At 38.1% G+C, this 70982-nt stretch overlaps 6 protein-coding genes across 6 annotated transcripts; 5 read left to right on the top strand and 1 right to left on the bottom strand.

The window, feature by feature from the left end:
- The first annotated feature begins 3917 nt into the window (after window positions 1-3917).
- On the top strand, window positions 3918-5105 carry LOC149624252 (uncharacterized). Its single transcript, XM_089852205.1, has 4 exons — window positions 3918-4139; window positions 4355-4450; window positions 4515-4638; window positions 4699-5105. Exons 1-4 carry the CDS (start codon window positions 3988-3990, stop codon window positions 4819-4821), a joined length of 495 nt encoding a protein of 164 aa, XP_089708331.1. The 5' UTR covers window positions 3918-3987; the 3' UTR covers window positions 4822-5105.
- A 14966-nt stretch (window positions 5106-20071) lies between these two features.
- On the bottom strand, window positions 20072-20984 carry LOC149624251 (uncharacterized). Its single transcript, XM_089852268.1, has 4 exons — window positions 20964-20984; window positions 20740-20893; window positions 20465-20667; window positions 20072-20392 (listed from the first exon to the last, which is right to left on the bottom strand). Exons 1-4 carry the CDS (start codon window positions 20982-20984, stop codon window positions 20072-20074), a joined length of 699 nt encoding a protein of 232 aa, XP_089708394.1.
- An 18322-nt stretch (window positions 20985-39306) lies between these two features.
- Window positions 39307-42695, top strand: LOC149624250 (ATP-binding cassette sub-family C member 1-like). Its single transcript, XM_089852267.1, has 13 exons — window positions 39307-39408; window positions 39462-39605; window positions 39668-39726; window positions 39852-39920; window positions 39986-40135; window positions 40198-40372; window positions 40512-40766; window positions 40899-41048; window positions 41092-41191; window positions 41467-41831; window positions 41920-42054; window positions 42121-42296; window positions 42515-42695. Exons 1-13 carry the CDS (start codon window positions 39307-39309, stop codon window positions 42693-42695), a joined length of 2061 nt encoding a protein of 686 aa, XP_089708393.1.
- A 42-nt stretch (window positions 42696-42737) lies between these two features.
- LOC149624249 (ATP-binding cassette sub-family C member 2-like) lies at window positions 42738-43790 on the top strand. Its single transcript, XM_089852266.1, has 5 exons — window positions 42738-42851; window positions 42895-42915; window positions 43214-43424; window positions 43538-43602; window positions 43662-43790. Exons 1-5 carry the CDS (start codon window positions 42738-42740, stop codon window positions 43788-43790), a joined length of 540 nt encoding a protein of 179 aa, XP_089708392.1.
- Window positions 43791-59935: 16145 nt separating this feature from the next.
- On the top strand, window positions 59936-61598 carry LOC149624248 (uncharacterized). The gene is made up of 3 exons (XM_089852265.1): window positions 59936-60001; window positions 60141-60454; window positions 61400-61598. Exons 1-3 carry the CDS (start codon window positions 59936-59938, stop codon window positions 61596-61598), a joined length of 579 nt encoding a protein of 192 aa, XP_089708391.1.
- Window positions 61599-63886: 2288 nt separating this feature from the next.
- Window positions 63887-64650, top strand: LOC149624247 (uncharacterized). The gene is made up of 2 exons (XM_089852277.1): window positions 63887-64009; window positions 64155-64650. Exons 1-2 carry the CDS (start codon window positions 63944-63946, stop codon window positions 64482-64484), a joined length of 396 nt encoding a protein of 131 aa, XP_089708403.1. The 5' UTR covers window positions 63887-63943; the 3' UTR covers window positions 64485-64650.
- The last annotated feature ends 6332 nt before the right edge of the window (window positions 64651-70982 follow it).

Below are 70982 nucleotides of genomic sequence, written 5' to 3'. Positions count from 1 at the left end.
CCTTAATACAAGAACATAATATCTGAGTGATTAATAACCCCTCGATGCCCTACCCTAATGAGTGACTAGCCCCTCGATCTTCTAATTAATATGCGTACAGAAACGTTTGGTAAATAACCCCTATACATGCCCTACCCTAAACAGTATTAAAATGTTTACCCGTAATCCTTCTTTCAATGAAATATAAAATATCTAGGGCCAAAAGTTAGTACTTACTTTCTGTTGCTTTTAAAATTCTTATGATTTGTGGAGAAATACCGGCAACTTCTAATAATAAATACCGCCTTAAAACCATTCTAAAAATAACGTCAGTACATACTTGCTTTTGCTTTTAAAATTCCCCTGATTTCTTTGAATATTGAAACAGGGGAGCGTGAAATTCTTATTGTCGAGGGGTGAGAGTCATTTTGAAGGGAACTTACTATTATAGTTCCCTTCCTTTTAAAATGCACGTTGAGTGCGGTACGATGTGTCTTCTATTAGGAGCCGAGCCCTTGGGCCATCTATTTTTAAAGATTTTGGTCCCTATTTCTATCATAAAAAGTCCCTTTTTCGCCTATTTATTTTTGAGAATTTGATGTAAGTCCTATCTACTAGGCCTAGTATGCTAAACATTACTGGTCAAAATCGTCGGTGCTGAATACACGCGTTAAGACTAAAACACCATTTAATGTGCAGAAAATATACTTTTTAATAGATAATATATAGAATAAAATACAATACGTACATCAAAAATACAAAATACGTACAACAAAAATACAAATTATGCACAACAAAAACACAAAATATATACAACAAAAACAGAAAATATATACAGTTATAAGATAAATTATGCTGGAAATCTTCCGGGTTGAAAGCCGCGATACACTCCATCCGGACTGGGGAACTCACTACGAATTCGCCCGACACAACAGGCCGGCAAAACCATTCTGTTGCCTAGGCCAAGAAACCCGAAGAGGGTTAGACATAGATTAGCATAAGCCTGAAATCTGAGATTTTCGTTATCTATGTCTAACCCTCTTTCCAGGATTAGTTCGCCTCTAAGGCGCATCGTCAATACCAGGACCAAAGGTTCTAAGCAAAACAAATTAAATCGTGGCCGTAGGGTGGTACAAACTGCGTTTCCACAGCAGACATTCTCGGGCTCGGTGGGCATCCTTTCACAACGCCCGCAAACGCAGTTTCGCAGCGGGTCACCCGGAGGAGAGGGTGGAGGGGAATAACGCTCGCCCAAGTTGGGCGGACTTTGCACCTCAACGTCAACTCGGTGAGAATTTCCGCGTTGAACTTTAATAATTTGAAATTTTTACAATGCTTCGAAATTAAAATTTACACGAAATATGGGCCCATTACCATCTCTAAGGATAGCTTCTGTTTCCGGGATCATGCGGGCTAGTCGCCACAGCAGTTGATCCTTTGTATCGTCTAGCTTGTCAATAACATCCTACAATATTTACGTATATTGCGATTAAAAAATTCTAAACAAGTAAATCAGTAGAAGAAAATACACACATCGATATTCTTAGACGTTTCCGTTTCGGTCGAGAGAACTCTCGGCTCATCTGAGATGCCCATCTCCAAAAATGCCCTCCTCATGGCGGGGTCCCCCTGAAATTTTGGGGCTCTTTTTTGAAAAGGCCGTCTTGGGGCACGGCTACCGCGGGTCCGCCTCCTCTTACTAGTAGTGGGCTATAAAATATATATTTAAAACCATTTCCTGGGGAAGGGGGGAGAATTATATTACCTGAACAATATCCTCTTCTTCCGTGCTTGCTTCATTTGGTTCCTCGTTTTGCGACTCGGACTCCTCACTAGCCCTTTCCTCTTCTTGGAAAAGCGGTAGTTCTTGGGCCGGAGGAAGCCGCGGCACGGTTATTTCCGGGGCTGGCGCACTTGACGTGCTAGGTCTAGCCTGGTTTTGGCACACTAGGACCTTTTTTCCCACAACCCCACAGCTGCACCTATCGCTACATTCTACCCCATTAGCCTTACAAGGGCAAAAAAGCCGTCCAGTCACACGGGTGCACACTGAACGGCAAGAGCAACAATTCCCGAAAGGGTCCGAGGTCCCAAGACTCATTGCAATTGGGAAATTCATTTTTGCGAAGAAGGCTTTATAATATGTCTTAGCTATAAGGACCAAAATCTGAAAATGACAACCTTCAAGAGTTGCTGAAAATTCAGATTTCGCAAGCACCGTAAATTAGTCCTCTACTTTGCAAATTGTATTTTTTTAGCGTAATAGCACTTTAAAAGGCGAGATCAGTAGTGAAGCTTATAAAGTATATGTGAAATCTACAATTTGGTGTAATACAGCTTTCAAGGTAAAATGGGGACAAGAAAAACCTATTTTTTCTTTTTTTTCTTTTTTTTTGTACTTTTTAGCTTATATTTTCAATTAGCTTGAAAAAAAAAGTCATAAAATTCCCATAAATTTCGACTGAAAACACGTGCAAGTTTTTTGGCGCTTAGCACGAACCCATTTGAAATGTTCACTTCCACAAACAAATTCCAATCTATCGTAAAGTTTATCTGCCACCCTTCCAAATAAGTGCCAAAGCCAAAGTCAGCCTATATACATAAAGATAGAATTCTGACTCAGTACAGTGAAATAAAACCCTTGTGTTAGCTCTTATCCTTTTTAAGCGCAAATTGGGTTGTAAAACGAGGGAATAGGGATTCAACTAAGGTTTAAAAAAAAAGGTTGGCCTGTTCCTCAAAAGTGGGAGCCGACCCGACACACACACTCTAATGGGTGCAATTAAGGACCCCTGAACCCCCATGGACAAAGAGTAGGCCGACTCGGATTTTCGATTGAGAAAAATCGAGAGGCTAATCACTCCTATTTCTTGTGCACCGATTACCGATTGTCCTTAGTCAAAATACTGACTCTAAATTTCCTAGGTTTCATTACTGATTTTAAAATTGGTGCAGGATTCATATAGGAAAATCAATTTTAAATTTTATTCAACCTATTGAGGCACATTCTGCTAATATTGAATTTAGTTTCGTGAAATCAATTCTATAATTTCACCTTGATATTAGATAGGCATTATCTCCTTTCCATTTTACAGTAATATGTTTTTAGAAGTAAACTGTTTCCTACATACGGAACGTTCCGCTACTATACTCTAGACATTTTAAGACTTAGATGTTAAATTAAACATTTTTCGATATGCAGCTACCAATTACATTTCATGAAGCCAGCGGTGGATCTTTTCTGGGAAAAAACTCAAAAAGAAACTTTTGAAGAATTGTCAGGTCAAGACCTGATATTGGCTGGCGATGGTAGAATGGATAGCCCTGGGCATTGCGCAATGTTCTGCTCGTACACTTTGGCAGATACAAATAGCAGGAAAATTGTATCTGTTGTTAACAGAGATGTGAGGCATGCCCAGGGTAAAAGCCCAAACATGGAGCTATTAGCCTTCAAAGCTGCCGCCAACGAAGTTGTAAAGTTAGGGTCTCAACACCGTGTTAATGTAGTGGAAGTTGTTACTGACGCCCATTCAGCAATTTCTGGAGAACTAAGTTAGTTTTGGGTGATATTGTGTACAGATACCTTTTAAGAAATTTAGAAACTTAAGAATTTTTATATTTTACTAAGGAAAAGAGGAATCTTGTTTGCCAGGTCCTGGGATACATGGCACGGGGGGGAAATTATTTTGAAAAGAATCAATGATGTGAATCTATAAATCATTTAATCCGTCTTTTTGTGTTTCTTATTAAATAAATTCATTTCAATCCGTTAAAGATTGGGCTAAAATGCAAATAACACCGAGACCTAAGTCACTGGGCTCCATTACTTAGGAATCATTTCTGGTGGTGCTCTAAAAACTGTGAGGGCAACGTGTATAAATTGAAGGTATTTTGATGTTATGGAAAGTTACGAGGTATGTAAGTTGTAACTTGAAACGTATTTAGTGTTTGTGGTTGACTTGTCTGCACCATGTCGTCAATGAACATGAGTGGCACGTGGAAATTGGCATGTACAATCACTGTGACCATGACCTTTTAACACCAGAGCAGCTCGAAAAACACCCGTGGTTAAAACCAAACACTCCTACGTTTATAAAACTAAGGAATGAAGTTTTGCGAAAATACCTATTGAAGAATATGGTATATTTCACAAATTTTAGGTAAAAACTTGTACTTGAACAAAACGCGTAATTTTATGTTTCAACTGTACCATTCTTTGAAAGATAACATAAACATTTTTAGGCATACCTGGTTTCTCGAAAGTTACCATAGCCTGATTCTTATGTACGCCCCAAAAAGAATCGCTTTGGGTAGGACTGGCTGAAATAGATTTAGGGTTAAGAATGTTCATTGTTTATTGGTATATTTTTCAAAGATATTGGGGTTACCAAATTAGAGTTAAGCTTGCGGCTATAGACCACAATAAACACTGCGGACGACCAAAGGCACTAACCAAAGATGGAAAACCAAGGTAATATATCATTTCTAATAAATCAAATTATGTACAAATTGTCCGTATATGAAAAACTTCACAGGGATACGCGTGCCTATAGTAAACGCACTAAGGCTTGGTACATAGTCCCAATATATGAAAAGAAAAAGTATACCTATATAAAAGACTTAATGATTTGCATATTTGAGCAACGGGAGAATTTCAAGGTAATATACATTGTACCGATTAGATACTGAAAAATCCTCATTGTTACGTAATTATCTTAGGGTAATTTAAAACAACGTGTTCCTCTGGAAGAGGATCATCCACTTCGGATATCAAAAACCAGGGGAATGACTGAAGGCCCTTCAAAGGAGGAACTGAGGGAAAAACAAATTACCCGTTTTTAATTAGTGTATTTATGCTGTGAATTCGGTGCAGCTAAAAAGCGCGAAAACTTTTAAAATATTGTAAGCTATAGCTGTGATGATTTCGTGGGGATAATGTTGCGTGTTATTCTTTAGAATATTTCCAAACAACTCAACCTTTTAAAACTTGAAAAATTTATTGAGAATTAACTTCAATTAAGATGAGTAAAATAAAAAAACATTCATCATTAGACTGAAAATGAAATTGCACGCCCTTGTGCCCGAAAAATATTCTCCCACTTCAGTCCAATAATGCTCGCCCGAGAACCCAATAATAAAAAAGTGAAAGTTCTTGATCGCCCAAGAGCCAAATAAAAAAGTGAAATTTCTTACTCGCTCGAGAGCCCAATAATAAAGTGAAATTTCTTGCTCGTTCGAGAGCCCAATAATAAAGTGAAAGCTCTTCCTCGCCCAAGAGCCCAATAAACAAGTGAAAGTGAAGTCCGAAAAGGAAAGTGATAATAATAAACAAATACTTATAGAAAGTCCGTAACTGTTAGTGTCCCGTGAAATCAAGGGTGTTTTTCAAAAACCAAATTTGCCGTGCTCGTGTACAACTTCACTTTCGTTTTCGCTTTCATTTCTTCAAAACAACCCAAACACAAAAAACAAGTATTTGTTATTTCCGCAACAAGACGATCCAAGGTCTGGGCTCGTAATAGTAGCCACATCTTACCGTTCTTAACAGGCGTACAGAAAATCAGAGTGAATAGCCCCTCGATGTCCTAACAAAAAAATATTACCCTTAATCCTTACTTCAATCAATTTACATACGTTATAATTGAAATATCCGGGGCGTCAAGCTAGTACTTTCTTTTAAAATATCCCCTCGATGAGTTTACAACATAGATTTATGCCGATGCATACATATCGCATCTTATAAATTTATAACATGGACTTATACGCAGAAGCGTTTGAAAGAGAAACAATTCTGTAAAACATCCAAACTTGAGTTCTTTCTTTGTGTAAACTCTGAACTTTCTATTGCATAGAAAGTTGTTCCGATTCTTAGAATAGTCATGGCTTGAAATGTGAGAAATTTTAAAGAGAGAATGAAATTTCTCATTTTGGCATGGCAATATGACCAATTTGTGTGTTCATATAAGACACACAGATATTACTATTTGTTCATTAATATTTTCACGGTGCATCCGCATTGTACTGTTATAGATAAATCATAAGCTTTCCCCCTTCAAAATCACCAATGATTGAAAAATATCACCTTAAAGGCTGACTTCCATCTAAAAGAGTTCTAGCGAACTGAAAACCGAGCATGAAGACTAACAATGGAGCGACCGTGCCGATTTTCGAATCCCCGCTGGGGTAAAAGATGGAAGGGTTCTAGCCCCGGTTCTAGCTAACTGAAAGCCATGCAATGTGGTTCTAGCGAACTGAAGACACAATAGAGAATTTGCTTCAGAGGAAAGCAAAAATTCGAGAGGAAAGGCTTTTTATTGTGTATCTTCAGTTCGCTATAACCACATTGCATGGCTTTCAGTTTGTTAGAACCCTTCCAGCGTTTTCCCCAGCGGGGCTTCAAAAATCGGCACGGTCGCCCCATTGTTAGTCTCGATGCTCGGTTTTCAGTTCGCTAGAACTCTTTTCGATGGAAGTGGGCCTTTAACACAATTTATCCCTTTTCAGTCTACGTGCGTTCATAAATATGTGCATAGTACATTTGCAATGCACTGTTATAGACAAATAATAATCCCGATCCTTTGAAAATCAAAAATCCATCTTTTCACTCTCCCTTTAAAAAGACGAACGTTACTTCAGACCAAGTCAAACTATACCCCCATCGTTAGATGTACATCAAACGATGTGGCTAAAAACGCTGAAAAATAGTTTCTACAATAGCCGTTACCCGGGAATTTACTCTCGCATAATTAGGACTCAAATCAAAATGTTATAAGAAACAACGGGTAAATTTTTGCGTATGTATGTACTGTAGATAGTATATTAGATCTACTTATGACTAATATTTTTATTATTATTTATTGCAAATTTTTTTAACGCATTTCGTGAGTGCACGCCGATGAAGCAGAAAATCGGCGCTTTTCATCCGACAAATACTGACATTTCGAATAAAAAACTTCTTTTCATGAAAATAAAATATAGCCTATATTATTCAGGGATAGTGTAGAATTTTTAGAAAGGGTATGTATACCCTTATTTAGAAACTAATTAATTTCTATATAGAAGTGTAGATCAGCCTACCCTCCAACCTGTCCGACATGGCCTTGATAAAAAGAGGGAAACTATCGGCATTGTTCTTTTGCCGTTCTAGACAAAAATCGGGAGAAACTGAGGGTATTACCATTCATCGCTCTTAGATTCGCCGCAATGAGGGGTTACGTCTAAACAAATTAGCATTATCAAGGGTAGGACTTATACTTGTAATCTTTTAAGTACAGTCATATGTGCAGCCGTTAGCCCCGATTCCGCCTCGGGGCAGAGCGAACAATGTCCATACAGCCAAAGCGGAAGCGAATTCACCACGCAAGGAGGGATTATGTAAGAATGCCAACTTTACCAAATTAATTCATTCCGATATTGTAAACAAGTCTTGCCGATTACACACAATAATTTTGAATAAAACTTATTACTGAAATATTTCATTTCAGACTGTGCACGGATTAAATTGAATGATAAAAACTCAATTTTACGACTGTAAATTTGCAATTTGAACTAATAAATTATAAATTTTTTTGCTCCATGTTCAATCTCATTTGTAGGAATTGTGTAATTTGATGTGAAAAAAGGATTTGTTAAGTGCATGTCCTTATTTGCTTCTTTGATAAATTTTTTTAACATTTTGGCAAGTAAAACATAATTTTATAATGAAACATTTTTATAGCTACTCTGTAGCTATCGAATAGAGTAATGGCAGTACCCCCTTTTAGCATGGGATGCCATTATTCTATTTATAAAGCGACCAAAAAATATTTTAGTTGTATAGGGGCATTACGAAAAGAGAGAGACGGGTTGTCTGGGCTCCTGGAGCCCCGTTACATCGGATCGTCTGTAGGCAAACACTCATCTCTTCCTCATTTTATAAACAGAAACATGTATAGCATATCGCGTCACCAAAGATCTGCTAGAGCTTTCTCCCTGGCTAGAGCCTGGGCTTCGGCTAGAGAGAAAAAGGGCGCTGTAGGAGGGGGAAGACAGTTGTATTTTTCCCTCTTCGAATCCCCCTAAAAAAACTGACTCGCAAGAGGGGAACAACTGTTTTTGCCTAGCCGTGGGAAACGGGTGGGAGAAAGGGCAGAACTGAAAAACCGTTAGAGGAAAAATTGAATTGCAGGCTTTCGCACCTAGGTGGCAGCACATTTTCTCTCCTTTTTCCGGGCGCAGTAAAGTTAATCTCAAGGGGCTCGAACGCAGCAGAGTATTGCTTTAAGTCCGGGGGAGGAGCATACTTTTTCTGCAGAATACGGCCCCAGGCTTCTAACCACTTTTTTTGGAAGGTCTAGCTGAACGTTGTTAAAAAAATCGCGAGAAACCGTTAGATGCCGCAGATATTGTTTATTCGCTAAAAAAAGTTGAGTTTGCTGTTTAAAGCCACATATATTAAGTAAAAAATAGGAATCCAATATATTTTTTATTGATTTTCTTGAATTAGAATTTAGAAGAAAACACATAATGGTTTTAAAAGTGGCGGTATAACAACTTTGTCGGGTTTCAAGCTACTACTCACGGGAAAAGTGATAAGCGTATCTTTGACAGAACAAACAAATATAACTTAGATTTCTGCTGGATAATGGATTATAGTGTAATTGTTTGAAGTTCATTTTTGCTTAAGATTTCATTTACTGAACTGCAATTGAACTTAAGGATATTTGGTGTCAGTATTTTCGTAAAAGGGAAATCATCATTTCACAAACAATTTTGAACAAAACCATATCATCAAGACCAACAGAAGCGAGAGCGCATGGCCGCTCCTCTGCTTGTAGATATAGTAAGCAATAAGTATACAAAGCTAAGTAAAACCTATCACCAAAGGTAAAGGTTTCCTAGATTTTACAAAACTCCTACTACCCTGTCATAATCCCCTATCATAGTGAAAGAAAAAAGGTTGTAAAATAATCTAAAAAACTAGAGGCTTCCTGATCAGCGGAGCAAATGATGGTCTAGTTAGCTCCTTGACTTTCATTTATTTCAGGGTTACAAATAGGTTGAGTTGTAAGCGAAAATAATGAAGAAAAGGTGCTAATATGTAGCCATTTTTGATGTATGCGCTTTTGATGTATTATTAATGATGATTTAAGTAAATTTCAAAGTGAATTTGTAAACACTTGAGGCTGTACAAACAACTTGATGTTGACGTACTACTATCCCATCTGAAAGCTCTCTATTGCAACGTTTAGTGCAGTCAGCAGTTTAATATTATTACCGCACATTTTACCCTAAACGTTTCAATTTCATGCCAATTAATGTACTTTAACGATAATTTAAATTAAATGAAGTCTGTAATAGAAAACATTGGGCTTTACCAAAGGCTTGGGTAGTTTTAATCTTAATTAAATAGTTTATTTAAAATTTTTTTGAGGTTTTATCCCAAAAATGCAAATGTTTTGTTTAATTTGACATTAATTTTATTTAATTAACTGAGGCATGTGTATCTTCAGTGTTCATAGGATTGTGTTTCGGCAGTGTTCATTTAGGTTATAAAATGAGGTTCAATATATAATTAACGTCTTACTTGCAATTTTTGGTGGAGTTTCTGATTCATATTTACCGTACACTTTTGAATTTCGCTCCTAATCATGTACTTTAAATATAATTAAAATGAACTTAAGTGTGCAATAGAAAGCATGGGGCTTTACCAACGATTTAGATGGTTAATCAAATAGTTTATTTAAAAGATATTTCACTTTTTATCCAAAAAAATGTATATTTATTGTTTAATTTGACACTAAATTTGCGGTAACGTGAAGATTAACAATAAAATATGTTAATGAATGATGTGATTCCATAGTTTGGCTTAAATACCAGTAATTAAATCGAATACCTAAACAATTCATAGCAATCCTGGGAAATAAACGAACGGCAATGAGGACTGTGGAATACCAGTAATAAAATCGAATACCTAAACAATTCATAGCAATCCTGGCAAATAAACGAACGGCAATGAGGACTGTGGAAATAGGGAACGTAACCCTCTGTTTCCCACGTGGTTAAGTTGAAGAAATCTCCACATGGAATTTATGTGACTAGTTAAATTACGTAAAGACTATGTTCTCCTGGATTAACCAGCACCACTACTGTTACTTTGGTTTCTGAATTAAACAATCCACTCTTGGTAACAAATAATTTTCAAAACGTTATATCATATAAGGACAATTTCCACAGGAAAAAAACTGTTTTGAGGAATGTGGTCTTCTACATTGGTTGAGTTTCAGGAATTATACCGCACACCTTCACAATTAGTAGTATTTTAGTGACATTAACAAATAATAAAACCCTGTTTACCTCAAAGGAATTTTGAACTAACTGCTCTAGAAACAGTTATTGTAACGGCTGCGGAGCTTCTGAAATTCTAATAATACTTTTAAAATAAAATAAAGATAAGTCCTTCAAGTAGCAGCTCTTTTTCTACAACATACTGTTACTATCCTAAAGAGTAAAGATCAGGAAGCATCACTATTATTAAAATTATCTAAGTCTGTAAACCAAAAACGTTGCAACATAACCTTCAGCTTATAACCATAAGAGCGTAAGCCAAACTAGACGACACTGGAGGCTCGGGAGCTGGGTTCTCCCGAGAATCAAGAATATATACACAATACATAAGAAACCTAAGCCTTGGTCTTAAAGAACTTACAAAAAGCAATATCATGGGCCGTATTCTGCAGAAAAGTATGCTCCTCCCCCAGACTTTAGCTCGCGGATTGGTCGGTCAGGATCGAACTTAGAGCTCTTGGTTGGATATCATGCTGATGACGCCATTTTGACCTAGGGCTGTTGATTCGTAAAAATAAATAGGGCAGGCTGCGCAGGCGCTCCTCAACATAGTCAAAATAAACACGAAATTCAAAATTATGAATTTGATGACCGTCGAAACGTTTAGGTTCTTGAATCGGTTACATTAACGACTTTAAGGTTACTTTGATGGTGCTGAACGCACTATGAAGCAGACGACAGCCAGCACGATTGTTCATTTCTAATTCTACAATGGCCGGTCGATCTCGGTTTTTGACAGCGAGACGTACGGTCGGTTCTCTTGCGCTCCGCTTAATCGGTGTAGACTTCCACACCTCTCTAGTTCTTTCTTTCTCCTCTCCTCCCTTTCCCCCTTATGCCCCGTAAGCGGAAGAAAAAACACGAAGCCTCGGCCTCTCCCAAAACAGACGACGATTCTCCCTCTGACACGGAACGTGGACACGGCATCGACGCCTTGGAAACTTCGATCCCCTCCGCTCAGGTCGAACCTCTGATCTTCCAACCCGCCGTTACCCGCGAAGGGCCAATTCCCTTGGATGCACAAGGCCGACAAGTACGTACCTTCCATGATGTCGACTTTATTACCTTATGTCAAAGATTCGACCAAACCATCGGCGAAGTGAAGGACCTCCGGGTCTTGAAAGGGGGCGCTCTACTGGTGGTGCCCGTTTCGAAAACACAACATGATGTCCTCCTCAACTGGGATCAGGTCGCAGGTATAGGCTTTTCGATTTCCTACCCTGGACAACACCAAGAACCTGGTAATAAGGGAGTTATATATCGGGTCCCGGATAAACTCGACGAAGCCCTTATTTGCGTTGCCTTAAAACGACATGACATTCCCTGCACTCAAGTGTCCCGCTTAGGGGCCAACTCCACCACCTTCTTGATCAACTTTGGACCCGCACCGGTTCCTTCCGAAATACGAATGTTCTACCGCAACTACAAAGTCTCACCGTATGAACGCCAGCCGCTCCAATGTAAAAACTGCCGCCGATTTGGACATCCCCTCAAGTACTGCAAAAACCCGTTCCGCTGTGTCACGTGTGGTACCAGCCACGCGGACGCTAAGGATTGTCAGGGCCCATCGCAATGCGCTAACTGCGGCGCCCTTGACCACATTGCCAAAGCCGCCAAGTGCCCTCACCGCCAGACCGAAATCCGAATCCTCCGTCTCCAAGACCGACACAATCTCTCCCGTTACGACGCTGTCCAAGCCCACCGAAAATCACAGCCGCCACCCGCCCCGCAACCGACATTCACCAACTTCCCCCCTCTCCCGTCAGGCATCGCCGCTCTGCACAATCGACCCGCCACTCCACACGCGCCGTGGGCCTCCACCGGACCCCAGCCGCCTCAACAATCACCCGACGACCTTATCAGCCTGTTATACGAAACCGCCTTGGTTCTTGCCAAACCTTCCCCGCCCGCATTTGAGGAACTGATCTCCTTATTCACCTTGCTTATCAACCGTGTCCTCAAAACGACCCTTCAATGCCAGGACGTCCTCCAGAAAATCCCCTCCCCCAAGAGGCAGCTCTTGCGGGAATGCTTTGGAACTTAATCCGACGCAGTACCAATTGCCTCTAAACCGTCGTACAACGAACAACGACAAAACAAAAAAAAATACTAGTCAAACTATTTTTATTACTCCATTCTGTATTGTGTTTAATTACGAGATCTTTTCTGTAAACTAAGACGAGCCCGCGGAATCTTTCCCACCTGGCTCATTTCTCTCTAATAAAAAAAAACAATGGCCGGTCGTGTTTATGTGGCTGCTGCTGCCCATTTTGATGAACAAGATAATGGTGATATATATCGAAGAAATAGAGGCGATCCCTATATTTTGCCAGATGCGGAGTATTTAAGTCAATACAGACTCAGTAAAGACAAAGTTCGGAAATTATGTGACAAACTAAGACCCCATTTCGGAAATAAACCCAATCAGGAATATGTTTTGACGGTGGAGCACCAAGTACATGTGGCTCTTCTTTTTTATGGTTCCGGTAGTTTTCAACATGCGCCCGCCAGTAACTACACTGTTAAAAAAAAAGGTATTTTGAAGGTACTAGAAAATACCCCCGGGACCTTTTTAGTACCCATGAACGTATTTTATTAGTTGTCTCACAGTGCGGGTATTAAATGATTTCGAAAAAGGTATTTCGGGAAAATAAGGTATGTAATGAAACCTTTTAGAGTTTCAGCGCTTCTGGCGGTATTTTATCGTACCCTGGATGTAGAAAAGGACTTAACAGATCCCTTTAGAGGGATTTTTTAGCTCCGGTCTGCTGATTATTTCTAACACTACTAGAGTAAAGTATAATACATGATATAATACTTCTAGTCCAAATTCTCTAACACTGCTCACTTCACCATTAGCACTAGTAATGACAGCGCAGAAGGAATCGCTGTTGGAATATTATATATAAGCATAAAGAAAAGTTTCGGTTAGGTTTAGTTTTAGGTCTTCCACCTAATAGGGTAGTGGTTTTCTACCCGAGATTTAAATTTCAATCGCAAGCATCCTTGCTAGTGGTTTTTCTTAAATATTTAAATAGATATAATTAATACTAATTATTTTCTTCTACAGTTATGTACATTAGCATACGTTACATCATTTAAATTTCGTACAATTATAATATAAGGTATACATAATTAATATAAAGGTTTGAATCCGAGCGTACGTCTTCAGTCGCCATTCAGAAAATATCCATGTATATGTGACCCTCAATTACTATTTTGATGTAACAGTGCCACACCTTCCTTAACAAGGGGTAAGCAAAACTTGGGCAAATCTATAGCGGTTGATCCCTTGCTTACTTTCATGATCCTGTAAGCCTACAGCACAGACACTAAAAGGCGAGATGGATGACAAAAATTTACACTCGTGCTGCGAGCCTACAGACACTAAAAGGCGAGAAGGAAGGGAAAATTTAACCCTCGCGTCTTTCCGTCTCAGTAACATAGAAGTGGTCTATTGCTTACCTTGTCTAAGAATGATTCAAGCCCGTGGTAATTAAGGAAAAGCTTACCAGTTTCAAATGTGCCGCCTATATTTCTGATGGCGCGAAAATATAATTTAGTTCTGTTTGTGGGTTTTATTTGACACCTAATTCGGTATCTCAAAATACCTTTAAAAGTATATTTTCGAACCTTTCTGAGTATTAACAGGTACCCCTTTCGGTAATAAGGAGTACCTTTCAAAATTTTAAAGTATTATTCTGACCTTTGTTGCCTTGTTCGGGTTTAAATGATACCTATTTCGGTATCACAAAATACCTTGATAAAGAGGTATTTTAGAGTACCTTTACACAACGGTATTTTGTAGTACCTTTATAGGTACGTCTGGGGATGCATCGAAAAATTCCTTTAAAGGTTCTAGACAGTACGGTTATTTTTTACAGTGTACGAGCACGGCATGAGCCAGCCATCAGTGAGCCGAGCCATAAAAAATGTTACTGAGGCAATCATTGTTCACATGAAGGAGCTGGTTAACTTTCCTACTGGTGAAGCTGAAGTGGCTGCGGTAAAGGTTGGTATTATGTGATACGATAGACCTCCCTAGCACGGTTCTGGCGGGCATGTGGGGTTTCAACTTCATTTTTGTAATAAAATCAGAAGTATAGCCGTTTAAAGTATTCTTCGATCATAGCTTCTCCCCCAGCATAAAGCTCTGAATATATCGGGTATATATCTCCTTTATTAGACATATGTTTGAAAACTACGTTGATATTCATGTTAAACAACCGCGAAATGGTCAGAGGCAATCAAAATGTATTTTTCGGAAATGTGATTTGGTTAAGTTTTGGTGAGATTTGCTTACGCAGTTTCAGGCATTTTAAATGGGGTTTTAGTGTTACATTCATCATGCCAAGTTAAGTTTGTAAGAAAGTTTTTATGGAACCAAAAATTTTAACTTCAATTCAGAGTTCCATTTTTCTTGAACATGGAGACAATATTGAAAATTAAGTATCTACTATGGATTTTACAGGCATCATTTAGAGCCAGGTGCTCTTTCCCAGATGTTTTAGGTGCAATTGATTGCACTCATGTGCTAATCAAAGCACCAGTTATTGAACCAAATGCCCACATGGATAGGAAAGGAAATTACTCCCTTAATGTCCAATTGGTAAATGGTGTCCTCCTTGAATGATAATGTGCATACTGACAGTCCTTTTTCTGTACCAGATTTGCGATAATGAAATGCGTATCACTGATGTTGTGGCAAAACATGCTGGTGGGACGCATGACTCATTTATATGGCGTTTCAGCGACATATTTGGGCGTTTTAAGGCTGGAACAATGCCACAAGGGTATCTTTTGGGCGATAGTGGTTACCCGTTACAGCCATTCCAAATGAGACCCATTCTCCACCCTGAAACACCAAATGAACAACGCTATAATCAGCGTCATATGTCAGGTAATTGCATTTTGAATTTTTGATTGATAAATAACATAGACCATTCTGACCAATTACGCAAGTGAAAGCTATTGACTGACATTAACTATTTAAGTGATAGTTGTCACTTGTGATATTTTCAAAAATATTTTAAACTATTGGTCACGTTGATACCAGACATAATCAAAGCTAGTGTTGCTGTATTAACTTAGTCAATTAATTGTTATTAACATTTAGGTCGGAATGTTATTGAACGCGTCAATGGCATTTTGAAGATGCGTTTCCGATGCCTAGACATGTCAGGAGGTGCCCTTTGTTATAACCCTAGAAAAGTCACTGACATAATTTATGCTTGCTGCATTTTACACAACTTCTGTTTGGATGAGCCAATGCCTAGGGAGCAAGGTAAATTATAGTTATATATGTTGAATGTTAAATTTATTCATGTGCATGGATATATGTACATCATTATGATTAGGATGAGGGGGGAAGTATGCGTAATCTGAGAGAAACCGGCACGGTTAATGTGTCACAGCTCAGGTTGGATGGGTCGTCAAAAATGGGGAAGAAAGAGTAGGATTCAATGGTAATTGCTTCATCTGTAGCCCTTAGTGTTGAGTCTGGCGATTCCTCCTCCTTTTTGGCGTCCTATCCGACCTGAGATGGCGGCGAAAGCTCGCGCTCTACTGCAGGGGACTTTTAGTATATTTTTTGATGAGTCAAAAACAACCCATGTACCAATTTTCATCTTTATGTTCAAATGTTCTAGGTCAAACCCTATAAGTCCTGGGCTAATGTGAATCCCAGTTTATCGTAAATTTTAAAGGTGGGGTTGAGAGCGGTTAGCGCTTTCGCTTCGCAGCAAGAGGATTCCGGCTTCGATATCGGACTGGGGCACCGGGTGAAAATCTGGGAAAAAATCCTGCGTAGAGTTTTGCAAGTTCTCTCCCCGTTTGTTAAAAGGAGTTTTTCTCCGTTGTCTAACCCAGTTTCTCCGTTCCATCAAAACTTGCAGAGGTTAACGGTAATAGTTAGTATAGGGCGCTGTGGGTTAGCTGTGGCACAAGAACTATCCAACATCCCTCTATGTTTTGTAAACAATCCATAGGCTTAGTGTGGTAATCCCTTCATAGATAAAGCTTAAATTATTATTATTATTAAACATTGCCGTAAAATTCACGTATTTGTCATTTGTTTTTGCCAATTGTACCGTTAAATGCAATGCTACTAAACCGTATCAATTGTGGTTCTGCGACATACGAATCCCAGCTTTACTGTAAATGTTAATGAAACCTCGCCGTATAGTTCACGTTTTTTCCATTTCTATTTGTCATTGGTACAAAACGTGATTTTTGCAACTCTTTGGCTTCCAGGTTTCCAAGCGCACATTTTGGGTATCGTCATATTTAAAATGGCTACTATCTATTTTTTTTAAAAAAGGGTCTTCTCTGTCGGGCGACTTAGTTGCGGTCTTCTTCGAGAGAGAACTGTACGAATTAGAAGTTATTTGCGAATACCATTTAAGTTCATTCACGCAATCGGACAAATAGGCCCCTATCAAATTCAAAAACGCATCACTAACACCGAGGGCTTGTCACGATGAAAAGAGTGAAAAACCCAATCGAAAGCCTTGGCAAGATCAAGGTAATCAATGTGAACCTGGCCGTGACGTTCGACCTCTGGGTTGGCGTAATTCATAAGATACGCGGTTAGTTTCTACACTTCTACCCGGTTGACAATCGCAAGTTGATGGAAAGTTTAGAATCTCCTAGGAATATCTAGGGGAATGGTTCTGAAATTTCAAGAAAATTTAGCGCAGCCAATATCAACAAAACACAGGATCTTCAACCCTATAATATAAAAGATATACATTTTTCGTAAAACCCTCTGTTTACTAAAAACATTAGTTTTGGTATTGACAACAGTCCTATCATTCCTTCTGGTCCGGTCAAACAAGTGCAGGGGATATTTTCCCAAAATGTCAAAATATAAAAGAGTGTGAATAGATTGATCACAGGTTGATGTTAGCAGTCTGTGAAAAAATCATTAAAGATGGCCGAATTCCTGGTGCGATTACTGTTGGTATACTTTGAAATTTCAGGGACAAACGTGAAAGCCAATAAAAAATTATTCCATGAAATGTTGTAGATAGTTTGAAAAGAGAGAATATCATCCAAGTTAATTCACAGGCTAGCAATTGCAATGCCTGTTCTGATCAACCTTGTTGAAAAAGGGGGTTCTCTATTACACTTCTCTCTATTGCAATGTCAAAACTAAAGGAACCTGATTCAAAAAATGTCTCTGAGATTACCAATTTCTTCAGGTCTAAGCATGAATGAATAATATGCTAGCTCCCTATAAAGGCCTTTTCAGACGATACAACTTTTTGACTCAGCTCGATGGGTCAAAAAGTTGTATCAACTTGCCCAATTTTTGGAAACGAAAAGCTGAGTAAATTCTTCCTTTTCACACGACTAAACTTTTACCGCCAACTTTTTAAATCCATTTTTTAAGAGCCAATAAAATCAAAGCACTGGTCACATGACCCTAAAAGGTAAACAAACAAAACCGACCGGCGACCGATTTACCTAGATTTACCAGTTAATGAGTTATTATTTGTGAAATTTGTTTATTTAAAATTAATTCATCAGGATATCTAAAACCATGTCATTTAAAAGAAAAGCTGCTGGTGCCTTAATTCTAATAACATTACTTGACGATGACGAAAAAAGAGAGAATTTTGGGTTAAGCCTTGGTTGGCCCGTCGAAAGAAGCAAGGCGCTTCGGAGAATTTAATTAAGGAATTGAGACTTGAGGATAAAAATAGTTACAGAAAATTTTTGCGAATGAATGAAGACGCGTTTGTTTTCTTGCTCGGGAAAGTTAAAACCTTTATTGAGAAAAACGATACTGTTATGAGAGAAGCGATAAGTGCTGAAGAAAGGTTGAACGTAACCCTACGATTTTTGGCTTCAGGTAAGCATTAAAATTAGTTTTAAATTTAAAGCACTTGCATAATGTCTTTGTAACAAAGTGAGGTTCAATTCATTGCGTTATATCTTGATTTTAAGGTGATTATAATGAAAATTTTACAGGTGAGAGCTTCACGTCACTTCATTTTCATTTTAGGCTGGGGATAAGTACTATTCACGGTATTATTTATGAGACATGCAAGGCCTTATTTCAATCTCTGCGAGATGAGTATGTGAACAAGTCTGAATTTAAAGTATTTTTCTATAACTTGAGATTTCTCTTCCCTCTATATAGTTATATCAAAACACCTACAACATCCGCGGATTGGCTAAATATTGCCAAAAGCTTTGAAGATAAGTGGCAACATCCTAGATGCTTAGGAGCATTGGATGGAAATCACATTTCTATTTATCCACCCCCTAATTCAGGGTCATTTTATTACAATTATAAAGGCGATTTCAGTCTAGTTTTATTGGCTCTCGTCGATGCTGATCTCAAAGTAATGTTTTCATGTTATCTTGGAATATGTAAAGTAATTTGTGAAATTTTTAGGCTATTTATCTTGATGTTGGAACTAATGGGCGAGCTCATGATACGGCAGTGTTTACAAAGTCCAAGTTGCGCACTATGCTTGACCAAAATAAGCTTAATCTCCCTAAAGCCAAGGCATTGCCAGGTATCAAATATGTTTCGAAGCAGGGCTGTTCGAGTCATGATTTTAGGGGCTCGAGTCCAAGTTTGAGTAATAGAAAACTGGACTCACCGAGTATAGTCTAATTTTTAATTACTTGTTCGAGTTCATGCGCAAAAGTCATGCGCAAATTAGGTTGTTCTGATTCATGGCACAGAGACTATCGGTTTAGTGTTAACTTCGTAGTGTCTTGTTACTTATGAAACAACCAAAGATATGTTTTAACTTAAGGCAGATAACAATTAAACCTGGGCCCTACAAACACATTTTAAGGTCCCTTTAAACAATTAAGAATAATACGGCACTTCTTTCAAATAGGGCAAATCAAACCAACAAATTACGTAATAGTGGCTGATGAAGGTTTTCCTATGAAGCCACACCTTCTGCGTCCATATCCATTACGTGAAATAACACGGGATAACTCGATTCACAATAAACGGTAACTATTTTCATATACTCATGAGTATGAAGCTATTTCGGCTATTAAAATTAAAAATGAGCAGTTCTCGGTTTAAATATAACTTTGAATTTTTTGCCAAAAAAACCCTGAAAATTGGTAACTTCAACTTCTTCTAGAATATTTATCATAAGCAATAACGATTAAGTAGTCGAATTATTTATCGAATTGTAAACCGCGAATAAAATAATCACTATTTGATATTTGCTTGAATATCTAAAAACATGCCAAACAAATACTGAGACGATTATTCATCTCGATATTTTGGATCATGTTCTTTGTTATAGCTGAAGCATCGCCCATACTAAATTTATCACTGTAAGGATTAATGCAATAATTTTATTTACAGCCACTCTCGTGCTAGACGTGTGTCGGAAAATTTTTTGGCATCCTAAGTAATCGATTTAGAATATTTTTAAAGCCAATTCAAACTCTACCGGACAACGTTGTGACGATAGTTCTTGCGGCATGTACCATGCACAATTTCCTAAGAGCCACAGTTCATGATTATGCACCAAACAATACTTATGAAATTATTTCGACTAGAAGCCTACAGCCCTTATCCAAGTTTGGGGTCAATAGCACAAAAGAAGCACAAGAAACGAGGGAAAATTTGAAAAAATATTTCCTGACAGTAGGGGCTGTGGAAGGACAAGAAAACTTTGCTACATTTTAAAACACAAACTTTATAACTGAATACAACGTAACCTTGTACTTTGTCATTTTATTTAATCCTTGGTCGAATCTTTATAAAGATGTTGGAAAACTATCTCCATAATTTTATCTTAACGAAATCTTTACTTTTTTGTGAAAGTGGCGCCATGGTATGGGCTAGATGTATCCCAAACAATTCATCAGGGTTTTGAGGTTTATCATTTTGTGGAGCAGGAGTTTTTAGCAAATTTATGCAATTTTCGATCAGTTCATTCTTCTTTTGTGTTGAAGACGATTCTGACTTTCTGGGTCTTGAATGATCAATTTTTTTCTTCTTTGCAGGCGGTGTATTCATAGGCACTACAGCCTCATCTTCTGATTCTTCCACTATTTCATGTTCAAAAGTTTCTTCTGCCTCATGTATACTATACACCTAATTAAGTTTAAACCGTTCATCATAATTAATGTTCTAAATAATGCTTTTATTCAAATAAATGTTATGTACCTTTCCATCTGCCATAAAATCAAGAGTTGACGTAGACGGTGCTGGTTCCAAACTTGAACTAAGAAACGTCATAGATGTATAATATTCCCATTTAGGGGTGTATATTTGACCAGTTCCCATTCCACTTTTTTTACATTTGGCCTTGGTATGCTCTTTGTTGTAGTATGTTCGCAACTTTTGCCACTTGTCTTTGGCCTCGTAAACTATTAATGAAATAAGTAAAATTTGTTAAATAACTACAAGAGTGTCTCAAACACTGGAAAAAAAGAATGTACCTGAACATCCGATAATTTCAGAGATATCTCGAAACTTGATTTCTCTTTTTTCTTTATCCTTGTACAATTCATCTTTGCAATTGTACAAAAACTCATTATTTTGAATAAACTCTATTAAGAGGCTAGTTTTTTCTGTTGTCCAGTGGAAGGTTGTCTAAAAAAATCAAGAATTATTCTACTACCATTTTATTTTTGATAACAAATACTATTGAAAGTTCACTTACCTTTTTCTGCTTAGAATTCATTTGCAAAATTGCAATTCAAGTTCGGCAAAATTAAATTTATTGTTAAATAAAATAGTGTTCGCCGAATCCCCGTTTACCAGCTTCAGTTTTACAGCAGACGCCTGGAACTTTTTAAACGCAACCTTCCTTGGTGAAAGAGCCCGCGATTTTTTTTTATTATTATTATTTTTTTTTCCTGTAATGCATTTTGATTGGCTGAAGACATGAAATCAAAATGTTCCTTGGTCGAATCTTTATAAAGATGTTGGAAAACTACCTCCATAATTTTTATCTTAACAAAATCTTTACTTTTTGGTGAAAGTGGCGCCATGGTATGGGCTAGATGTATCCCAAACAATTCATCAGGGTTTTGAGGTTTATCATTTTGTGGAGCAGGAGTTTTTAGCAAATTTATGCAATTTTCGATCAGTTCATTCTTCTTTTGTGTTGAAGACGATTCTGATCCAATTTTTCCAAGCCAACTTTTTTGGTGACTCAACTCATCCAGCTTTTATTCACACGATCCAACTAGTTGGTTCAACTCGAGTTGACCCATCAAGCTGAGTCAAAAAGTTGGATCGTGTGAAAGGGCCTTTAGTCGCCCAGTAATGGTTGGTTTTCAAGAATCATAACTTCGGGGGACCCAGAATTGTGTTTATACATACACATGTTACATAATCGGTTTTTAAATGATACCTAAGAGGAATTCACGATTGTGTCTCAGAAATTTTAATTGAGTGTTCTAGTTGATAAGACTTGGTTTGGTTTGCGTTTTGTTACGCTAATTTAAGGTGGATTTTGTTAGGTCAGCTTTCATTAAAAGAGGAAAAAGGGGGTAGGAATTATAAACCATGAAAATTGTACTCAGGAACAAATAATTCAAAGGGTTTTTAAAAAAATAACTTATGAAGAGTACATACCTTTAGGATTTGATGATGAAATTTTTGTGGATGGAGCGTCTTCATAGGTTCGAGAACGACTGACGTCTCTATATCGTTTCGCTTAACTTTGAAATGAAACATCGCGCTACCTTTCACAGTTTTTGGAAATAATACCATAAGTAAAGTAAAGATAAGTAGGCTGTTAAAATTAATTACCAGGCCGTAATTAAATTGTAATACACTATTTTAAATATATAAAGATACTATATACTTCCTTTTGCTTATAAAATTATTTTACGTTTCTGGAGAATTACACGTAAATTCTGGGATCGTGATAAACACCGCATTAAGATCATTCAAAAAATATACCATCAGTATATACTTGCTTTTGCATTTAAAGTTAACCTCAATTTCCTTGAATGTTTAAAAAGAGGAGCGATCCTTATTTGTCGACGGGTGACAGAAATTTAAACGGGAGTGTTTAACACCTTCCATTATATTAATGCAATCCAATAATCGTTTTTTCACTTTAGATATATCGAGAAAACGTATAGCACAATTCACAAACATTAACTTCACTTGTACAGTTAAGTGAAATGCTAAAACTTACTATCAATCCCCATCCATGTAAAAAGAGAAAGAACGAAAAATATCACCTCACCACAATCCTCTTTCATGCACTCTCCCTTCAATGACGAACCAAACATTTTACACTACTACTACTACTACGAGAATGACAACAGGGCACTGGCAGGGTGACCACAACTCCTATATTTTATAATTTTTCCTATTTTTTCGATACCTTCCTATTAGTTCCTATAATTTAGAACCTTCTCCTATATTATCCTATTTTTCGAAATTTTCTTATTTTTCGAAATTTTTTCATATTTTGTTCGCTCTCACTGTTGGTTTTAATAGATGTCACTCACTAATTTGAAGTCTGACATACATGAATGCAGTTTTACATTTCTGCCACCAAGGATTAATAGTATAAGCTAACGTTTTGCTTGTATTATAAATCCATGCTGCCAGCCTGTCACCATGGAGCTATAATTTAGGTGACTTAGATGCAATGTAAGGCACTTTTAAGGAAACATAATTCTCACTTCGATAGGATTAGTATTCCGTCACTAACGAATTGTATTAAATCTTTTTTAAATTGAATTGATTAATACTATTTCATTGTGTGTTGAGAATCATGTCTCATTTTTTTCAAATTATTTCAAACCTACATTTTCCTATTTTTTCAATGGCAAATATCCTATATTTTCCTATTTTTTTAATGAACCATCTCCCATAATTTCCTGTAAATCAATTGCAAATTTCTTATTTTCCTTAATTTTTTTCAAGGCTTTGTTGTGGTCACCCTGGGGCAGGTAAAACTAAGAGCCTCATCGTAAGGCTCTTTCAGACGATCCAACTTTTTGACTCAGCTCGATGGATCAAAAACTTGTATCAACTGGCCCAACTTTTGAAGGGCAAAGTGGAGTAAATCCTTCCTTTTCACACGACTAAACTTTAACCGCCAAATGAGAACTTTTTAAGCGCCACCTACCTGGGCACTTACGAAATAACCCGCGAAAAAGGCTTTTTTTGTAATTCATTTTGATTGGTAGGAAAATTGAAATTAAGAAGTTGAGTCAGCAAAAATTGGATCACAGATCCAATTTCTCCTAGCCAACCTTTTTGGTGACTCAACTCATGCAGGGTCTCTTCACACGATCCAACCAGTTAATTCAACTCGAGTTGACCCATCAAGCTGAGTGAAAAAGTTGGATCGTCTGAAAGAGCCTGTAGATGTACATCATACGATGTGGCTAAAAATCAAAAAGCGAGATAACTTTTCTCGCTAGTCATAAACCTTTACAACGAAAGTGTTAATCCATTTTAAATATTGTTGAATATTGTAAAAATCAGATGCCAAAAGGTTCATCATCCTTGTAAAGTAAATTGTAGGCCTAAATCAAAATATTGTAATAATGGTATTTTAATATTATGGGAACCTAATTTCGGGGCCCTTCTGAAGTTTACGGGTAGGCTCTAGCCTACCCAGCCTACCAATGGCGGCGCCACTGCGCCCATAGCCAGAAGACCATGCGCGGGCCTTGATTAACGTAGGCTCCGGTTATACCGGACGGACTGTGAGAATTTATTCTGACAGTCAGGCTGCCTAGAAAGCGCTGAACCAGTGTCAGACCACTTCTCAACTGGTGAGCAGCTGCCTTGATCTGCTTGCGCGACTGGCGTCTCGCAACAGGGTCCAGTTGTACTGGGTGCCGGGGCATAGCGGACATCATGGCAATGAGAAAGCCGATAGGTTTGCTAAAAGGGGGGCATAGGCCAACTTCTTGGGACCGGCGCCGGCCGTTCCCATCCCCCACGGGTACGCTAGACGAAGACTGCATGACAGGTTGACTGTCATTCAGAATCAGCTCTGGCATGATATGGAGGGCCAGAGACAGACGACACAGTTCTTCAATGGTCCCTGTAGGTCTCGGGCTAGAGACCTTATTGTACTCAGCAGATGGAACATTAATTAGGCCACCGGTCTTTTGACCGGACACTGTCGGCTAAATAGACACCTCCATCTGATGAGTCTTGCTGACAACCCTCTCTGCCGGTCGTGCCGGCCCTGCCGGGAGAAGGAAGTGACTCCCTCTCCCATACTGTGCGAATGCGATTACTTCGCCTCACTCAGATTTGATTCACATACTGTGGAGCCCTCGCGAGTCTCTTACATAACGGTGGAACGAATTCTACGCTACGCCGCGGCCACGGGTCTCTTCAAGGCCTGAATATGAGGGTGCACTATATGCCTCTGGCATCGGTGCTGGGACGTGATCTCCCCTCTCCCTCAATAATAATAACAACAATAGCAAGGGAGCGGTAACAAATCATGCCCAAATTCAAATTCAAGTACGAATACAACCAGGAATTACAATACAGAAGAAACCGATCAACTCGCCAACAGTTCACGATGGACCACCAAGACATCCCCCGTTTCCTACTGTCAGAGTATCAATGTAATAGTATCAACATAATTGGACGCTAAAGAGAAGAGACCATACGTGTCGCGCACTGTGTCATTTTCGAGACAAGCGGAAAACCCGCCCACAAAGTCCAGTTCAACAAGTACAGGCATGATCAGTGCCCAGACGCTTTCAAACGAAACGGTAACTTGAAAACTAGCTTTAGACAATGTCCACCAATCTAAACAAAACTATCGAACATAAACCCATTCCGAAATAAAAACCTTCTACATATAATATTAAATATTCAAGAATCGACAAAGTCCTTTCAAAAAAGACTTGTTATCTAGAAATATTTGTAACTCAATACGGAGTAAAGATAGTTACGCGTCTGATACAAATGTTTACATTAGAAATTTGCATAAGTTCACAAGTTTATGTTTGAGACGATAGCCTGGTTTCGAGATTGACTAGTACATTATTTGTCCTTCACACGCAAAAACAAAATCGCTTTGTTATTAGAGTACCTTTTCATTGACACCCTCTTTCACCGTCTAGTGTACTGGAACTGAACAAAACACGCGTTGTTTCCAGTATAGAGTGTAAAGCGTTGGTTTTACGTCCAAAAGTATTGCCTCTTTATTCAGCAAAGCAAAATGACATCCTTACCAACTTTTAATGAATTTTGTCAATCGAGGTTTTGGGTAAGTAAGTAGTATAGGGCTACACTTCGTACCTCCGTAGGTGTAGAATGTAGAGTGTAGGTGTAGAATGTCAAGGTCACAGTGTCAATGCCCTCTCGCCACGCCCCCAACTCGCGCGCGCCCCCTGGCAGGAAAACTTGCGCGCCCCCTCGCGGGAAAACTTGCGGGCCCCCGCGCGCCCCCTGGCGGGAAAACATTGCGCGGGTATCTGGCAGTCCTGTCTACAACTGTATCTGTGACGTCATTGGCGGGAAAATCTACAACTGTATTTGTGACGTCATTGATAACAGACGAGAATTTATTAAACGTACATGGCCAAGGGTTAATGATAGGCTGAAAGTTGCGCAATCCATTGTAATATTTAGTTTGACTCAAAATTTTAACCTTTTTTCAAGGAGTTTATTTTGATTATGGTATTGTTTTTAATGGTAATTAAAAGTCAGTCTCTTCTACAACTGTGACGTCATAGATAAGAGACGATAAAAACTTTAAACGTACATTGCCAAGGCTTAAATCTTCTACAATTGTAGCTGTGACGTCATTGATAAGAGACGAATGGAATCTTTGAACGTGCATTGCCAAGGGTTAAATCTTCTACAATTGTAGCTGTGACGTCATTGATAAGAGATGATACGGGTGTAGAGTTACGCTTACAAAAGGAACAAAGATTTGTCAGCCCAAACGGAATCAAATACCAGTACTTAGTTTCAAAATACAATCACAGAAAAGTAAGCGTGTGTAAATACTCTCCTTTCAAATCTGGCGTATTCAAAGCAATTCACGTCTAATTTTCTATTAGAATGGTACTAAAGCCAAGGTGGAGGCCGAGGCTACCCCGTTTACAGGTCGACACCAAATGCCAGGACTCGTCCTAACGTGTCTAAACCTAACCTACCTCCAAGTTATAACGAAGTTATCACTGATTCAAAATAAATCACCGATAGGTTAGTAGTGGTTTGAAAGCAATTACCTATACTAAACCGGACTATTTTGGTAAAGATGTCGTACTTGCAATGGTTTAATAGTAGCAAAATTTCTTCCAACATATAAATGTTTAAGGGATTTGTTTTTTCCAGCTAAATCGGCATCGAAATCTGAAAGGACTCGACTTTAATTTGAGCTGTTAGATTGTCATACCTTTTGAAATAACTAGTTTTTCAGGCATTTTCCTCCTGTCGTATGTTTATATTTATTACCAACGTTCCAATCAAGGTACTAGAACCTATTTTGTTATTCCCTATTGAAATTGAATTCATAGTTTGTTTATTTAAAAATGGATAGAGCACACATTCCACTATTTAGATATTCAGGGTGTAGAAAGTAAATTATTTTTAATTGATTTTAACATAAAGAACAAACTATTTAGCTGTGCCAAGTGATTGAAAATAGAGTCTTCAAGTTTAAAGCAATTAACAACGAGATTGAAGTTATTAATCATATGAGCATTCAGTTAGGAACTGCGCTCAAAACTATATTTCCTCGAATGTCTTTAGAGTATATATCAAAAGACCTGGTTTGTGGAGGTTTTTCAACGGTATACGCTTGTACGCGCGATTATCGTGAAGAAGTTGCGTGGGATGTTGACACCATCTACTTGTCACACGATAGCAAAGAACTGTCACTGACACAAAACATTAAAGGAAAAAAATACAAGACTATGAAAAACAAATTCTTAATGACAATCTCTACTCAATTGTAAAGAAAAACAGAAAATAAATGTTTTATTGCACCTTAGTGTATTTTATTGTGGTGGGTTACGGTTAAGGTTTGAAGTGCGACTAGGATGATTATTAGAGTTAGGAGTTGTGGATGTAGAGGCCGTTTCAGATGGTAAGGGCAACCCCTGACTTCTATGTTGTGATCTTAGCCATTGACGTTGTTGCTCGTTCAAACGCCAAAGGAAGGGTATTTGTGAATCTGGGTCCTGTTGCACCTGCGCACCTTCACGCAACATCGGTCTGACCCGTGCAATAGGTAAATTTCTCCATGACGGGTGATTTTTGTATAATTTCTCATTTTCGGTTCTTATTATCTTATTACTTAATTTTTCTAAAATTGCCTAAAAAATATTTAATTATTAAATTCTAAGACCCAATTGGAAATCATAATATCTTTATTTCGTGCAATTTAGGAAACTATCGAAAATTGGTTTTAAAAGTTTTTCAGTTTCTTTAATCCGATGTTTAAACCTCATGTTATTATATAGTTCCATGTTATATCGATCTTCCAATGATATTACATGTACAGTTATTATATGTGAAAAACTAACCAACAATTTTTTATTTTTTACACAAAGATGATTTTTTCTCATCAGGTAAAGTTGTTGCGAATAGCTCCTTGTTGGTGTTTAGGTTATTGGGAGAACTAATATTATCTAGAAGAACTAATTAACTAGTCTTAATATACTTTTGTTGGTAATTTTGTAAATGAATAAACTTGAGACTTTATTTGCAGGAAATAGTTTATTTTAGCAAGGTTAAAATTGAATGAACTTCTCGCGTTGGAGGTAATTTCGAGAGTGATTTTTTGAGAGGCTCACTAGCAAGAGACGCGAGACCCCATAGGTCACGTGTCCGTTTTTTATCTTAGAACAGCAGAGGTTTTTTAAGCTGTTATCTTAATCGCCTATATTCTTTTTTTTACATTGATCTATTTTGTTAATTTTAGACTATACATTATTAATTTTTATGATTATTTGATTTGTTATTTACACAAGATAAAATTACTAATTTTTTTCTTTTACACAAAGTTCTAAAATACTTTTCATGGGTCCGCTTTAAAACCAAATGGCAAAGTGTCCCAACCTTTAATTACACGTTTGTTAAACGTAAATCCAAAGCTTTTTTCTAGTTTTCGACTTAAAAGAGTGGCCGACGTTTTATTTCTAATGACGTTGAAAGGAACGTCCACTTTTAGACGTTTGGATTTATTTTTTATAGAGTTCACTATAGCTTCAAAGTTTATAATTTTCTCGTTAACACGATTAAGGCAAATTCCTTTAACCTTCACGATAGATTGACCGTCCGTAGTTCTGTAACCGTAACTCTTGGGACCATTTGAAACAAACTCCGTAATTGTAGCGTCCCCTAGTTCGTTAACCCAACACCCTAAATTGTTACCCGTGGGGGGCTTAAAATCGTTTTCCCCCGCCACAAATAAAACGCTATCGGTATCCGTGTATAAGGCTCTTCTACCCAATTTATGTAAGGTTTCGAATAAGGTTAATCTTCCGTAGCACGAAACGAAACAGGCCACATAGGATTTCCTTTGAAATATGTTGGTACAAAATCATCTTGGTTTTTGTACGATAATAAGCACATTTCTTCATTAATTGGTCTTAAATCTACCAATTCCTTTGTGTCATCAGATAAGATACGTACAAGTTCTGTACACTCGTTAACAATTAGTGTTTTGGTTTTGTTTGTATTCATACCAAAACGACCCCAAAGACTGTTGAGACAAATCTTTGAAATAGCTCTCAGCGCGGGGTTATGGACTACTTCGTCCATCTTGATACTTATACCTTCAGATTCGTAAATCGATTCAATATATTTTTGTTTTTGCTCGTCAGTTTTAACGGAAGACGGATAGCCGGAATTAGCTTGTTTTATCTTCAAAAAATTGTTAACATAACCGCCAAATAGTCCATCGTTAACATGTTTTTCATACTGAAATGTCTCGTCGAAATGATGTACTTCGTATATTTTGATAATTTTATAACCCATTTCTACGGCTTTGTAAATTTCAGGCGAAGGCCAAATACCCGAAATAATTCGTTCCTTGTCAGAATGTCGACACTCTTCATTATTTGATTCAAGGGCACATGACTTACACAAGGGGAAAAACAATTTTCCATTAAACCTATATGGTAAAACTGGGATATATAGATCAGTCGGAGGCAAGAGTTCACACGATATTATACCAAAATAGGCATTTTTTTCATAGTTAAAATTACTATTTAAAATTTTGGGATGTCCTTTTGGGTAGATTCCGTATTTATTGACAGCGGGATAGAGTGACATGAGGTCGTAATAATAAATTTTTTCGTTTTTTGCTTCATCCGGTTTATGATATAATTTGAAGACTTCTGTCCTTCCACCGTATAAAGCCGACCTGGCTAATATTGGCGGAGGTACCTCTACAGTCTCGCAAAAGGTACTACAAGCGACATTTGTCTTTAACAACTTTTCAAACTCGCATTCCCACATTATTATATACTTTGCATTGGGGTGTAACTTTTTTATAAATTCTATTCTATCCAGACCCTTTTCGTAACAGTTTTTATTTGTATCATTTACTAAACTGTTCCATTCACTACCTTTGAAACATTTCGGACAACCGTGATACGCGCAACCATTGAACTCTAGGATAATTTCAGGATCCTTTGAGTAACCGTCAACTAAATAAGGTCCAATTCTTTTTTCTCCTTCAGGAGATAGGGCTGTCTGTATTTCTACCTTCATTTCTTTACTAACCCAAGCCAACCACTTGATTGGTTTACTACTTTGGTTGTATGACCCACGATAACCCGGACTAGGTACCACACCCAATGTATTTTTTTCTAAATATTTGTGTAAAAACACGTTAGTACAGGCCCCCGATATTGTAATAGCTCCGCAATTAAGAGGATCTAGACCCGATGCTTTTTTGTAAAGTTCTCTAAATTTTGTAATTCCTTTTTGTAAAACTACTACATCTTGTACAGCGTATTCCTCTAATTCGGTCATTATTTTGTACGTGGATTTTTTACCTTTTTCACTGTACCATAAATCAAAGGCTTGTCGGTCCTTTTCATTCATAAATTCAGGTTGAAACGCGGTCTTTTCAGGTAACGGACCTTCATAGTTTAAAGTGTCCTCTTTTAAGAAAATATAAGGAAAAAACTGTTTTTTGTAACTACCCAATTGAAAGGTTTCTGTAAAGGCTCTCAGAGGAAGGGCCACGAAGGAATAACTACAAATAAACCTAAAATTTTGACTTTTAATAAAGAGAGCTAGAATTTTAGAGCCGTCGAATATGACGTCTGGTTTTACATGGTTATTAATTAACCAATTTAATATAAAATACGAATCAAAACCTTTAAAATTGTGGGCCACTATAGTCAAATTCTCAAATTTAGGTTTACTTATTTTTATTCGTTTATTGTTCCTTGTATAAGATGTCTCATCTTCTGTTTGGGTCAGATATTTCATAAACTTATCAACACAATCAAAACCTCTAAAAATTTGATAATCGTATTCGGTATCATTAATTTGCATGGCCGAAACTAATAGAACTGGGTTATGTTTAGAATTCATATCAATAGTTTCACAGTCAAAATAACAAAATCTAGTTTCTTTAAAAGTATCATCAAGGGGTTGAACGTAACACATTTTGGGAGGGTGCTCAATTTTACATCTAGAACAAATTGTAAGACATTTATGTTTGTCATCGCGAATTTCTTTGCAACATTTTAAGCACCGTTTAATTTTTAAACAAGTGTCATTTTCTATGTGAAATTGGAAACATTCAGGCCCTTTAAAGTATCTATTACAGTTTTGACAGCGAGATATTTCAATCTGAGGGTCTTCGTGAAAGGTCTCAGAGTAACAACGCCAACATTTGGTTTTTTGATTAAAACATTTGTGTTTTTTTGCGTTCTTTGAATTAGTAAACGTTGTTAAACACGTATTACAATACGACGTGGCCCCAAACATAATGGCTAAACTTTTAATGACGTGCATGTTTTGATCTATTTGTAATAGAAAAATTTTTTTCTCCGAAAACATTTCTCCTTGATAAACCTTTTTGAAATTATCATTAGCACTGAAAATAACTATTTGATACTCGGGTTGCAATACTTTTTGAAACATTGCAATTTTGTCTAAACTAACGGGACCAATAGGCACATTAGCCTTGGCATGAAGCTTTAACGCTTCTTCTTTTTGCAAAGGTCTATGACCTAGTTGTATACGTCTATAACGATTAAAATCAAAAGTCAAAGTACTAAGCTTTTGTTTCTTTAAATATGTTAAATCAGCAACCATCGTCCCGCAAACGATTGCTCTTGATACGCATAGTTCGTCATCGTTTATTATGGGTAAAAATGTCCTTCCTTTCTGAATATATTTGTCGAGAGCTATCATCGATCTATTTTTAACAGATCGACGACCTGATATTGGTACATTAACGTTTAAAAATATAGCATCGAGCCTGACATCACCCTCGAGAAAAAAATTTCGCCGGCTTTGACTTACTTGACTAATGGCAGTCATTAATCTTTCCGCCGTTAACTCATTTAGGGCCATAAAATTTAAATTTATAGCATTTTCCAATAAGTCAGACCTAACACAAAATCTAACGTTATTGTAACCTGGAGAAGATTCTAAAATTGTCTCTATAATGGATTGAAAGATTTTTATCAATTGTTCATATACTTCTGTCAATTTGATCATATGAAGGTCTTTAAAAATAATTTTATATTCAGAGGCTAAACAGTTGAACTTTCGAGAGACAGTTTGGTTTACTTTTGATAATTCGTAAAACCTTTTAGGATTGAAATAGGAAAGATCCAAAGGCTCTTCTTCGGATGATGACATGTTTTCTATTTGATCTTAGGCGCGACTCGAAATAAAACTCTTGACGTAGACCTAGGAAACAAACTAAAATATCTAAAATAATATACACTACAAGTTCTAAAATAAAAAAAGTATTAATTTTTCTAAAAATACGTTTTAAAAATTCTTTATTGCGTACATTTTCAAATTTCTTATACAGTTACAGGCATTTTCTTTAAAACTTTGTCTATAAGACTGACAACTTCTGGTACCTCATCAAACTTTAAATTTAATTTTTTTTCGCGCATTTCCCCCTATATTTTGTTAATAAATAGCCCGTATCTTTAAAATTTTCCAGTTCCAACATTCCCGGGAAACAAAGGGTCTGTTTTATGGTACTGCATGGTTTGCTTAAATTTTTTTTAACTTCTTCTATCACGTCTATCGAAATACATATTCCATATATAAGGGGTTTTTTAAAAGCGTATCTTCTAATGTCTATATATAATTTGTTGTTTAATTTAACCAATTTTACACCGATATTGTAGCTCTCGTTAAATTTAATTTCGATAGTTTCCCACGTTTGATTTGCCGTCTAAAGACAATAATGATACATTTGGACATGCAGTTTTTAAAAACGTGGAAAATTAAAAAAAATCTTACCATGTCTAAAGGCATCGAGAGAATTTAGTTTACGGTCGAGAGATATTGGCTCAAGTGATTGTACGCCGCGACTTGCGGGGTTATATACTATATCTAAAACGGTCGACGTATCACGTTAAAATAAGTACATTTTGAACTATCATAGATGTAAAAAAATCTTGTTTCCGTTTTACAAAAACAGCTGTTAGTTATAAGAGCGAAAAATATATTATAACCTTGACGTCATACGTATATTTCGAATTACCTTTGACGCCAACCTTGTTTTCGCTTTATTAAAACACCTGTTAATTATAACGAAGCAAAATATAACACGGTATAGGCGATATATTATTCACCTTTAGGTATAACGAATCCTTGGGTCCTAGCTAGTTTGATAGTATTTTATGGAACGAAGTCTATAACCAACAACTGTTAGTTATAACGGAGTAAAATATAACACGGTATAGGCGCTATATTATTCACCTTCAGGTATAACGAATCCTTGGGTCCTAGCTATTTTGATAGTATTTTATAAAACGAATAAAATACACTAAAAACACAATAAACCATTTAAATTGCAATAAAATATACTAAAAGTACAATAAAACTATAATAAAACACAGTAAAACACAATAAAGCACTCCTCTAAAACTTCACTATACCACAATAAAATACAGATAGGCAGTTGTTTAAATGGTGAAAAGATAAGGTTTTAAAATGGGCTTAAAATATTAATTACATTAAACCTACGTAAAATAATTAGAAACCCATATCATTCAAACATTTTCTTTTTATTCGGATTCTACAAATATTGTTAAACACTATCCCTCGTCTACACAATGTAGAACTTACAAGCGTTTTATTAATTAAAGAAAGTCTGCGAAATACTTATTCGCGAAATAATTATTCGCGTCATTGGATCTCATGTGATCATGAACTTCATTAAACATTAAACTGTGAGTGTTATCACACAAACACTCGGCTAACCTGCAAATCTGCATGGCCTTGAATATATAATGCGTAGCTGTGTCGTTTTCATCACTATAATTTTTCCTTATGGTTTTGTTAGTTTTATATACCATAAACATACACATATGAAGAGCTAAATTAAGAACTCTTAAGTACTGATTTGGACAATGAAATTCGTATCCTCCATAATAAAATGTACGAAATTTACATCCCTCCTCATTACGAGGATGGCAACTACCTAACTGACAAATATTTGTGGTTCCATACATTTTGTTCGGTGTCAGGTGTACGGTAAATTCGTGGATACTATCCCCAGTGAATTCTTCCAATTTGAATTGATGAACCTTGATATTTATGATACATGGAAACTGTCTAACAAACATGTCAATTAATGGCTTTGGTCCCATTGAACCGAATTCCCATTCGACAGAAGGGGGTTTTTTTTGGGGTCCCATTCGACCGAACGTAGCCAAAGGTGCGGTTTTATTATAGTCCCATTGGACCGAAATTCTATTGAACTGGAAGAAGACATACTGTGTGGTTTTGCATTAAATATATTTTTAATTTCACAACTTATTATTGTTAACATAAATGTGAGTTGAAAATGTATTACTGTACTTATTTTAACTACGTTTTAATTACGGCGAACCTCACCTACCCTAGCCTAACCTAACCTAACCTAACCTAACCAAACGTAACCTAACCTAACCTAACCAAACGTAACCTAACCTAACCTAACCAAACGTAACCTAACCTAACCTAACAAAACGTAACCTAACCTAACCTAACCTAACCAAACGTAACCTAACCTAACCTAACCTAACCCAACCCAACCTTGTTTGGAGGTAAAAAGATTATTTATATGAGTATTAAAAGCCCGCCTCTTACCACGAACAATTTATTAGCAATAATAGAAATATTTTGGAAAAGATGTCAGATAATTAATTGGAGAATATTTTGGAAAAGGTGGCAGCTAATTAATAGGAGAATATTTTGGAAAAGGTGGCAGCTAATTAATAGGAAAATCTTTTGGAAAAGGTGGCAGCTAATTAATAGGAGAATATTTTTGAAAAGGTGGTAGCTAATTAAAAGGAGAATATTTTGGAAAATGTGGCAGCTACTTAGTAGGAGAATGTTTTGGAAAAGGTTGCAGCTAATTAATAGGAGAATATTTTGGAAAAGGTGGCAGCTAATTAATAGGAGAATGTTTTGGAAAAGGTGGTAGCTAATTAAAAGGAGAATATTTTGGAGAAGGTGGTAGCTAGTTAAAAGGAGAATATTTTGGAAAATGTGGTAGCTAATTAGTAAGAGAATGTTTTGGAAAAGGTTGCAGCTAATTAATAGGAGAATATTTTGAAAAAGGTGGCAGCTAATTAATAGGAAAATCTTTTGGAAAAGGTGGCAGCTAATTAATAGGAGAATGTTTTGGAAAAGGTGGTAGCTATTTAAAGGGATAATATTTTGGAAAAGGTGGCAGCTAATTAAAAGGAGCATATTTTGGAAAAGGTGTCAACGAATTATTGGAACCAAACCAAACCAAACCTAAACTAACCTAAGCTAACCTAACCTAACCTAAGCTAACCTAATAATATTAACATACCTTTCGAAGACTCGAACCAACAACCTATCGCTTTGCAGTCCAACATCGTATCCACTACACCACCGAATCGCTGACGGCTACAGTGTTTCAAGTAATATTCATGTATTTTTTAGGGGCATATTCGGACGATTGGGATTTCGGTCCATCGGGAATATAGCCATTGGGCTGGAAATCTAAAGTCATTGCGGGATATTCGGTCGAATGGGATTTCGGTCCATTGGGAATTCGGTTGAAAGGAACGATACCAATTAATGACAATGGGGGTAATTGCACTGTAGAAGTTAGTAATCTGTACATTGCCAAGTGTTTCAATCCAAAATTTATATTAGGGCCATTTACGTATTGCCATATATAACCTTTACCATCGGCTACATTATAGACTTCATTCGGTGTGGGGTTTATTAGTAAATACCCCGTTTCGGGATCTGTAGTCCTTTCGGATTTTCCGTAATCTTTATCCCATCCGATAGCACCAAATTTTTCAATTCGTCTTAAGTTGTTTCGTCTAACGACGGCTTCTAAAGTAATGGGTGAATTCATTCTACAATCCTCACTACAGCAGATAGGTTAGGAAGGGGTGTCCGGTGTATTGTCAGTTTCGGAGAACGCTTTTGATTCGTCCCTGATGGTGTAAAAATTAACCAAATACTCTAACTGTTAGTTATAAGAGAGCAAAATATATTTTCTATACGTATATTTCGAGTTATCTTTGACGTCAACCAACCTTGTTTCCGCTTTATAAAAGCAACTGTTTGTTATAAGATATAAAAATATATTTCCAATTATCTTTGACGTCAACCAACTTTGTTTTCGCTTTATAAAAGCAACTGTTTATTATAAGATATAAAAATATATTTCCAATTATCTTTGACGTCAACGAACTTTGTTTTCGCTTTATAAAAGCAACTGTTTATTATAAGAGATAAAAATATATCCTTTACAAAAGTAACCTTGGTTCGCTTGTTAAGTACTCTCGCTAAGGGGATTCGAACTCGTGATACATAGAACAACGAGTTTAAAGGCAGATACGTTAACGAGCGAGCCAATGTTACTTGAGGGTGTATTCGGTTGATGACTATAGTACCGTGGATTTATTAATATAATATGATTCTTTCCCCCCGTGACGAAAAGTATATCTGCTGGATAACCAATGTAGTTTTTGCTAACGCATTAGTCGAAAAAATCGTTTAGTTCTAGTTCTTGATAATATGTCTACTGATAAAATGAAACCTTATCCGACTGGATGTTATCAATGCGGCGGAAGCCTTATTGAGTTTCCAGATCACGCCGGACAAACGTTTTATTGCGATGGAGATCTCGATTGTCCTTTAAGACATCACACTGTTTTTGTAACAAAAAATAATCACATACACCCGATAGAAGAAAAATTTCAACCTTTGAGTCCGGATAGAGTGTGTTTAGTATGCGGTACGTATTCGTCAGCGAAGGACGCTCGTAACGCCGAATGTTCCGAAGAAGGCACAACTTGTCGGTTTACGGCTAAATCCGTTATAAAAGCGAGAGGCACCACGACCGTACACTGTAAAATTTGTTTTTTTTTGGCATTTAAAAAACACCAAATGCGACACGAAAAACCGTTGCTTCAAATGCGACAAACTTTACCTGATGAGAGAAAATCATCTTTGTGTAAAAAATTAAAAATAATAATAAAATGTTGCTTAGTTTTTCACATATAATAACTGTACATTCCCAATAGCAATCCAATATTATAACGATATTTTTCGTTTGAATCAACTAACCATTCCACGAACATCTGTCACGACAAAACGGAAACAGTAGGTGTACCATTTTTGAACATTTTTCTCCCAATGTTAGTTCAATATAAACCAACTAGTTTTTCTACCTTTGGCTGCATAGTGATAATTTATCTTTGCGTATGAATTTACGATTGTAGGTTTGTTGTTTGTACATTTTTTAATTTAAATGAGAAAGTATACAGATCATATACAAATAACATTGAGATTACTTGAATATCAAGTATTGATTAACTTAGTTTTGAAGCTGTTGTTTGTACATTTTATATTTAAATCAACATTTATGCAGATGAGATTACTTGAATATCAAGTATAGATTAGCTTAGTTTTGAAGAAGTCTATTTTCTCAGGCATACTCCAGGAACATTTCGTGGAGGTTATAGTTGGGCATCATATCGACGTCTAAGACTTATACAAATTCTGTGGGGGGAATTTCTTCTCGCCATCTTACGTAATAAGTTGTTGGGGTACGGCCCTTTATGGCTATAGTTTTCACCCGCAACTCTGACTGACTGTAGTTTATCTATCAAAGATTTACAAGGGTCTCTGCGACTTTCTTCAGCCGTTAATGGATCTAAGCGGTTAGGTTTAGACACGTTAGGACGAGTCCTGGCATTTGGTGTTGACCTGTAAACGGGGTAGCCTCGGCCTCCACCTTGGCTTTAGTACCATTCTAATAGAAAATTAGACGTGAATTGCTTTGAATACGCCAGATTTGAAAGGAGAGTATTTACACACGCTTACTTTTCTGTGATTGTATTTTGAAACTAAGTACTGGTATTTGATTCCGTTTGGGCTGACAAATCTTTGTTCCTTTTGTAAGCGTAACTCTACACCCGTATCATCTCTTATCAATGACGTCACAGCTACAATTGTAGAAGATTTAACCCTTGGCAATGCACGTTCAAAGATTCCATTCGTCTCTTATCAATGACGTAACAACTACAATTGTAGAAGATTTAAGCCTTGGCAATGTACGTTTAAAGTTTTTATCGTCTCTTTTCTATGACGTCACAGTTGTAGAAGAGACTGACTTTTAATTACCATTAAAAACAATACCATAATCAAAATAAACTCCTTGAAAAAAGGTTAAAATTTTGAGTCAAACTAAATATTACAATGGATTGCGCAACTTTCAGCCTATCATTAACCCTTGGCCATGTACGTTTAATAAATTCTCGTCTCTTATCAATGACGTCACAAATACAGTTGTAGATTTTCCCGCCAATGACGTCACAGATACAGTTGTAGACAGGACTGCCAGATACCCGCGCAATGTTTTCCCGCCAGGGGGCGCAGCCGCCAGGGGGCGCGCGGGGGCCCGCGAGTTTTCCCGCGAGGGGGCGCGCGCGAGTTGGGGGCGTGGCGATAGGGCATTGACACTGTGACCTTGACATTCTACACCTACACTCTACATTCTACACCTACGGAGGTACGAAGTGTAGCCCTATACTACTTAAGTAGACGTCCGCCAAATGGGTAATTACACGTCCGCCAAATGGGTAATTACACGTCCGCCAAATTGGTAATTACACGTCCGCTAAATGGGTAATTACACGTCCACTAAATGGGTAATTACAGGTCCACTAAATGAGTAATTACACGTCCACTAAATGGGTAATTGCACGTCCGCTAAATGGGTAATTACACGTCCGCTAAATGGGTAATAACACGTCCGCTAAATGGGTAATTACACGTCCGTTAAATGGCTAACTACACGTCCGTTAAATATATAATTACACGTCCGTTAAATGATTAATTAAATGTTCGCCAATGAAGTTGAATGGCACATCCCGGTTTGTTTTCAGGACGCCAATCTCACTTGGTACACGGATAATTCAGACTTGACGTCGTGCTTCCAGAAGACTGTCTTGGTATGGTTACCGTGCGCCGTCTTATGGCCACTCTCTATACCACTTATCAAAAACTTCAAGCGAAAACGTGACCCCCTTTTCAAACCTTGACCTGACCAAGACGGTAACAATTAGAAAGTAAGATTTTTCCAGCACGCGTTACCCAAATCCGAGCGCTTTTCAGGTTCTAGCTCTGTTACTGGCGTCATTAAACGCCTTCCAGTTGGGAAGAGAACTTTATCTAGGCGACGTTGAGACTCTCGACAATTTGGACACAGTAATAAAGTTCGCGACTTACGTAAGGATTTCCAAAATATGTTTAGACCAGAGATCAGGTTTCCACCTGAATTGAAGTGAAAACATCGGTCTACGTTGTGGGTGTTGGCGGTTTTCCTCTTCATTTATGGTCGCCGAATGGGAACAGTTTCTTCGGCAATTGAACTCTTGTTCTGGTTTCTATTGACAATCTGCGAAACCATTACTTACAGATCCGCCATGATGAATCGCTACTTCGAAGTGAGTTACCAGATTGCCAAGGCTCCTCTCAATTTATACTCTTTAACATTAAGTGGCAGGATCTTCGAGATGACACTTGTGGCTTTATTGCGGAGACACTAAGCTACTCGGTCGTCATAGCCACCCTTGTGCTGAATACAATAAGCGACAGGCGTCCACTGGACAAACAGGACTTTGAGGAGAAAGAAAAGCCAATGGTAAGTCCATACGAAAAACCATTACGACCAAAGTGACAGTGTGGTCTTTTGGATCTTCTTAGAAATCGCCGGAGGAATGGGCGTCATTCTCCTCGAGGATGTCCTATTCGTGGATGAACAGGTACGCATTCACATACAAAATGCATTCGGCTTTTCATTCAACTTTTGTTCTTTTAATGAACGACACTGTTTCATGTGGAAAGGGTGGAAAACAACCCTTAAACCCTGGGACGTCTATGATCTTAGCATTTCGGACAAAGCCCCGACTGTCAAACGCAACTTTGACAAGTATTGGGAATACACTCCAATCCACCGGTAATAAAGGGGCTGGTCAGTGCAAACGCATGGTGATGGCTTTACACAATCATAAATTCTTACAGAAACAACTTCGATGGTGGTGACCAACTGAAACGAAATGCCAATTCCATTGGGATGGCCTTGTTTAAAACTGTCTGGCCCTTATTCTTGGGCGGAGCGTTGTTGCAAATTTCTTCCGACGTTGCAGGTTCCATGAGCGCCCCAATACTCAGGTTACAAGCTCATTCAAAGAAATGTACGCTACCAAGAAAGTTGTTGACATGCAATTTTTCAGGTGGACACTCCAGTATTTGTCGAGTGACGAACCACAGTGGAAGGGCGTGTTCTACGCCTCATTATTTGGACTAGCCGGGGTTGCGCAGTCTTTACTGTTGGAAGGCAGCGCTTACTTCCATACTAAACTTGGAATAAGGCTTAAATCATTAACAACGTACGCGCTCTACAAAAAGGTAACAAGCCAGAGGCTGGTAGCGTGACCCCTTTATATATCGATTTTTTCGAACACAATTATTCTGGGTCGAGTTGCAGTCTTATCCTTAGATTATTAGTTACCAAAAAGTGGACAATAAACGTTTCTTGTATCGTTAGACGCTTCGCTTGTCGAGTGGCACACGCGGCGAGCTTTCGATGGGTGCAATACTGAACACGATGTACATCGACACGGAGAGATTTCTGTTATTGATCCCGAACCTCGGCGCCATTTGGTCAGTGCCGACGCAGGTCTTCCTCTGCACGTTCTTTTTATATCGGGAATTGGGTGCCTCAGGATTGGTCAGTTCCGCCATAGTCGTGGTTTTCCTACCCCTCTCCTACTTGACCTCGTGGAAAGTTAAGAAATTACAGGTCAGATCGTTGAATAATAAATATTTGAAATTTTGATGGATAGAACGTAGATTTTAGATGGAATTGATGAAAGTGAAGGACCAAAGGATAAAACTGACGAGTGAAATCTTCAACGGGATTCGCGTCTTGAAGTTCTACGCTTGGGAAAGATCCTTCCAAAGAATGGTCGAGAGACTGAAGGAACATGAAATCGTATTGTTGAGGAAGCAATACAACTTAACACTAGCATCATCATTCATGAATTTCGCCTTAAACTCGACTGTAAAAATCGTTCGAGGCACCGTTAGAAATTAGTCATTTCAGCACAAATTTCTCGTCTCTCTAGGCGATCCTGGCAAGTTTTGCCGTCTTCGTACTCAGTGACGATAACAACGTTCTGACTTCGGCGAAAGCCTTCGTCTCATTTCAGTTGTTTCGGACGCTCGGTTCGCCAATAAGATATTTTAGCGACACGATCAACGCTCTAATAATGGTAAAATATCAATTGACGTTTTCTCCTAGTGTTATGTTTGTAAACTCTCTTGAAATATTTCCAAATTTAGATCAAAGTTTACGTTTCGAGAATAAGTGGGATTTTAAAGAGCGACGAAAATGAATAATATAGGGTTCGAGTCCCATTCGACGAAGGAAATTTAAGTAAAACTATCTGGGCTCCGTTACCCCGCCTTGAACGTGGACGTAATTTCTCTTTTATTGGCAGGTATCGAAGTGACGAAAGGCGCATTTCGATGGAAGTCGGGAGAATCGGAATTTCTGAAGGACATCCACTTGAATGTGTCGCGCGGATCTCTGGTGGCCGTGATTGGTCCGGTGGGTTGCGGCAAATCTTCGCTCTTGTCCGCTTTGCTCTGCGAGATGGAAAAGGTGACAGGCGAAGTCAGGGTGTCGGGCGCTGTGGGATACGTCAGTCAACAACCCTGGATAAGGAACCCCTCACTAAGGAACAATATCGTCTTCGTGGACGACATGGAGGAGGAGAAATACGCTCGAGTGATCAGCGCCTGTGCCCTCCAACCCGATCTCGACAACCTGCCCGCTGTCGACGAGACCGAGATCGGTGAAAGGGTAAGTTCATTCAAAGACTGGTTCTTGGCGATTAATGTCAACAGTCCCATCTTCAGGAAATCAATTTAAGCGGTGGTCAAAAACAAAGGGTCAACGTGGCCAGAGCCATTTATCGAGAGAGGACATTTATCTGTTGGATGACCCCTTGGGTGCGCTCGACTCGAATGTGGCCAAACACCTCTTCGATCGAGTCATCGGCCCAAACGGATTGCTTCGAGATCAGGTAGGTTCGAAGAATTCTATGTATCGAACAACGCACAGCTATAAACATTCATGTTCATCCATTTAGACAAGAATTCTAGTGACGCATAACGTGACGTTTCTGCGAGAAATGGACGAGATTTTGATCATGGATAAGGGACGAATTGTCGCCAGGGGGAGATACGACGAACTCACGAGCCCGGGAATGAACACTGACTACTTCGCCCATCACGACAATGAATCGATCTTCGAACCTTCGGAAAGGTATCAATGTCATTATGAGGGATGAACCGGTACCGATATTCAGGGTTTCACGACTGGTTATCAGTTAAGTCCACGGGACATTTTCTTCGTTTATTTTATAATACGTAGATGGTGATTTTAAATTTGAAATGTTCACAGTGTCAATTATATTTGCAAGAAAGAGGAACGTTCAGGCCTAAGGAGTTAAGCCCCCAGGAATAAATACTTATTCTTGTTAGAAAAAGGTTCTTAGTTAAGTCATGCTGTTTAACGATAGAACCGTTAAGAAGGGATAATCATCGCGATCGATCTTTACCTACTTGTAAAATTCGCTCGGTTATGCTGAGGGCTGTTTTGCGTTCGCCTTTGTGCTTCTTCGACAGTACACCGACTGGACGTCTACTTAATCGCTTCTCATAAGACATTGATATTTTGGACAAGCAACTGCCCACTTCTCTGAGAATGGTTTCTTTCAATACCTTGCAACTAGCAGTAATTACCATTTCTATTATTATCGGTATACCGTTTCTCATCGTTCCACTGATGGTTATCGCAACTGGATTCGTGTTTCTTCAGGTAAGAGTGTAGCCTGTGGCTAACTTAAGACAATTAAAAACAGATGTACATGAATGGAGGTATGGTGCGTGACTCTTCTAGGGCAGCACCTCTATAGCGCCACGCCGCGACCAATATTGAAACTTTTTCGAATCAAATCATACCCTTAACATGGTGTACGAGTAGCAAAGTTCAGGGACTTTCCCGCTGGGGGCGACGACTGGCGACGCCATTAGAAGAACAGGGGTTTTAGTCTATCATTCCAGAACATTGTGTTTAATGGTCTTAGGCCTAACAAATGCACTAAAAAGTCGTGCGATGCGCGAATGGCCGAGCGTGCGTCATGTCAGCGAAATGTATCTCAGTTTTCAAATTCAATGTAGCGCTTTTACGCGGCGAGCAACGTGCAGTTGAGAAGAATTTACACGACGAGGAACTCGTTCCTCTACTCACACGAATCCGACTCGGTGGCTGGAACGACGCTGATCAGAGCCTGTCATGCCACCAACAAATTCCAAGAGCAGTTCCTTGACTTAATTGACCAAAGTATGGCCGTGTATTACGCCATGAACATGTGTGAAAGTTTTGCGCTTTGTAAGAGACAGGAGACAATTTCAACTTTGAAAAATCTCACAATTTCAGATGGCTGACTGTCAGGTGCAATATTTTGAGTAACGTCTTAATGTTCTGCGTCTCCCTCTTTTCAGTTTTCAGCAAAGGCCGGGCATTATCACCGGGAACTGTGAAATTTGTCATGACGAGCGCAAACTTGGTACGTCGATGTTTAATTCACTTAAAGCTTACGTCGATATTAAGCTAATTATTTAACAGCTTATTACTAATCTGAAATTAATGACAAGTTCGTGGGTTTCTCTCGAAACGAACATCGTGGCTGTTGAACGAATTGCCGAGTATTGTCAATTAGAGACCGAAGGCAACTTAACGATGATGATGAGATAGAAGTCAGTATGTACAGGCTGGTGTCCATGTGGGATGAAAACGACATAGAGATGGTGGTGTGTTGAAGCCAGGAAATAAAGATTGGTGTTCGTGTGGAATGGACAAAAGACCAGAAGATGGTGGTGTATAGAAGCTAGTAAGTACAGTTTGGTGTCCATGTGAGCTGGACTAAAGAACGGATGGTGGTGGTGTTCAGAAGCCAGTAGGTGCAGACTGGTGTCCATGTGGGATTGACAAAATATCGGATGATGGTCGGTTTAGAAGCCAGTCGGTACAGACTGGTAACCAAGTGGGATGGACATACGTTGCTCGGAGAGGTAAAAAATCTGATTTTTATAAGAATGCTTACCTTCCAAAGATTGAATTCTAATAGTTTAACTCTTATTACACAGTAGTTAAAACCATTACGCCAGTTTTTATTAAACATTACTTGAACATATCTGCTCCTGCTTAAGGTAATATTTCCTGTAGTATATTTTTGAGCAAAAATCTAAGTTCCTAATATTTAATAAGCCTTGTGAAGAAAATTCGATATCAGAAACCAACACTTCGTGTGTTTCAAGAGTAAAATATCATCTCATATTTTAATTTCCTCTCCGAGTTCCACCCCATAAAACTGTCGATATTCATTAAGAGGCTAGGATTGTTTCGTTAAAGATGTTCAGAATGGAAAAATCTTTTCACCCTATACTTTCTTAGCTTGCGGAATTAATTAAAAGCCTTTTTCCAAGCTACATGGCTATAGTTTTTTGCGCAATCCACGCTCTTCATTTGACAATTGTCGAGTAATTGCACGCGAATATTCAGAAAGTTACAAGGCTTTTTTGATAAAGTGCACTCAAGATACGTTTCTCGTATTTTAAACTTACGAACCAGGTGTTTTAGAATGCAGAATTTGAATGATGCCTAACCCCGTGATCGCGTTCACTCTAACTCACTAAAACTGTTTCGACTGTTAAAATCGATATGTTGAGTAACTTCGAGAACTCTTGGAGCTTAATAGGAATTATTGGATTTCCATGATTACTTTTTTGTGACAATTTGGTAAATATTATTAAAATAAAAATAAAACAAAACAAAATTAGAATTGTAGGACGAGTAAAGTTCAATATGGTGAAAGGGGTTTCCAGCGGAAATATTAACAATTGTTAGATTGGATTAGCATAACAGACTATTCAACCATGAAGATGAAACATAACGCTTGACAGCTTTTTAGCCACTTCGTAGAAATCGGTAGACTCTTAGTTTGATCCGAGCCGTAATAGTAGTGGCCGGAGTTTTCGCTTCATTATTGTCAAATTTTAGCTTAGAAGGAACTATAAAGTACTTTAACCCACCGATAGGGGAACCTAAGCTCGGTTAGAGATTTTATTTAGTTCAAGTTTTTTCACATCGCAGCCGGGAATCGGACCCGGGTTGCTCGAGCAGCAGTAAGACACTGTACCATGCGGTCTTGACAAAAATAGCGAGATTTCTTCCTTTATCTCTAAAGGGTCGGAAATGAGGGAGGACCCTGTAACCGTAAAGTTAAAACGTAGGAAAGGGGGCCTAATTTCACGGCTCACAAAGATAATTAAATAAAAACTAGCAATATAGAAATTCCCAGGTTATCCGCCTAAAGGACTTATTGTCCATAACTAACTGTATATTTACCAAATAATCCATTTTGAGAAAAACACCGGAGTAATCGAATTAATACTTTTTATTGAGCAAAACAAAACACGTTGCAACTTGAACGTGGTTGCGAGACTGACTACGTCTCTTACAGCGGCGGCGGGGCTTTTTATCCCCGCTAAACTATATTTTTTAAACTAACAAGAGCCAGTGGCGCTTAAGGCGCCACTCGTGTGAAAAATTGTAATTTAAACAAAAAGAGATGAAGCAGACGACGTTGGAGGGTGGCTTCTTCGTTACATCCTCCCCCCCCCCAAAAAGTCGTCTGCTTTAGGGGGAGTTTGACTCGTGGGAGTCTTGCGGCTCCGGGGACCTCCTGGTGGCCGAGGCCACGCTGTCCATCTTGGCTCGCTGGCGGCGGCGGGCCTTGTAGGCCTCGCTCCGTTTGGGCCGTGGTTTGAAACAGTTCCTTTCGTGGTGACGCCCCACTTGGCAACGGCGACAGAGGGTGTACTGCTCGTCCGGTACTATGTTTGGAGGCGCGGCGCTGGATGGACGACCCGTGAAAGCCGCGGGTGGCGGTGGTGTCGCCGTTGAAGTCAATGGGCGTCTCGTACCGTTTCCCACGGTTCTCGCGATATTGCAGGCCGCGCAAAGGTAAAGTAACACGAAGTCACATCGGTGATGTCATACACGCGTAAATAGCAACGTCCGGGCGAGACCTGAGAGTCTTATGCGGATATTGTTCTGGAGGATGATAGTAAATGTCCATTTCAGGACCTCCAGGCTTTGGGTTCTTCCTCAGCACTATCTCACGTCTCCATCCTTTGCGAAAAGGGTTGACGAATCTCATGGGATTGACGGGAACTGGGTTGGACAATTCCATTTCGTCTTCCTCAGATTCAGAGGAAGAACTGGAATCGTCAGGGTGAGATAGAGGAGAGGGTGGAGGGAGAGATTTTTCCCTCGAGCTCCTATCAGGAGAGGAAAGTGGAGAAAGGTCTGGCGGCATCCGATTCACTCGGAAGACCGCGGGAGGATCTGAGAATAAGGCGAATGCGTCTGGCTCAGATTCCTCAGGTAGATCAGAGACTTCTGGGAAAGGCTCTGGAACTTCTTCGGATGGGGAAGAAGAGGATCCATTGGAGGATGAAGAGGAGGGTTGATTGTTTCTCGTTTCTTCACCAGACGACTCGGTCTGCGCTTCTTGATCTCTCAACAGTCGTTGTCTTCGTTCTCGCCGAGTCTCACGACGTTCGTCACCAGTACTGACTCCAGCGTCCTGAAGTATAGGTACGGATTGCGACGAGGTAGAACTTGAAGATGAGCTCCGTGACGTTGAGGATGACTGACTTCCGTCCGGTTGGCAGACATCTTTATTCGACCAATATAGCTTTAAGTGCGCGATATTCTCGATTCCTTTGCTTTCTCCGGTTTCTGGGTCTTCTAATTGATATCGCAAGCGGTCTAGCTTCTTCGCGATCTTGTAGGGACCATCCCATTTGGGACATAACTTAGCGGCGACATCACGTGCCGCTTGAGACAAAGGATGCGTATCTTTCCAGACAAGCGCACCAACGGGAAATTCAATTCCTTCCCGCCTTTGATCGTAATAGCGCTTCTGGTGTGCTTGCGCTTTCTTGGCAAGCTCCTTAGACAAAGCAAGTTGCTTCGCTAAAGCTGAGAGTGAGGCGGACCTTTCAACAAAGTCCGCTACTTGCATACCCACGTCTAAGTCCCAGGGAAATCTCGGTTCCCTACCCATGTTAAGGTAGAACGGAGTTCTTCCTGTTGTGGTGTGAGTAGTCGAGTTGATGGCGAACTGAATGAATGGTAAGTTTGCATCCCATCTTCGGTGATCTCGACCAACGAACATTGAAATGATTTCACCCAGAACTCTGTTTGTGCGCTCCACGATGTTACTCTGAGGATGATACGGAGTGATGTATCGTGGCTTGACTTTGAACATCTTAAGAATGTCCTTCCAAAGTTGAGAAACGAATTGAGTTCCATTGTCGCTTACGATGGCCTTCGGACATCCGTAGCGAACTATCATGGAGACGAGTTTCTTCGCACACGTTCTGGCGGTGATGTTCTTCGGGTAAAGTTCGACAAATTTGGTGGCATAGTCCGTGAATACCAGGAGGTATTTGTGATGGTGACGGCTTCTTGGTAGAGGTCCCATTATGTCCACTCCCAGCAAATCAAATGGCTCAGAAATGGCCGTAGGCTGCATGAGACCTGGACGTTTTCTATTGCGGGCCTTGTGCATTTGACACAAAGGACATCCGCGGACGTACTCGGTAACGTCCTGCCGGAACGATGGCCACCAGTATCTGGCCCGTACTTTGTCGAAGGTACGATCTCGACCTCGATGTCCAGATAGAGGGTGGTCATGAAATAAGCGGGTGGCGTCCCGCCGGAACCGCTTACAAGTCACAATGTGACTTAGCCCCGTGGTATACTGTATCTGTAATGCAAATAAAATAAACATTTTTTGAATTGATAGAGTTTTGCTGGTTGTCTACCATAGGCCTTTCGATACAAGACATCGTTCTTCAGTTCGTAGTACCGATGTTTTTGAGGATTATCTCTTGATAACTGGACTATGATGTCATTTGTGGCTTGTTCATCTTGTTGGGCTCTTCGCACTTCTTCCAGCGTGAAAGAGTGATACAATGCGTGATTGGCGGGAGGAGCTAATCCGATACTGGTTGAGGACGAGGTCGACGTCATTGAAGAGGACTCCGCTGGACTGGAATCTTCTGACGAGGACGGTGAAGTCATGTCTTCCAATGCCATGGCTAATAGCGAGACAGGCGCTCTTGATAATGCGTCCGCAACCTTGTTCTGAACTCCCTTCTTGTGTATGATCTTGAAGTCATACGTCTGCAAGTACATCGCTCAACGAACAAGTCGAGAGTTTGGTTCTTTCAGTGTGAACAACCACTGGAGAGCTTTGTGATCGGTGATCACAGTGAACGGTATGTTCTCCAAGTATGGCCTGAACTTTCCAACTCCCCAATAGATGGCAAGATATTCCTTTTCAGTGGTGGTATATCTTCTTTGGACGTCGGTCAGCTGTTTACTGGCATAGGTACCTCGACGTCCTCTTGAATTTGCGACAGGAAAACTCCAAGTCCGGTGTCGCTAGCATCCGTTGTTAGGATACACGGCAACTTTGGGTCGTAAGCCGCTAAAGGAGGCGCCATACAGATCGCATCCTTGATGGCCAGGAACGCTTTCTGCTGTTCTTCTTTCCACTGGAATGGAACGTCTTTCTTCTTAAGATGATTTAACGGGGCAACGATCTTGGAATACTGCGGAATGAATCGTGAATGCCATCCCGCCATGCCCAGAAATCTTTGGATTGCTTTCACGTTCTTGGGGACGGGAAAGTCCACTATAGCCTTAGTCTTGGAGGGATCAATATGAATCCCTCGTTCATTAACAATATGCCCTAACACGGTCGCTTCGCTTTGCGCAAAGCGACATTTCTTGGTCTGAAGCGTAAGTCCTGCTTCAGACAGTCGGTGAAAGACGTATTCCAAGGCTTGAAGATGGTCGGCCCACGTACTGGATGGAATGACGATGTCATCCAGATAGACACAGATGGAAAAGTGATGTCCATCCCTGAAGACTTCATCGATGAGTCGTTGAAATGACGACGGCGCATTGCATAGACCGAACGGAAGTACCTCGAACTCGTACTTTCCCGCATGCGTGATAAAGGCGGTCTTCGCTTTCGCTTGCGGATGGAGATCTATCTGCCAATAGCCGCTCTTCCAGTCCAGTGCTGTAATGAACTTTGGGGCTCCCATTTTTCATAACAGTTCCTCTATTCTCGGAAGCGGATAAGGGTCCTTCACGGTTATTTTGTTTAGAGCGCGATAGTCGACGCAGAAACGTATCTTTCCGCACTTCTGGTGGATAAGTACCACCGGCGACGCGTAAGGACTGACGGATGGTTTCACGATTCCGTCGCGGATCATTTCGTGAAGATGATCTTCAATAATCCGTTTTTTCTCGTCACTAACACGATACGCGCGTTGACTAACGGGAACATCCGTGGTAGTGTGAATCTCGTGGTAAACTAAGTTCGTGCGTCCCGCTTTTTCCGAAAATAGTTTAGGAAATCGTAACAATAAAGTTTTTAAGTCTTCCTTCTGTTTAGGACTCAGTGTAGGCGACGCGACAGCTTGTTCAACATCCTCGATATTCTGAGGTGTTGGAGTCTTTAACCCCGGAAGATTAAGCACGAAGGGAAAAGTTGTTCCGTCAATCTGACAAGTCTTTGTGCCGAAGTCCAAAATGGCACGATGTTTATAGAGGAAGTTTTTTCCCAAAATAAAATCGTTTGGCAAGGACGGAACGACGTGAAACTCTTGCGTTAGTTTCAACTGTCCTAAGCGGAAGTCTATTCGCGCGCGTCCCTTCGTGAAGGTATAACGTCCATCGCCTAATACTATACACGGAGTCTCTTCTTCTTCCGGAAGTACTAAGTCTGGTTTCAAAGTTTTGACTAAACTACGCCACTGATATAAGCTGATAAAACAAGCATCAGCGCCTGAATCTAGTCTAGTCGCGAAAGTCCCATGCGAATATACGGCATCTATGGCCACGGGAGGATCAACCTCACAACGACGCACATCCATAGAGCCAATTTCCATAGGGAGCTTTACTTTCGTCGCGCGGCGGGAAGACGTTCCCCTTTTGGTCTTCCCACTTTCTCGTTTCCCGAAGCTTGCTTTTGCGTGACCTCTTGTTTGTCCGGACATGTTGTGGAATAATGCCCTAAGTGTCCGCACTTATAACATTGGATTTGACTTAAATCGTTTTGCTCTGTTTGAGCCGGTGTAGGTCTATTGGAAAGGCTCGCGTTTGGCGTCGCAACCTTTGATGTCGCACCTCCCCCCGGCGGTTTTGTTAAAACCGCGGCGGTGGGAGAATTTCTTCTCCCACTGGATTTACGCGGGGTAGACTTTGCACTGTCTCTAGGATACAATGTGCTAGAAGGGGTCGCCCGTAAAATTTCTTCTGTTACGTGGCCCTTTTCTATGAAGTTGCGCATTGTCCTTATGCTGTCGTGAAAGACATGGATGCGTATTTCGGGGAGGATATTTCGCTTGCAAATCCCGACCAGTTCAGAGTCAGTATACGGAACGCGTAGGTTCTGATTCATCGCGGTAATACTCGCGATGTACGCGTCAAAAGACACACCGTCGGATTGCTTAAATTGCGCTATTTCTAGGCGGAGGGATTCCTCCGCTCTACCCGAAAAGAAATAGTCTCTAAACGCGCCTTTTACTGTACGCCACGTTAATGCTTGATTTGGCCTATTCAAGTCTCTAAACGAAATTAATGCACGGCCCCTTAATATTTGGGGTAAAAGCGCGATAATGTCATTGCCAGTCATGCTATGATATTCAGCGAATTCCGTCAAAGTCCGAAGGAATTCCGGCGCGCTTTCACCTTCAACACCACTAAATATTAAGTGAGGGGGTGGTTTTGGCCTATTTTTGGCAGCTGGTCTAGTGCCTATGTTCGCTAACGTAGCTGCAAGTGTTTGAATAGTTTGAACCAAAACATTTGGCGCTGCACCTTGCGGTGGTGGCGGCGGAGGTGGGAGTCCTCCAGCCGCTGGTCCTTGCGAAGGACTAGTACCGAGGCTTGGAGGGGGAGTGATCCCCCTCGGGGGAGTATGGGATCCCGGTAACTGCGCGTTAATCGCGGCGATCAAAGCATGCGGATCGGGTGGATTCATGACGCGACAGTTAATGAGTTCAAGCAATGGCACAAGTAATGTTCACAAGTACGCGTTAAAGTACAAATGGTAATGTTTAGTCTTAACGAGTCCTGGCAAGCTCGCCACTTTATGTAACCGTAAAATTTAAAAGTAGGAAAGGGGCCTAATTGCACGGCTCACAAAGATAATTAATTAAAAACTATATAACCAAAAGTTCCCAGGTTCCCGTTTAAAGGACTTATTGTCCATGACTAATATTTACCAGATGGTCCATTGTTGTAGGAAGAATAACGCAGAGAGATAGAACTTATTGAAATATTTAATTCTCGAAAACAAAAACACGTCCGTACTGGTTCGCGTTACATCACAAATCTGACTGCCCCTAGTCGGTGGCGGCGCGGGTTTTTATTCCCGCGACAAGTTGTTTTTTTCTAGTTTGAACTGCAGTGGGCGCCACTTCGGGACTATTTGACATTATACATAAAATTAGTATAAAAAATAGAAAATGGGTTAAGCAGACGACGCGGTTTTTCCCCAGGCAGGGAGGTTTAATTTAATACCAATTAATAGGATGCAACATTAGTGCAACCTACTTGCGCACAAATTTGATGTTTCTTCGTCTCGCATTGAGCAACTACGACAGCATATATATGTTAGAATATTTAAATTTTAAACACAAGCCTTAATTGAAAGGAGAGTTTTTATGTCTTTTTTCTGTAAATATTATTTTGTAAATATTTTTCTCGATACTAATGTGTACATTCTCGTGAGTTCCTGTAACTTTTTATGTACACAATAAACTTCTATTTCATTCATTCATAAAAGTACGCTTTTTGTGTAGGAATTTGAATCTATTTATCATTATAGTCAAATAGTATAAAACCTAGTATTGTATTTATTGTTTTCCTATCAAAACCAGTGTAATTCTTATTTTTTGATGATAACAATAGTAACGTTTTTTTAGTAATATTTTTTTAGTAATATTTCTTAATTGTATGTGTAATCGTATATCAGTATTTAATCGTGTACGAAAAAATATATTTCTCCGTCAATCCTATGAACATTTTAATTTTATAACCAGCCTAATATTTGTACCGAAACGTGTAGAAACCAGTGTAGTTTTTTACGAGTATTGTTTATGTCAATACATTTGCTTAATCCTCATGAAATGTAGTATTGCTCTATTTTCTATGAAGGTTCATGGGTATGTAAATATATGCGCTTAAAGGCCGGATTTTCTGCTAGAGGGTTCTCCTGGTACAGAAAATGACTCGCAAGTGAATAACAAAAGGGAAGCGAGTCGTCTCAAAAATTCGGTTCTACTGGTACAGAAAATCGAGGGTTAGGGGTTCTTCCGGTACAGAAAATCGAGAAACGGTAGTCACGTTAAAAGTTTTTCCCCCATTTTCGCCCAAACTTCGGAGCCCGACATTTCCGAAAGTACGGTACAGAAGCGCGAGCAATAAACATACTTTCACTTTACATTTTAAATGTATTCTGTTCAACAGTCCTACGTTTGTAACACCTTTGCGAAGAACAACAAAGTCAGTGAAAATTTTACCCGCGTCGAAGGTCTAAGTACGGAAAACCAGTAGAGTGCTACTAGGAATATTGTCGGAACGTCACACCCTCTTATCTCTTACCTTTCTTCTAGCAGCCATATTGGAAGTCGCGAGCTTTGGCAATGCAATTTAAAACCCCAGAAATGACGGTTTTTCTCTCGAGCTGTAGGTCACTATAGTCTACGTTCATTACAAAAGATCCTCTTACGGGGAAAAGTTGTCGAGGCAAAAAAGGAGGGTGACAATAATGGGTCAAAACAGTACCCGTACCGCTAGAGGGGTTGAAAGTTTAAAGGCACGGTCACCAATGGATTTCAACAATTGTTCGTAGCAGGGACCCCAGAAATTTTGGGGGATGCTCTTTCGAAGTAATGACCAAAAAAAAACTTCTTGAATACCGCTGTGGTCCCGAGCCTGGCGCAGTCCTTGTTATAGAGAGATTTCAGTTGGCCGAGTAGTACGTTACACCCTCCTAAGTCTTACCACGGTTTTGGGAGCCATATTGGAGGGTTTCAGTTTTCCTTCTGCATTGAACCCACCAAAATGGCAGTGTAAATTATCTCACAAGTCTTAGTTCCTTCACCAAACGAAAGCTGTCTCTGGATATTTACTTAAAATTGATTTTACTGCTTCTTCAAACTGGATATTTTTGGACGGTAAATTTTTAACAGAAGTGAAACCACGTGACGTGAAGAAGTTTTATAGTTTTTCTATGCTCGGGGAGTATAGAGATGAATTTCACTTATACTAATACAACCCCCTCCCTTCGGGTTGGGGAGTTTTCAGAACGTATAGACACCAGAAAATTTGCTTACCTCTAGTCACATTACGAACTTTTTCTTTGTAATGCCCAAACGTTCTTAGTAACTATATAGCTCTCTGGGGACCGAGGAAGATTTTTAACAGTAAAGCGCGCAAGTTTTACCCAACTTTGGTCACGGCTTTTTTTAACAATATAAGTTCGAAATATTTCAGTAGAGCTCCACAGTATCATTAGGAACTGTTTCGTATGCTATGGAATGTCTTACTCGAAATAACGTTTATCGGATGCTTCGGAAAAGAACTACATGTACGAATGTGCTAGTTCGGATGTTACTAAACTTTTTCGCTTTGTAAAATACTCCGCGGAATCAAAATCCAGCCGATTGATTAAAAAATTTCTTCCATTTTTTTAATTTGAAATATAATTTTTTGAACAATTGCAATGAAGTGTAGAATTACTTTTCTCACTCCTGTAGGCAAAAATTCTTAAACCATATGGGCTGCATGTGCCTACAATTATCTAAAACATTTTCACAACATAGTGATATAGCCATAGCCCTCACTCGTTGGTTTTCACATTTTCAAAGAAATAGTTTATTTTGAATATAGATTCTCTACCTCAATAGTACACTTCACCACTGATTCTTTGACAGATTTGTGTTGCCGTGGCTAACAATTGGGAGACTAACCCCCCTGTGGTATTCAACAAAACCGATATGTGGTTTAGAAGATAATTAAATTAGCTATACCTTGAACTTCAAAGCAATAGTTTACTTTGTTGAATGTTTATTGCTCTGGCTTCTGTACCCGAAGAACCGTACTTTCGGAAATATTGGGCGTCGAAGTTTGAGGAAAAAACGGGGCTCAAATATTTTAACGTGAGTACCGTATCTCAATTTTCTGCACAGGTAGAACCCCCAACTCTCGGTCTTCTGTACCAGGAGAACCGTATTTTTTGGCGACTCGCTTCTCTATTGTTACTCGATCGCGAGTCATTTTCTGTACCAGGAGAACCCTCTAGCAGAAAATCCGGCCTTTAAGCTCGACATCAAATACAAGTAACTCTTAAATTATTTCATGCATTTCAGATACGTTCAACCATTTCCAGGAAATTACGCGACAATTGAAGTAATATGTTTATATATTTTTGGTCGCTTTATTCTGAAACCAAAATAGTTGAAGTTTTAATAAAACCAGGGATAGGTTTAATTTTAGAAGTTGAAATGGAGAACGGTTAGTATTTACTTCAGTCCGACTCATAGTCCAGTATAGATCCCCTCCCTCCAACACGTAACGAACAGTTTAAATTATCTTATTAGCTCACTTAAACTACGTTGCGATACCGTTGCTGATGGGGACGGTGAAAAATACGTAATTCCTTTTTACTTCTGGCGCTACGACCCTCCTCTTCTTTCATAACCCTCCGTCCTGTGGAAGTGGGTCCGGGACTTTGACGCGCGCCCAGAATACTCTGTTCTCCATTCCTACTTTTAAAATTAAATCTATCCCTTATAAAACATATTGCAGGAAACATGGGAAATGGAAAATCAAGTTTTAAAATACATCTATAGCAGGGATTTTATTCAACGTTCATCGAATATCAAGTGAGAATTTAACAACCGCAGTATTTTATCTTCGAAAATATTTTGGAAATTTCTAGTATTTATACTAAATAGAAATTAGGTTTATAATTAACTTGTGTTTAACCCTGACTCTAGCAAGGAAGCACGGGAGATAAGGTTGCGACAAGAATCAGAACGGGGAGGGAAACGTTTAGAAGTTTTTAAGTGGATATTAAAGAATGTAGGCTAATTCATATAGGCCAGAGTCAATTAGGGGGAACCATTTTGGGGGTTTAATTATGTCTCGCATCATTGTCCGGTTTTCAAGAAACCCACTGCCGAATTCTACATCACCCGGAAGTAGTACAACAACCTTTTTCGAAGGAAAACAGACTAACGTTCGTCTGGGGGATTTTATTCGTAATCTCTCTTTTTTTACGCAGAATTAATTTTGAAGACCACAAAATAAGTTACTTTGACATTGTCAAAATACACGATTCACCAGGATCCTTCAACGTATATTACTCAACTATATAATAATGAAATTATAATTTTACATTGTATGAATTTTCACATAATAGGATAAACACGACATAATGTTTCCAATTCAACTGTCATTCTTTGAAAAAGTGATAGGAGTATTTATACCTTCCTCGCCGTTTGAGTTTAGTAGCACCGTCATTGTAACTGGTCCACCTAAAAAGATAGTCTCAACTAGTCTCTCGTTTTTAGCCATAGACTCGCAGGTGAAGACTTAATTAATCCAATTTGATTAATGCTAATTAAACTTATAAGCGCAAATATTCGGTCGTGAACTTAAACTGTATTGATAATTATCAAATAGGTTGTTACGTTAATGACAATGTCAGTAATTTTAATTTCGGCAATCCTGACATTTCATTGGATTCTAAGGCGTCGATTTCAGATATTGTTTCCGAAGCAAATTATCAAGAATTTTGTGAGTTTAATGTTGAATAACATTTGGAACAACACGTATTTGCTGTGCGCTGAACGTGAGCGAAATCTTTATACCAAAAAATATAAGAAAATCAATCGTAACTTACTGATTTTTCGCAGCGATTCCAAGTATTTCACAGGAAGTAACTGTTCGACTGATTTCATCAGTTTGGTTGATTAGCGTCGCGATTATTTTATTCTTTTTGGGATGTTTCTTAAAAACCGAGTTTATCACAGAGACATACGACACTCTCAACTCATTAGAAGACGTAATGGCGTCCAAATTAAAACCCAAAATAATCAAGGCGGCATGGTTCACGAATATCTTAAGATTTTGGTAAAATTGTCTTGATTAAAGATTGAAAATGGCTCCAACTTTAACTATATAGATAATATTAAAGATAAATTATTACCCTTGTTGATTCCACTCCTTCATATTTGCGAATAACTAAAAAAGTTTGCAAATCGATATTTTTTTCAGGCTACCGGCGACGAAGTTGCCAACAAGTGGTTCAAAAGTCTAGGAGGGAACAATTTCTGGTCTCTTATGGATCTGTTAAATTTAGATGGATACATGGATATCATGTCTGGTGAATCGGTTCTGATCATCAGCAAAACCTTTCTGACTTGGTTAATCGGAGAAGTGCTGACGGCAGGTGATGATTCGAAAGAAATAAGAGCAAGACTGTGTGGGCTCTACATTTCGGAAGAAATTCATACCGATTATCTGCACATTATTTACAACACGTCATTCTTTACTAAAAGCCCGGAAATCCGTGAAATTGGTCAAATAAGGTACGATTACAACCCTTTAACAATTAGGGAATATCGTTTAAACAAGTAGTTACATTAGTACCCGTTATCTAAGTAATTACCATCTTTCCTAATACTTCTAAAGTACGTCACTTGGATGAAACCACAAGAAAGCGTATCCGAAATGAGCATTTCTCAATTGACACCACCATTCTTTCTTCTACTTGGGCTATCTGTTGTATCATCAATATTCGCAACACTTGAAATAATATTCTATAATTTCTGAACGAATATGCCGACGGAAAAACTTTATTTCTTTCTATTCGATTCCCACATTTTAATTTAGCTTAAGCTTCTTGAATCATTAGAATTATAGTCATGCTTTTGTTTGTTCACTATCGAAAGTAAGTTGAAAAATGTCCTGTACGAAGTTCATAATTCAGAATCGATTCTCTTTCAACTGAAATCACGTTTCTTATAATTAGAAATAGTTTTTTTAATCCGCGACCATCTTTAAAAATTGGCTGCCAGGATTGTATAAAAGTTTTTACAGAATAACGCCATTACATTTAATTAATACTTAATTATATTATTTTTGCCTATATCCTATAGCCATAGTTTATGGATTTAGGGGTACATGTTGGCATCTACTAAAATAGTGGGCCAAAAAGCTGAAAAAATGTGTTATGGTCAACGTCGTGTCACTTTGCCGTTGGCATGTATATATTATGCAATATATTCACGGAAATTTATTTAAAAGCAGGAAAATTAACAAAATTTTAATCCACAACTTTGCATTAACACTGCAGTGTATAAAACCTAGTTTTGTTTTTATTGATTTGAACTAATTATGGCTCTGTAAATAATAAAAGTAAATTTAATAACTTGAAGAAGTAGAAACTAAAGTATATATCCTTTTATGGATATTAGTAATAATATATTTACGTCTTTTTCTATAGTTCATTTTCAGAGTGTCGTGATTTAACGTTATTAGAATTTAATAGGCGAATATTGACTTTCCGAACTCACCATACCAGGACTCGAAATATAATAATTTCCATGCATATCTAAGTTTGTTATTTCTTTTTAATATACAAATGACCCATATAACAGTTAACTTAATAAAAGCACAGCAGCGGGGACTTTTATTATTGAACTTAATCTACTATTCAAATCTATAAATCTTTAATTGCCTTAAGAATAAAATAGAGCACGCGTTGAAATATTATACTACTCATTATTCAAACCAAAAAAGAACGCTCAGTATCTTTAGAAAAGTATTCGCGCCAACTGTCCGCTAACGAAGACCAATTTAAGAAATTAGCCATGAATTTGATGAAATTTGAATATAGGGCGTCCAGTTTCTTCAAAAAAACCTTTATCAAAAAGCTGTTTTTATAGGACATTGTCAACTTAATACCCCTAAGTAACGGAAGATAAAACAGTCAATTTCATCACGAACCCATTCCGAACCTGACCTGTAAGGCTGTTGTCTATAAAAGTTAATTTTGTAAGACTGTATTGAGAATAGGTCATCTAATTTCATGCTGGTGTACATACATCCCAACTATTAACTCTTATATCTAATTAAGGGCTGCAAGGTGTTATTTTTTAGGGAGAATTAATAATGAACTTTAAATTTATATTTATATTAAAAAACTACTTTGTTTTTAAATTTCTTTACTTAAGAGAAACATGAGGTATAGGGTCGTGAGGGCTCCATGGGCTTAAGTATGTATGTAAAATTTCCCTCGTGTGAAGGACAACAGCACACACACACCAAAAATAAATAGGTCAAATAACGCTGTTACCAAAATGCGAACTGAATTTTACACCCAGAAGGGCAAATATAGTGGTAGGCAGCGCCTTCTCTGTAGGTAAAGTGTTGAAGGGCTTTGCCGAGACTATAGAGAACATTTGAGGTTCCATTGAGTGCATATCAAAATGCTCAAACCCCATAGTCGCAGGGTGGTCACAGCTACAGAGGACAGGGGATTAGGTTTAATCTTTCTCCCGGCAGAACCTGCAAAACGCTTCATCAACAATGTCCCTTATCTCCAGCTTTATTTTTATGTTTTTTGGTGAGGGCAAGCAGTTCTTTTGCTCTCGTGTTGGAGGACTTCCATGCCTCTTTACATCGATAAATCATAAAATCATGGGTTTTTAATTCAACTACTTTGTAAAAAGAACGAATTTTTTCATACATTTCAGATTTGCTCAACCATACACACTCAATTATGGGACAATTGCTGTAATATGTTCATAAATTTTTTCGCTTTTTCTTTAGCAAAACTGCATAAGTTTTAAACCCTTATTGCAGGAGACATGGGGAATGAAGAATCGGGCTATGAAATACATCTTTACCAGGGAGTTCATAAATCGTACAGTGAAATTTACAATATATTTCTTTCCCCAAGAGTTAATTACGAAGACCATAAAATAGATTACACGCAAATTGTCAAAATACATGATTCACCAAGAGATTTTGATGTATTATGTACAACTTTACAATTTAGTGAAATAATAAATTTTAATTACAGCATTTTTTAAAAGGACAAACACGTCATATCAGTTCCCCTTCAACTTTCATTCTTTGAAAAAGTGAAAGATGTATTTACACCTTCTTCGCCGTTCGATACCAGTAACACCGTCATTGTAACTGGTCCACCGAAAAAAATAGTCTCAACTACAATGTCGTTTTTGGCCATTAATTCGCAGGTGAAGATTTGTTTACTAATTGATTAAAGGTTATAAGCACAAAACTTCGATCGTGCACTGAAACTGCATTGAAATTTTTCAAAAAGCTTGTTACGTTATTCACCACGTCAGTAATTTTAATCTCGGCAATCCTGACATTTCACTGGATTCTAAGGCGTCGATTCCAGATACGGTCTCCCAAGCAAATAGTCAAGAAGCTTGTGAATCTAATGTTGAATAACATTTGGAACAACACGTCACTGCTCTGCGCTGAACGTGAGCCGCATCCTAATACCAATAAATATACACAATCACTCGTAAACTGATTCCTTTTTCGCAGCGATTAATAATATATCACGGGAAGTAACTGTTCGGCTGATTTCATCGGATTGGCTGTTGAGTGTCACGATCATCTTGTTCTTTTTGGGATGTTTCTTAAAAACCGAGTTTATCACAGAGACATACGACACTCTCAACTCATTAGAAGACGTAATGGCGTCCAAATTAAAACCCAAAATAATCGCGAGAAGCGCGGTCCACGTATATCTTAAGATTTTGGTAAGCTTGTCTTGTTGAAAGATTGAAAATGGCTCCAACTTGAACTACATAGATAATATTGAAGTTAAACCCTTTGCTGTTTCCACTCCTTCTTGCAAAGTTAGTTTGCATCATATAATTCAAAACCAATCATTTTCAGGCTACTGGCGATGAAGGTGTCAATAAGTGGTTGAACAGTCTTACAGAGGCCAACTTCTGTTCTCTTATGGAACTATTAGATTTAGACGGATACATGGATGTCCTGTCTGGCGAATCGGTTCTAATCATCAGCAAAACCTATCTGACTTGGGTAGTCGGAGAAGTGTTGAAGGGAGATGAGGAATCGAAAGAAATAATAGCAAGCATGGGTGGATTCTACATTTCGGATGAAATTCACTCCGAATATCTGCACTTCGTTTACAACGCGTCGTACAGAAGGAAAAGCCCAGAAATCAGGGAAATGGGTCAAATAAGGTACGAACACAACCCTGAGACAAAAGCCTACTAGCCGTTTTTTAAAATTATTACAATTTTTCCTAATACCATAAGTTTAAAAGACATGATCCATAATTATGACACTTCCTACAATTCTTAAGGCTAGAGACTTTCTGAGAGCTAGTTGACTACAAGAGGTTTTGTAGTTCACCTTCCTTTATAGTCTTTACTAAGCCTTTAAAGCGCCTGACCAGGCGTCGGTTTAAGAGTATCTATGACGTTTGATCTACATCTCTTCATGCCCTTAGTAACCAGTGAAAATCTTATAATAATAATAATAATAATAAAGTTTGGTTTATTAGTGCAAATCAACAGTACAATTTGAGTACCTACAAGGATTTACACTTGTGCATTAGGGCACTATTAAATTAGAATAAAAGGAGAAATGTCTCTTTTAGTGTCGTTAAAATATAATTTCGGCATCACCTTTCCAGGATAATTTGTCGAGGAGTCAGTCTTTTCCTGATGAAAATGTCTATTTTACGGCCAAATTTGTTGAAATTTCCCATTATGCGGCTAATAGGTCGAATAGATGATATTTCAGCTTTGAAGGGCTTGTGATTTGTAGGTCTGGTTTTTTTGTTGGGGATATTGAAGTTCACTTCGTGGACTACTTCACTGCAATCTATTTCATTTGCAATTAATTTTTGTAGGAACATGATATCAGCCTTGATAAATGTGTCCTTGATAGTGTCTATGTTCAGTTTTTCCAGCATGGTTTCATAATTATAATTTGTTTTATAACAGAAGTACATTTTGTAGTACCTAATGAATTTTCTTTGAATACGTTCTAACTTGGCTTTCTGGTAATCACTACATGTACTATATGCCAGAGATGCAAATAGCATTATGGGACATATCTTGCGAACTGATGCTATTACTGATTTCATTTCGTTCTACTTAAATTATTTTGTTAAATTTTAGCGTTTATCCGTATTTTGAACACAAGCCATACGCTTATCTGGACTTTGGTTTCATTCATCCCCTTGAATACGTAACTTGGACGAAACCACAAGAAAGCGTCTCCGAAATGAGCATTTCTCAAATGACACCACCATTCTATATCCTACTTATTCTAGCTGTTGCATCAGCAATATTCACTGCACTCGAAAAAATATTCTAAAAATGCTGCACAAATATGCCGATGGAAAAACTCGATTTTTTTAAATTCTTTTCTTACATTTAATTTTTGGGTTTACTTTATCCCAAACAAAGGTCATCTTAATTAAATGTAATGCTTTTAGATCACTATTGAAAGTAACTGGAAAAATGTCCTGTCCAGAGTATACACTATTCAAAATATTTTTATTTCAACGATTATGAAGTTTTAGAAATTTTGAAGGAATGTTTCTTAAGGGATGAACTAAAAAATACTTTTATAACCTGCAACCATCTTTAAAAATGGCAACCGTAAATGTAAAAAGTTTCTTTACGGATTATCGTTATTACTTTTAATTAATACTTAATTAATATTATATTTGGCTATCTCCATATTTCATGGTTTTTAGGGTCAAAAAGCAAAAAAAAGGTCTTATGAACAACGTCGTGTCATTTTGCCGTTGGCATGAATATATTATGCAAAACATTCGCGAAATTTATGGTAAACCTGGAAAATTCCGAAAAATTTGCCTTAACACTGTAGTGTATAAAGCTTCGTTTAGTTTTGTTTTTATCCGTTTGAACGAAACTTAATTGGCTTGATCAGTGTTAAAGTATTTCAACATTAAAAGTGAATTTAATAGCTTTTAGAAGAACAAACTTGCAGTGTATATAACTTAGTTTAGATTGGAGTAGTTTTATTTTTATCGATTTGAACTAATTATGGCTCTGTAAATAATAAAAGTAAATTTAATAGCTTTCAGAAGTACAAACTAAAGGATATATCATTTTATGGATATTAATAAATAAATGTTTACGATTTATTACTATAGCTTATTTTTCATATTATCGTGATTAAACGTTATTAGGAGTGAGTGGGCGACTATTGACTTTCCGCAAGTACCATACCGGGACTCGAAATAGACTCGTTTCCATGCATACCTTAGTCTGTTATTCTCTTTTAGGATACGAAAAATCCATTTAACAGTTAATTTAGTAAAAGCAAAACAGCAGGAACAGTTACTTTTTAACTTAATCTACTATATCATTTTTATACATATTTAACCATCTACCAAATTAAGTTAAGCACGCGAAGAAATATAAAAAGAACGCTGAGTATCTTTATCAAACTATTCGCGCCAACTGTCCGCTAACGAAGACCAACTGAAGAAATTAGCAATGAATCAGATTATAATTGAGTATAGGCCGTCCAGTTTCTTCAAATACCGGTACGTTTTAAAGGTGCCTTTTTACATCGATAAATCATAAAAATATGGTGTCTTAATCCAACTAATATATAAGTAGAACTCAACAAATTATTTCATACATTTCAGATACTCTGAACCATTCCCTACCAATTATGGGACAATTGCTGTAATATGTTCATCAATCTTTCGCTGTTTCTTTATAAAATTGCATAAGTTTTAAACCCTTGTTGCAGGAGTCATGGGGCATGAGCAATCAGGCTTTAAAATACAAATACAGCAAGGAGTATTTAGAACGTGCCTGCAATGTCAAGTAGGAATTTAACAAAATATTGTCTCTTTCATTAGACAGTTACTTTAACAATATATGTTTTCTCTCGAAGAATTAATTACGAAGACCATAAAATAGATTACATGGACCTTGTCAAAATATTCGATTCACCAATGGATTTCTATGTATTATTCATACCTTTAAAATTTTGTGAAATAAGAAATTTTAATTTAACCATTATTTTAAAGGATAAACACGTCATAGCTTATCCTGTTCAAAGTTCATTCTTTGAAAAACTGAAAGGTGTATTTATACCTTCCTCGCCCTTTGTTACCAGTAGCACCGTCATCGTAACTGGTCCACCAAAAAAAATAGTCTCAACTACTCTCTCATTTTTAGCCATTAATTTGCAGGTGAAGAATTATATCCTAATTTATTAATGCTACGAACAGTTATAACCACAAAATTCCGGTTGTGTACCCTAAAACAGTATTGAAAATATTCAAATAGGTCGTAACGTTATTGATCACGTCAGTAATTTTAGTCTCGGCAATTGTGACATTTCATTGGATTCTCAGGCGTCGATTCCACATATTGTCTCCGAGGCGAATTATCAAGAAGCTTTTAAATCTTATGTTCAATAACATGTGGAACAACACGTCATTGCTATGCGCTGAACGTGAGCAGCATCTTAATACCATTAAATATACACAATCACTCGTAACTAATTGATTTTTCGCAGCAATTAATAATATATCACAGGAAGTAACCGTTCGACTGATTTCTTCAGTTTGGTTGATTAGCGTTACGATCATTTTATTCTTTTTGGGATGTTTCTTGAGATCTGAGTTTACAACAGAGACATACGACACCCTCAACTCATTGGAAGACGTAATGGCGTCCAAATTAAAACCCAAAATTCTTGAAGGAGGCTCTGCCCACGAATATCTTAAGATTTTGGTAAGATTATCTTCATTAAAGATTGAAAATGACTCCAATTTGAACTACATTCATAATATTAAAGTTAACCAATTTGCTGTTTCCACTCATTCGTGTTTCTTGCAAAGTAGTTTGCATCAAATAATTCAAAACTAATCATTTTCAGGCTACTGAGGATGAAGGTGTCAATAAGTGGTTCAAAAGTCTGACAAAGAACAATTTCTGTACTCTTGTGGATCTGTTAGATATAGACGGATACATGGATATCCTGTCTGGCGAATCGGTACTAATTATCAGCAAAACTCACCTCACTTGGGTATTCGGAGAAGTGCTGACGGGAGATGATGAGACGAAAGAAATAATCTCAAGCATGGGAGGACTCTACATTTCGGAAGAAATTCACTCCGATTATCTTCACATCATTTACAACGCGTCATTCAGAAATAAAAGCCCAGAAATCCGGGAAATAGGTCAAATAAGGTACGAGTACCCCTAGACACTTAGGAAAGTCCTTTAACCAAGTTACATTAGCACCCGTTTTCTTAATAATTAACATCTTTCATAGTATCATAAGTTTATAAGATATGTTATATAAATATCACACTTCCAATACTTCATAATGCTAGAGCCTTTTTGAGGGCTAGTTCGAGAACGACGCCAGAATTAACTACACGCGGTTTTGCAGTCCATCTTACTATTTAGGCTGCTCTAAGCCTTTGACCGCGCCTCACCAGGCGTGGCTTTAGAAGAATCTATGACGTTCAAGTTCGTCACTTCATTACAAGCTCTCAGTAACCAGTACTAACTTATGAAACATATCTTATGAACTAATGATAATATTAATATAATTTCGTTCTACTTATTACTTTTTAAATTTTAGCGTTTATCCGTATTTTGAACACAAGCCATACGCTTACCTGGATTTCGGTTTCATTCATCCGCTTGAATACGTAACTTGGGTGAAACCGCAAGAAAGCGTCTCCGAAATGAGCATTTCTCAAATGACACCACCTTTCTATCTTCTACTTACGCTAGCTGTTGTATCAGCAATATTCACTACAATTGAAATAATATTCTAAAAATGCTTTCACGAATATGCTGATGCTATTCGGTTCTTTGATTTTAATTTGGGTTTTCGAAAAATGGTTATCTTGGTTGAACTAAATGCTTTTAGTTCACAACCAAAAGTAACTGGAAAAAAGGTCATGTTCTAAGTGCACTATTCAAAATCTTTTTCTATAAACTAAAATCAAGTGATTGAAATCTTGGCTGAACGTTTCGTAATGGATGCACTGAGAAATAGTTTTTTTTAATCCGCGACCATCTTTAAAAATGGCAGCCGGAAATGTAAGAACGTTTTTAGGGTGGAATATCATTATTACATTTAATTAATACTTTACTAATATTATTATATACTGTGGCTTTCGGGTACCATATTGATATCTACTAAAATAGTGTGATAAAAATGAAGGTGTTATGAACAACGCCGTGTCACTTTCCTGTTAGGTTGTATCAGAAGTGAGATTAGACCAGAAGTACTGAGCTAACCAAATTCTTCACTCGGCGAAAGTGAATATTCTTGATAACACACCAACGGTTGGCCCTCTGGTGGCGGTTTCAGAAATTTCCCTTCAAAATGTGAGACGCTCGCGGTGGTAGACGGCCGAACTAGATCCAAGCAGCCGCGTCAGTGTTCCGCGGCTTTAGGTTGAGGAGAAGAGAGTAGGAAATGTTTTTGGAACTCGACCAATTTTTTCTCTCTAGTTTCAGCGCGTGGGAAGCGGCATAAAATCCTCAAAGTTGTTCACTAGTGCCAGGATCTACTATCAATGCTAGAGCCCTTCACTTCTAGTCTCATCTCACTTCTGGTTGTATATATATTATGCAAAATACTCACGAAAATTTATTGAAAAGCTGGAAAATTCGGGAAATGTTATTCGGAAACTGTTCATTAACACTGCAAAGTATAAAACCTAGTTTTGTTTCGATTAATTTTAATTTTATCGATTTGAACTAATTATGGCTCTGTAAATAATAGAAGTAAATTTAACTGCTTGCAGAAGTAGAAACTAAATGATATATCCTTTTTATGGATCTTAATCACAAAATATATACGTCTTTTTCTCTAGTTTATTTTTACATTATCGTGATTAAACGTTATTAGGAGTGAGTAGGCGACTATCGACTTTCGGCACGTACAATACCGGGACTCGAAATAGAGTCGTTTCCATGCATATCTAAGTTTGTTATTCGCTTTTAGTGTGCACTAGACCCATATAACAGTTAATTTAGTAAAAGCACAGCAGCATGAACAGTTACTTTTTAACTTAACCTACTAATCCATTTTTATACATATTTAACCAACTACTGAATTAAGTTAAGCACGCAGTGAAATATAAAACGACTTATCATTCTTGTTATTCAAACCAAAAAGAACGCTCAGTATCTTTATCAAAGCATTCGCACCAACTTTCCGCTAACGAAGACCAACTGAAGAAATTAGCAATGAATCAGATTAAATTTGAGTATAGACCATCAAGTTTCTTCGAATACCGGTACGTTTAAAAGGTTTGTGGGTACCTCAGCGGTTCGTCAAATTGTGTCTCCTATCGGAGCCCTTTTTCAAAACAGCGGTTTTTTATATTAGAGATTGTCAATTTAGGCCTAATACCTCAAAATAGCGAAAGTTAAAACAGTCAGTTTTAAAACGAATCCATTCGGAACCCGACCTGTTATGTTGTTATCTATGAAAGTTGATTTTGAAAGACTGTTTTGAGAATAGGTCATTCAAGTAAACGCTGGTGTACCTACATCCCAACTTTTAACTCTCTTATCTTATTAAGACTACAAAGTTTTTTTGAGATCGAATTACTAATGAACTTTAAAATTCACACTGAAAATCCACTTTATTTATTTATATAAGATCATAAGACCAACATGAGTTAAAGGGTGTTGAAGTCCCATGGACTTATGAAAAACTTCGCTTGTGTGAAGGAGAAACACATTCAAAAGTTCAAATATGATATTATATACAGAAATAAAAAAATGGGTTTTCAAATTTGATCAAATATGGTAGGGCCTGAATTAAGGTGAAACAGCGCCGCTAACTCAGAGCGCAGTGAATTTTATAAGGTAAAAAATAGCGGTAGGAAGGGTGTTTAAATCATTCCCTACCCTGTAAGTGAAGTGTTGTAGGGAGTACCGGGTACGCGCGAGTATCTTTTGATATTTTTAAGCCTTTTTTTGTGATTACGTGTATGAAGGAAGATTAAGATCAAAGAAGTCGGTGACCTGAATATTAAGGGCGCCATTGACAATGTTACAAGGGTGCGGTTGATTAGCAACGCGGTGACGCTGTGATGGCGAAATTATGTGAAGCTTTGCGTCCCGTTGAATCATTGGCAACTGACCGCATCTATGCGCTAACTTATTGTTATTGTTGAAATAAAGCCTTCATCAGTTAACGTACCCAGATTAGTGCCACAGGTAGTAGCAATTATCAGATCACTTTTGAAAAGGAAATGGTGATGGGGAAGATTTGTTTTTTACGAGAATTTGGTTTTTAAAACTTCCAAGCCTCTGAAAGACGTAAAATGACGTCGATGCCGTTTCACATCAATAAATCATAAAAATATGGTGATTGTATGCAACTAATACATAAGTAGAACTCAAGAAATTTTTTGATACGCTTCAGGTACGCTGAACCATTTCCAACCAATTATGGGACAATTGCTGTAATATGTTCATCACTATATTCGCTGTTTCTTTAGCAAAATTGCATAAGTTTTAAACCCTTATTGCAGGAGACATGGAGCATGAGCAATCAGGCTTTAAAATACAGCTACACCAAGGAGTATTTAGAACGTGCCTGCAATGTCAAGTAGGAATTTCCGAGGAGGCAGACACTTAGGAAATCAGGTGTACAAGACGTGTATGACTCACGTGAACTCAAGGAAACTCAATTGAACTCAGACGACTCTTGCAAACTCTATAGAACTCTGGCGAACTCATGTGAACTCTTGGTACAGTTGTAGGCTTAAATTAGTAGAACTCTCGAAAACTCCCGAAAACTCCAGGGAGCTCCCCGAAAACTCCAGGGAGCTCCCCGAAAACTCCAGGGAGCTCCCGAAAACTCCAGGGAGCTCCCGAAAACTCCAGGGAACTCCCGAAAACTCTAGGGAACTCCCGAAAACTCTAGGGAACTCAAGAAAACTCTGGGGAACTCCCGAAAACTCATTAAGGAGACCAACTTCTTCGAGGTTGCAATGCCTTTAAATTTACATTTGAATCAATAGAGCAGAGGATATGACTCCTACCACCTTCCATAAAAGCTATGTTAATTTTGGCCTCTGTTATGTTAGAGCTAGGGTTGATCAAACTAAGAAGTGCTTAAAATATACTGAATTTGCAGACTGACAATCGCAATTTGCTGCGAATCATATCCATTACGTTTTTTAGAGTCAAAACAGTGATTTAACCTGTCACATAGTAACTACAGAACTCGTTTCACATTGATTAACTAGGTATTTTGGTAGTTCGGTTCAGTTTATTTCATTCTAGATGTAACAGCCTCATTTTAGTTTCTAGCCCAAAATCCTTAATTTGCGCGTTTACTTTATACTAGAATTCTTTGAAGGCAGGGCCGGAAATAAGCACAGACCACTGGACATGGTCCAATAAAATTTTAAAATGTCCCATAATTTTTTTTAAAAATGAAGGGGGTCACTGGACATTTTGACCAATAAATTTTCCGAAGTTTTGATAGCCCTACTATGAAGATGCAACACTATTTTTGCACACTCCAGTGGATAATGTCCAATAAATTTTCCAGACAAACGGAGTAACACTGGACACATGTCCAATAGGACATTTTTCTTATTTCCGGCCCTGTTTGAAGAGGCTGCTATAGCCACAGCCCACTCGATCACGCTCTGGCTTCACGCGCTCTAGAATCCTGTCTATTTGACCTCAAAACTCCTATCACCAGGAGTTCATAATAATTGTGAGTACGAAAATGGCCATAGAGCGGTGTATGAATCCGTTGAGCTTTACGGCGAAACTTTGTTGTTACGGGCTTTTTAAAGAGTTTCGTACTTCATAATAACCCTGAAGGTGGGGTTATTATGAACTACTGGTATCATGCATTCTAAGCCACAAATCAGAGGAATCACCTTTTAACATACCGTCTATGTGAGGATCCACGTTTTTTGGCCATAATTCCGAAAAAATTGGTTCAAATCTCATGAAATCTTAAAAAGATGTTCGAAATAAGGTTTTGTTTTTTTTTTCGTGAAAAGTTTCAAAACTTTCTTTTTACTGCGTTTTTGTAGAAAAATGAAAACGAAAAATACCCATAATTAAAGAGCTTAGTCTTCAAACGGTGGAAATAAGTTTGCTTCGGTTTCACTGTTTCGAATCTCTTGAAATTTTAGTGAGAGGTATATTAAAGGGTAACACATTATCGTGCAAAGTTTCAAAGTTTTGAAACTAGTAATTCTCTTCCTAAAAATTCCCAAATTTACTAAATAGTTTGTGATCATGCTCAAACAAACTTTATTAGTTTTTAGGGAAAAAACTATTAATTTAAAAACTTGGAAACTTTGCACGATAATTTAAAATCCTTCAATATACCTCTCTCTAAAATTTCAAGAGATTCAAACCAGTAAAACCGAAGAAAACACTTTTAAACCGTTTGAAGACTAAGTAGTTAAATTAAGGCTAATTTTAGTTTTTATTTTTTTACAAAAACTTAAAACTTTTGAAGCTTTGCACAAAAATAAAAAAACCTTATATTTGCCAATCTCATTAAAATTTAAAGAGATTTAAACCAATATTTTCTGAATTATGGCCAATAAACAGGGTTTCTCAAATAGACGACCATCTTAAAGGGAGACTCAGCTGAAAATCTTAGTGCCATGTTTTAATTTTTCCTGGTTCGTTTCAATTAAATATGAAGTCTCAAATTTTTTTCGGATTTTTCTAACAATTTTTCAATGAAAATTAAATTTTGTAAAATTTGTTAGGCTTAGCAATGGGTCTCGATTTTAGCGCACTTACCTACCGGCCAATAAAAACCTCTATAGGGATAGAGACAAATCAGCCAATCCCGTGAGGGTTAGAAAATATTAAGTGGTGTGTTGTCTGCTTCAAACTGGAAAAGCCGAGTTCCCAAGGGCGGGAAATAAGTATTTTTTTAGAGTGGGCTTTAGGCGGTGCCCGTCGTCTGCTAAAGTTTGAGGAGGATATTAATTGTGTTGCAGCTTGACTCTGCTGAGGTGTAACAGATGGGTTTTTAATTTTTTCCATCTCGAAGATCACAAAAAATAATAGTAACAATAATCTAAGAACACAGATCTTCCCATTCCAAAGGCTAATAACTAGACACTCAAGATATACAACAAAATACGGCCCGTCACATTTTAATATAATAGAATTACGAGATTAATTTGAGTTTAAGTGAAACGTATAAAAGCGTAAACCTGCTAATTACTAAAGTTACTAATCCGCTTATCGTTAGACGATCGAAAACGCGCCTTTCTTTCGAGTGCTAAAAAGTAGAATACATATTTCTGAACCTAATGCAGACGACGCAAATGAGACTCGCCCGAGAAAACCTTGGGGGGTTGACTCTTAAAAATCGCGGGCGCTGATTGGCCGGTAGGTCGCTTTGTCAGAATTCAAATGCATGTTTTGGATACAAAACTTCAAATATTGTTTAATACTATAAATAGCGCTTCAAAAAATCAGAAAAAAATTCAAGGCGGCATATTTTAACATAAGGAATCAGAATAAAAATACTTAATTTTTGCCAATAGTGTCCCTTTAAAAGATGACTCCTTAGAATTTTAGAGCTTGAAAGCCGAAAGTCCCCGATACGCGCTTTTACATACAAAACATTCTTTGGAAGGGCTTGTAAAGCGCGTGAAGCCAAAGCGTGATCGAGTGGATGTGCTGTATCGAGCAGATGAGTGCGTGATCAAGTGAGCCACGGTTT

Source organism: Phalangium opilio, unplaced genomic scaffold (genome assembly GCF_054372755.1).
Source record: "Phalangium opilio isolate 3A_F unplaced genomic scaffold, DU_Popi_V2 ptg000106l_1, whole genome shotgun sequence".
Classification (NCBI taxonomy): Eukaryota; Metazoa; Arthropoda; class Arachnida; order Opiliones; family Phalangiidae; genus Phalangium; species Phalangium opilio.
This window is presented reverse-complemented; position numbering and strand designations above follow the sequence as displayed.

What these genes read in the sequence shown, in the direction of transcription:
- LOC149624252 (XM_089852205.1), top strand. Translation starts at nt 3,988, where the DNA reads ATGTACAATCACTGTGACCATGACCTTTTAACACCAGAGCAGCTCGAA. An exon ending in GTATATTTCACAAATTTTAG is followed by an intron (nt 4,140 to 4,354) that starts GTAAAAACTTGT and finishes TATTTTTCAAAG; the next exon opens with ATATTGGGGTTACCAAATTA. An exon ending in ACCAAAGATGGAAAACCAAG is followed by an intron (nt 4,451 to 4,514) that starts GTAATATATCAT and finishes AAAACTTCACAG; the next exon opens with GGATACGCGTGCCTATAGTA.
- LOC149624251 (XM_089852268.1), bottom strand. Translation starts at nt 20,984, where the DNA reads ATGAATTCTAAGCAGAAAAAG. An exon ending in TGAATTCTAAGCAGAAAAAG is followed by an intron (nt 20,894 to 20,963) that starts GTAAGTGAACTT and finishes TGATTTTTTTAG; the next exon opens with ACAACCTTCCACTGGACAAC. An exon ending in TGAAATTATCGGATGTTCAG is followed by an intron (nt 20,668 to 20,739) that starts GTACATTCTTTT and finishes TTTCATTAATAG; the next exon opens with TTTACGAGGCCAAAGACAAG.
- LOC149624250 (XM_089852267.1), top strand. Translation starts at nt 39,307, where the DNA reads ATGGGAACAGTTTCTTCGGCAATTGAACTCTTGTTCTGGTTTCTATTG. An exon ending in GGAAAGTTAAGAAATTACAG is followed by an intron (nt 40,767 to 40,898) that starts GTCAGATCGTTG and finishes CGCGTCTTGAAG; the next exon opens with TTCTACGCTTGGGAAAGATC. An exon ending in TAAAAATCGTTCGAGGCACC is followed by an intron (nt 41,049 to 41,091) that starts GTTAGAAATTAG and finishes TCGTCTCTCTAG; the next exon opens with GCGATCCTGGCAAGTTTTGC.
- LOC149624249 (XM_089852266.1), top strand. Translation starts at nt 42,738, where the DNA reads ATGGTTTCTTTCAATACCTTGCAACTAGCAGTAATTACCATTTCTATT. An exon ending in GTGTGAAAGTTTTGCGCTTT is followed by an intron (nt 43,425 to 43,537) that starts GTAAGAGACAGG and finishes CCCTCTTTTCAG; the next exon opens with TTTTCAGCAAAGGCCGGGCA. An exon ending in TCATGACGAGCGCAAACTTG is followed by an intron (nt 43,603 to 43,661) that starts GTACGTCGATGT and finishes ATTATTTAACAG; the next exon opens with CTTATTACTAATCTGAAATT.
- LOC149624248 (XM_089852265.1), top strand. Translation starts at nt 59,936, where the DNA reads ATGGCGTCCAAATTAAAACCCAAAATAATCGCGAGAAGCGCGGTCCAC. An exon ending in ACGTATATCTTAAGATTTTG is followed by an intron (nt 60,002 to 60,140) that starts GTAAGCTTGTCT and finishes AATCATTTTCAG; the next exon opens with GCTACTGGCGATGAAGGTGT. An exon ending in AGGGAAATGGGTCAAATAAG is followed by an intron (nt 60,455 to 61,399) that starts GTACGAACACAA and finishes GTTAAATTTTAG; the next exon opens with CGTTTATCCGTATTTTGAAC.
- LOC149624247 (XM_089852277.1), top strand. Translation starts at nt 63,944, where the DNA reads ATGGCGTCCAAATTAAAACCCAAAATTCTTGAAGGAGGCTCTGCCCAC. An exon ending in ACGAATATCTTAAGATTTTG is followed by an intron (nt 64,010 to 64,154) that starts GTAAGATTATCT and finishes AATCATTTTCAG; the next exon opens with GCTACTGAGGATGAAGGTGT.